Here is a 72,089-nt window from a genome sequence, read left to right on the forward strand (position 1 = left end):
TTACTTCCTGTTGCATTAAGAGGAATTCTACCTCCAAATGTACATCTAGCCACCGTGAAGCTATGTGCATTCCTCAATGCAATTTCTCAGAAGGCAATTGATCCAACTGATCTAGCTAAACTACAGAATGATGTGGTTCAATGTCTCGTCAGCTTTGAGTTGGTGTTCCCTCCTTCCTTCTTTGATATCATGACACACCTCCTAGTTCACCTAGTCAAGGAGATTTTCATTCTCGGTCCTGTGTTCCTACACAACATGTTCACCTTAGAGAGATTCATGGGAGTCCTGAAGAAATATGTTCACAACCGTGCTCGCCCAGAAGGAAGCATCGCCAAGGGCTATGGAACAGAAGAGGTCATTGAGTTCTGTGTTGACTTTATTCCCGACCTTGACTCGATTGGTGTTTCCTGAATCGAGACATGAGGGGAGACTAAGCGGAAAGGGGACACTAGGGAGGAAAACATATATTGGTACGGATGATGATTATTTCAATAAAGCGCACTACACAGTTCTATAGAACTCCTCTTTGGTAGATCCGTATATTGAGACACACAAGGATCTCTTACGATCTGAGTTTCTAGGGAAGACTGAAGCTTGGATTATGCGTAAGCACATGGAAACTTTCAGCGGTTGGTTGCGAAAAAAATGTCAAGGTGATGAGAGCATCCATGAGCAACTGTATTTATTGGCTATGCAACCATCATGGCATATCGTCACATACAAAGGGTACGAGATAAATAGGAAACATATTCTACACAGTAGCCCAAGATAAAAGGAGTACCAACCAAAATAGTGGTGTCCGCATAGATGCCACAGACCCTGAATGGGAATAAGCAGACATATTATGGACGCATAGATGAAATATGGGAACTAGAATATGCACCTACTTTGAAGATCCCATTGTTCAAGTGCCAATGGGTCAAGGTGACCGGAGGCGGGGTAACAGTAGACAATGAGTATGGAATGACAACAGTAGACCTTAGTAATATTGGGTACAAAGACGAACCATTCGTCCTTGCCAAGGATGTGAATCAGGTGTTCTATGTCAATGATATGTCTACCAAACCAAAAAGAGGGAAAAACGATAATGACTCAACCAAAGAGCCAAAGCGCCACATAGTTCTTTCAGGGAAAAGAGTCATCGTGGGAATTGAGGACAAGTCGGACATGTTAGAAGATTATGAAAAGGATGATCGAATTCTGCCATTCAAAGTGAACAAAGACTCTAGCATCTTAGTAAATGATGAGGACACTCCATGGTTACAACGCGATCATAACGAAGGGACATACGTAAAGAAGAAGTTCACTGCTGTGCCCACTTGATGATATAGTGATTTAATGTAGTGTGTGTTTGAGATATTATGTAATAATTGTGAATTCAGATGTTTATTATGTCATGTTTCAAATTAAATCAATGTTTGATTTGGTGGGATTTCTCTCTCAAAAAGGTAAATTAGGATATTGAGTGATGAAAAATTAAAATATTAACGTTAAAATGATGTGAAAACAAATTTTCCTGTCCAAAACCAATAGTTTTAATAATTTTAATTAAACACTACATTTTTGCATTAACGAAATAATAAATATTAGTTACATTATGTTTTATAATTGTAACTAAAAAATAAAAAAGTTAGGTTATAGATTTTTCCTATGTGCAATAAAGAAAAAGAATATCCATATTTTTAACAAAATAATTTTATGCCTTTTATTTAATTTACTATGTATTTAACAAAAACTATTGCATTTCAATTGTATTTAACAAGACTATTGCTTAAAACACGCGGGAAACAAAACTGCAGCCCACCTTTACTCCCGGGTTAGAAGCCCACCCGGGAGTAAAGGTGGGCTGCAGTTTCGTGGCCCGCCAAAAAAAACCCTTTACTCCCGGTGCGTGTTACCAACCGGGAGTAAAGGTATACCTTTACTCCCGGTTGGTAAGACGCACCGGGAGTAAAGGGACATTTACTCCCGGTTGGTAATACGCACTGGGAGTAAAGGACCTTTACTCCCGGTTGGTGACTGGCACCGGGAGTAAATCTCCCTGGTATATAACCGCCAGTGCCTGGCGCAGATCGATCCCTTCCTCTTCTTCCTCGTCGAACACTGCCGCCCTCTTCTTCCTCACGCCGCCGCCGATTCATCTTCCGTGACATCGGAGCCCGCGCCTCGCCTCGTGCGGCCCTCCACCGCCGATGACCTCGTGCGGCCCTCCACCGCGTGCACCCGTGGCCCTCCACCGCGCCCACCCAAGGTGAGTTCGTCACTCGGCTTTCATGGCAATGGCACGCGGCTGTCATGGCCACTGGCCGGGTTCCAAAAACCAGTGAGCTAGACAACGCTAGCAACGACGAGAGCTTCCACAACATTCAAAGCTTCCATTTTTTATCCCACCCAACCCAGACTACCCAGCCAGGCAGCCATGGCCGCCTCGCCAGAGGATTTCGTGGCTGACCCTACCGAGCCCTTCTCCCCCTCCATCTTCCTCGACCTACCCCCGACGCCCTGCCCGGATGGCAATGGCGAGGGCAAGGACCCGGCCTCCGATGACCTCGCATGCAACTAGGGGATGCTGGCATCTGGAGTGACGCTGCCGCCGCAGAGTAGATGGAGAAAAAGGCCAACCATACCATGCTTGCAGCCGTCGATGGTGACCACGCCGCGCTGGCCTCGGCGTTCTTCAGCGCCCAGCAGGATGGGGGAAGCAACGCCATGCTCAACTTGGCATTCCTGAAGGGCATGGAAAAGGCTAGCAAGTTCCTGCCTAGAGACATCGATCTGCTGCGTGGCTCTGCCACCGTCCTTCAACAAGGTCGCCTTTCAAGGTTCAAGCCTTCTGTTGGTAGCTAGGGAGCATGTAACCATGCCATAGATATAAGGGTTGCTCGCCTGGGAGCCGTCATCCACATCCTGGTAATGGTAGGTGGCCTCTCGAAGCTGCGGCGTGCGAATCATTTCCTTGATTGTTACTGGCGAATCATATATGTCATCGTCAGCACATCGGCCACCGCGCCGACACATATATATACGTCATTTGTATTCATATGCATGTATATATATGTCGCGGAGCACCGCCGCCCTCGTTCGCCCATGCGTTTCTATGTATACGGCGGAGCACCGTCGCCCTCATTCACCCATGTGTACAAACATATATACGGTTGTGCTTGCTCCAATCCTACCATCGATCTCCATGCATGAAACACTACGTACATATGTTTTAGGCAACGATCATGGTAACCATACATACATGTTGTTCATGTTTTCTTTTATTCCTACGTGCATGCGTTTAGATGGGCATTATTCTCTGTCATGCTAACTATTATAAGAAAGAAAGCGCCAAAGGAACAGATCAAAAAAAATTCTAGTGTATACAGCGCCCTCGTTCGCCCTAGGGTTTATACGGTGGAGCACCACCACCCTCGTTCGCCCTAGGGTTTATACGGCGGAGCACCGCCGCCCTCGTTCGCCCTAGGGTTTAGGGTTTATACGGCGGAGCACCGCCGCCCTCGTTTGCCCTAGGGTTTAGGGTTACGCCGCCCTCGTTCGATCATTTTTGGTGGGTGAAGGTTGGTTTGCAGGTGGTTGTGGATGATATAGCTGAGTCTATGAAGGATATAGCTCAGTCTATGAAGAGTGTGCTTGAAGTGGTTTTGTTGTAAATTTGGCGTGTTGTTGTGAACCTCTTCGAGGGTTCCAATCATTGTAAACATTATTTGGAGCTGTTTACTCGACGAGTCAGGATGCAGTGCGATTTTGTTGTCACTTTGGTTTGTAGCAACGCCCCCTTTTCTTTTAGGCGATGCTCATCGTTTATTGTTCTCAGAAACTTGATGCGCAACGATGCCCCCTTTCTTTCAGGCGAGGCTCGCTATTTTCCGTTTAATAAAACCTAATGCGTAGCGACGCCCCCCTTTTGTTTCAGGCAGGATCGCCGCCAAAACCTACTCGCTTCCTGATTCTTCTTATCATACAAACCAACCTTCACCCGTCAAAACCTACTCGTTTAGGGTTTAGGGTTTATACGGCGGAAGATTTTACGCATGTAAGCAAAGATTTGACGTACTATATATTGGTTTTGTTTTTTGAAGCTAGATGGCCGACCCGAGAAACATGGATGAGGAGGAGTTGATGATGAATTTGATCAACACTAGCACTCAAGTTGCCGGCGATGATGGTGCTAAAAATAACATGTAAGAGGATGCAGATGACGGGAGTCAGTACTTAGCTCTTGAACAAAATGAGCAACAACATATTGGCCAAGTATATATTTTTTATTATTAGCTATATATATTATCATATGTCTTATGTGTGCTCATGACATTAAAAATAATGTTTATGTTTTGTAGCCCTCTGGATCGACATCAACAACTACAACGAAGAGTAAAAATGTTCGAGGTCCCAAAAAGCCATTGGAGGTCCCAAAAAAACCGTACTTCTTCGTAGCTCCAGATATTCTAAGAAAAAGGGTGGCTTCTTACCAGCAACAATAGTGGGAATCTCGTAAGCCGTCCAAATCAACGTTATCAGACTATGACCGCACTCTCACCAAGTCAATTGAGGCGGCACAGAAAAAGAAGCGGGCAGGGAAAGGAGTTGCCCAACTCGGACAACAAGCGCACCAATTAGTCCCCCCGCTAGTTGTTGATAATGAATATGGTACGAATTTAGGATTAATGCATCAGGCAAACATACCTCCGGATGTCGATTTGGATCACCTTGGTGAATTTATTGATGAGACTGGTCTCGACCTTTACCAGATGTTTGGTGATGGAAACATTGAGAGTGCGGCGGAGGTTGATATTTGGAAGAAAAAATTTGTACTAGGCCAGAGTCTATACAACCCTCAAGCCTTATCTGATCTAGGGACGCAAATGTACCTGCTAAACAAGTGGTACATGCAGACGTCTACCGGTGGAGACTTTTGCATTGGTGTCAGAATTAGAGACGAACATTGGTTCCGTGGCGATGATGTTATGTACGTTGACTTTGCAGAATTTCATCAACTATGCCACCTGACCTCTCTGGACAAAGTTATCATTAGCTGCTATTGCCTGTAAGTAATAATTCTTTCGATCTATTATTAAACTCATCATATGTGTGTATATGCATATAAATTATCCTAACAATTACTATATATATGCAGATTTACAATGACAGAGCTCAGAAAGGAAGGCTACAATGAAATTGGTTTTGTTGATCCCCATATAGTATTCAAAGACCCAGTTACTCCAAAGACTAATTGGAAGTCTGAGTCAGAGAGTAACCTCATGAACTTCTTAGTGAACCAACGCCACAAGAAGGATATACTCTTTCCCTACAACTTCAAGTGAGTGTTAATAATGTCGATCATCCTTAATGGCTCATATGTTGATTCTAGTTAATTAATGAGTGTTATGCGTTATATCCTATAAACACATGCAGCAATCACTGGATATTGATGGACATCGATCTGGTGAAAAGTCACTTGATAATCTATGACTCGATGAGAAAACCACGACAAGACTACCAAGATATGATAGATATTATCCAGATATAATTTCGGTATCTCTAGCAACTATATATACACACAAACATGATGATTAACTATATCTGATGACGTGGCAAATTTTTTATTGGGCAGTGTTTGGAAAACCTTTATTGAGAAGCAACACATGGGAAAATGAAAAGCGCCACTGAATGTAATCCCTTTGAAAGTAAGTCCCCTAAATCGCATCATCTTTATTAATTAAACATATAGCTTTCACCGGATCACCAGATTGGATGACAAATCTTTTTCTCGTAAAGTGGTGTCTGAGGCAGGAACAGGGGAACAACTACTGTGGTTACTATGTTTGCAAGTTTATCAAGGTAGTCTTCCAAAGAACTCCTACAGAGAGACTAAAAGTACGTTAAAAATACACTATATATTCATTTAATTATTATTATTGATTGTGTTACTATGTCTTTATATATATATATATATATGTACATATATTAATTTATTTTTCTTTAATTCAAACCTGTAGACTCGATGGTTGGAGGAAAAGGTCATACGGCAAGACCAAATCAAAGCAATTCAAGAGTCTATAGCCGGATTTTTTATTGAGCAGGTCATCGATTCCAAGGACGAGTTCTACTTCGACCCAACACTGTCATGGAAGCCAAGCTAGAGGATGAGAAAAAACTTGTTATATCACAACAACTGTAATGCAATCTTTTTGTAATATATGCACATGAAATAATATAATGTAAAATACACATATGCATGCATGCATGTAAATATATATATGATGCATGCATGCATATATATATATATATATTTCTATGCATGTATTGTGTGATTTAATACATTTATTGTGCTTGAACCGAAACATACTATACGCGCGTATAAATGTATAATTAGCAGCGTACAATATGACTTCGAAAACCTATTTTGAAAAGAAAACAAAAAATGAAAAGAAAAGAAAAAAGAAAAAAACATTTAGTCCCGGTTCGTATTACCAACCGGGACTAAAGGTACCAGCCATCGTGGCATGTCAGGAGGCACCTTTAGTCCCGGTTGGTGTTACCCACCGGGACTAAAGGTCCTCCTTTAGTCCCGGTTCCTGACCCAGGACTAAAGGACCCCCTTTAGTCCCGGATGCTTGCTCCCGGGTGGGGAACCGGGACTAGAGGGGGTTCCTCACCGAGAGTAAAGCTCTGTTCTCTACCAGTGTAAGAAATACAAAAAATTTCACAGAGAAGTCACGCACTTGCCAATCAATGTAATGATGATTCACTACTACCAGAAACGTTTTTCGTGGCGGATGAATTTGCTTTCCCGCAGCGGGCAAACGCGTCCGCCACCGCGTAAAGGTCACGGTAAATCGTGGCCTTCCTGCGGCGGGCCGCTTTGCCCGCTGCGGTTAATTGATTTACCGCGACGGGCACATTAGGACGCCCGCCGCGGTAAATCATTAAAAAAACAAAAAAAACCCAGGAGCCCGCCGGCGAGCCCATTCTCAAGCCCGCCAGCGAGCCCGTACGTTCCCAGCCCAACCCACCGACGCACCGGCTGGATCCGCCCACCACCACGGCCAGGGAGCTCCTCCGCACCGGATCCGCCCACCACCGCAGCTAGGGAGATGAAGGAAGAGGGAGAGGGAGGGAAGTGTTGTACCTACCTCCACGCGCCGCGCCGCCGTGGATCCCCGCCGTAGCAGGTGCCGCCGCCATGGATCTGGCCCCAGCCATCGTGGATCTGGCCCCAGTCACCGTCGTCGTCGTGGACGCCCCAGCCGTCGCCACCGTGAGGAGGGAGGGGGAAGGCCGCCGTCGTGGATCCGCGTCGTGTCAATCCGCGCCATGGAGAGGGAGGGAGGAAGGCCACCGCCGTGGTGAGGCCAGATCCGTTAGGGACGCCGTGGTAGACTCCGCCGCCACCTTGTTGTGGCGGTCCTTGCCGCCGGGAGATGCAGGACGCGCCTCCTCTAGAAGCAGCTCGCCGGCTCGAGGGGAGGGGGCATCCCGCGGCCGCGCGTGGAGGTGCAGCTCGCCGTCAGCCTTCGTGGAGAGCTCACCGGTGCGGCCGCGTCGGAGGGAGCAGGGCAGGCGGCGGTGTCCGAGGGAGCAGGGGACGGCACGCCGGTGGGGGCCGTCGCGCCGGGGGCAGGGCCGGCCGCCACGCTAGTGCTGGCCTTTGCGTCAGAGGCAGAGCCACAGCGCCTAAGTGTACCTATATATACGTGTAGACGAATATCGGGCCAGCTTGGGCCTGATGGGCCTAGTCCTTTTCCGTGGCGGGCTTTTAACGTTGTCCGCCACGGTAAATCGATTTACCGTGGCAGACACCTTACGATGTCCGCCACGGTAAATAGGGTATTTACCGTGGCGGACATCTTAATATGTCCGCCACGGTAAATCGATTTACCGTGGCGGACACCTTAAGATGTCCGCCACGGTAAATAGGGTATTTACCGTGGCGGACATATTAAGATGCCCGCCACGGTAAATCGATTTACCGTGACGGGCAAAAGTGCCCGCTGCGGTAAATAAAAAATGCCCGCCGCGGTAAATCGTGGGATTTACCGCAGCGGGCAAAAATAGATGCCCGCCACGGAGTGCAAAAGTGCAACGCTGTGCATATTCATTTGTGTAGTAGTGATTATCCAAGGAACAGAATAACATTTTATTCAATTACACATAAACATAGACGCAACACACCTCTCACATGCACTAATCTTGACCATGCAAGTATCTAATACCCATAGATCTGATATGCGCCTCATGCTTGGGCTGTGAGAGAGGCTTTGTCAATGGATCAGCAATGTTTGAATCCGTGTGCACCTTGCATATCTTCACATCACCTCGCTCAACGATGTCTCGGATGAGATGATAACGTCATAGTATGAGTTTGTTCTTCTGATGTGATATAGGCTCCTTGGCTTGCGCAATGGCACCACTATTATCACAATAGATGTCCACTAGACTAGAGACGCTAGGAACCACACCCAACTCAGAAACAAATTTTCTAATCCAAAAAGCTTCATTTGTAGCTTAGAACCTGCAATGTACTCGGCTTCCGTCGTGGAATCGGTCACCGTTTCTTGCTTGGAACTCTTCCAGCTCACCGCTCCTCCATTGAGGTAGAATACATAACTAGATTGCGATCTTGAATCATCCTTGTCGGTTTGAAAGCTAGCATCGGTGTAACCACTTACAACGAGCTCTTCCTCACCTCCATAGACTAGGAACATATACATGGTTCTTCTCAAGTACTTTAGGATATTCTTTTTCTTTGTGGCCACCCAATGAGCCTCTCCTAGGCTTGATTGGTATCTGCTTGCAGCACTAAGGGCGAAGGCTACATCTGGACGTGTACATAGCATGGCATACATGATGGACCCAACACTGCTACAGAATTATACTACACTGGCGGTCGCTAACCCATCTCCACTGGCAGTTCTGAGTTCCGCCAGTGGGAGAGGTCAGTGAAAATCACCTTTGACACTGGCGGTTGGCATAAGAAAACCACCAGTGATAATCATTTTACACTGGCGGTTTTCTTAAACAACTGTTAGTACAAGGTTTTTGAAAATTCAATTTTCCGCCATTTTTTCCCAATTAGATTTATATCGAAACTAAACCCTATTGGATCGTGTTCAAGTATAACAACTGCGCCAAATGTACATACAAACATACATCAATTATCACATTTAGTTTCATTATATCATAATGTACATACATCAAATATAGTATTCACATGCACCAAACATAAGTCATTATACATCAACCATGCAAATATATACATATATATACTTCAAATTTTTCTGCTCCTAACCACTAAGTTCCATTGATGCTCTAGTAATCCTCTCTCTTTAGATTGAGCTTTTCAATTTCTGTTAGCCATCTTTTCTCTGGCTTTGCCAACTCGCTAGTAGCATCATAATATCTCCTGCTGCATGGAATAATTTCTCTCATGATGAATGAGCACATGTCCGTGCATATGGCGTAAAGACCACCTTTGTTCATGTGCATGCGCTTCTCTGTCGTAAAATTCTGAAAAAGAAAGTTTATAATCGTCTGACATTTTGACTAGTGCATTTTCATCTTTAATGTCAAAACTTATTGTATTACCGTGTGGTCAGGGTTCCTGATGTATCATCCATTCTCTCTAAGGAACTCGCACACATAGTAGCAACAGTGGTCCGAGCCGTATGGTTGCTTGTGGCACTACATAACGGGGAAGATGTTGTTTAGTTGCTACATCGTCCATATGTACTAAAAATACATTTATAAATACGTACCGGCCAATTGTGATTTACGGTCATTGGAGTCCATCTTCGTGATGGGTCGAACTTGTGGCCCTTAAACTTATAGTACCGCCATGCCCTGTAGATATCGGGAAAATGCACTAGTTATAATACCGCCATGCCCTGTAGATATCGAAAAGAGTACTTATGCATATCTCGACTTACCATTCTATATGTCGCAAGAACTCCATATAAGTTTTGTCTATTGTGTTTGTCCTTGTTTTGTTACATCCCATCTTGTCGATTGACTAACCAAATCTGACCACCACAAAGTATTGATTTTGTGGAGCGCCAGTACATGTGCAAAGGCCAAGTGTGGGGCTCTTCCACACAAGTAACATGTACAACAGCACAAAGCCAAGCTAGGGGTTGGTGCTCCCCAAATGCCTCTGTTGTGCTAGTATTTTCAAAAAAAAATTGACTTGCTATCTTTCTTGTTTCTATGGTATTTTCATATTTTTTTGAAAGCCCTGACCATGCTTTGTCTTAGGTTTCAGTTTGAGTTTATTTATGATCAATAGTTGTCCTAGAAGAACCATTTTTCGCACCAAAAGATCTGATTCAGCTTTATAACTCTCATAATGCTTTTTCTACAAGTGCAGTATTGACATCCATGTGCAAAGCTTGCTGTTGTTAAGGTGATGGCCAGGACAGGACTCTAGGTGATCAGGTAATTTCTTAGTTTCAGTTATAGATTTTCAGTATGAGTTTGTTTCCCTAGTTACAGCACACTCTTAGTTTGCATGGAGGTGTGTGAGAATGTTTTCATTCATAGTGACTTATGTCCCTGCAGCACACCACAGTCCATGTTCTTCTTATCCTTGACGCTTGATTCCTTATTGACTGAATTTTGTTCTCTCTGCTTGTGTCTCATAATTGTGTATTTGGTCTGCTACAGAGTGTAAAAGTAGTTATCTGATTATTGTACAGTCTGAATCGCTACTTGTTGAAACTCTGATTTGCAACTTACTGAAAGCTAGTGATGGCCAATCTTGTTTTATTGTTTGCATAAAGTCAGTTGTCTGTTTGATCTGTACAAATAAGATAAGGTGGAGTGTTGATTCACTCTGGATGTCTTAGATTACTTGATTCTTAACTTGTCAGTAGTGAATTGTCCAGTATGGGAAACAAAAAGATTGGATTATGGGTATGGATATTGACTTGTCCTTAAATTTCAGGGATGCTCCAACCTAGTTGACACTCAATTTAGTTGTTGCTTATTGCACCCAAAATGTCAATTTGTCCCATTGATTAAATCATGATTTGTGGCTTTTTTTCTACTACAATTGCATCAGTTCATAGTACAAATGCATCATCTGTCTGTCTAGGGATCTTGTAGTCAAAACAAAAAATTGTGGCAACCAGTCCAGTGAATTTTCTGTACCTTTGATTCCTACAGATCCTACATATTAGTTTTCACAACTACACCAACAAATCAACTGAGAAGATAGAAGGAATGGGGGCAGTAATGCTGGAGGTTCAGAGGTGGCCCTAGACATGAAGTTGAAGACTGATCGTACAGATCAACAAGCAGAGGACAGATCGTACAGATGCTACATATACAAGTGCTGTAGAAGAGGACAGATCTACAGATAAGTACCTTTTTCTTGCCCTGATCTTCTAATTGGTCCAGTTTCTTCATCTTTTCTCTCGGATGGTCAGTCTCTGTTTCTTCATGGTTTTCTGGATCTGCCATTCACCGATCTGTTCCTTTCTTGCAGCAGGGGGCAGCTATAGAAGACGACGAAGAGCAGGGGTAGCTTACGTCCTTCTTTCTTTTTTTTGGCCCAGTGTGTTTGGCTTATTGGGCCGATAACTATAATGTGGCCCAAAATGAGAACAGACTTGATTTACCGGTCCAAAATAACACAGACATCAGATACCGGGTTTCAGAGTTTGCACCCGTTTAGCTTTTGCGGGTCCGGTAGGTGGCTGGTTTGGTTTGTGGGTGCAATTCACGGACCCGTTTGAACACAGCCACAGAAACAGAGACAGAATGACAGTTGCATTCACACAGAAACAGATCTGGCCGTTGGATCTTCATCCAACGGTCCAGGACGTCGCCTGGGTTTTTTCAAAAAACCCAGACGACTGGATTTTAGCAAGTCCCTTTTTTATAAAACTTAGAGCAAGACCAATAAGCTTTATTTCGTCTGATTTTAGTTGTTTCAATAGTAGAGCTTGTTCGCTTGAGCTACTTTTAGCTTTTCTTAGCTTATTCACTCTTACATAATACTATTGAAATAACTAAAATCAGCCGAAATAAATTCAAGCGAACAAGTTCTTGGCTTTATACCAAGCCATATCATGTTGAGACTAACTCAAGAGGCTACCTATATAATAATTAGTCTCTTCATAAATTCTAAAAATATTTTTTTATTTATGTGAGACCCAGCATTAGTAGTACCCGTCCTTGTGTGCTCATTCTTAAGATTCATCTCTGCTCACTTTATCTCATCCGCCAGGCGTTTTTTTTTAGAATGAGCAGGCGCTGGGCATCCATTGTCTAGGAGCGGGCGCCGTCATTCCACCATGGGAAAGCCAAGCGTAGCAAGAGACCAGTTGTAGCCCTGATAACGGACAGATTGGGCGTAGGCGCGACGGCTGGCTGTAGCCTTTGGTGCTAGTGAGGGTAGGCGCAGCGACTCTGTTCGCTTATCAACCCAGCTTATCAACCATAGTATAACATTTTTCTCTCACAACAAAACAGCACCAGTCAGCTTATCAGCCGCAGAAATCATCCAGTCGGAAAGTCGCGGCGTGGGTAGGCTGGGCATTGGCCGCCGGTCAAAGCCCAAGTGTAGCCACGGGTCCACAATTCATGTGCGGAGGCGCCTAGCTTGGCGACAAGCAGTGGCACGCTCGGCGCTTGGTGTCTCGGTTTGCGAGTTGAGCTAGTTGACGACAGAATTTACTCTTTCTCCTCTTTTCTCTTTTCTCATTTCTCATTTCTCCACCTAGGACTAGGATTTTGCTAAGGTGGCTAAGCCAAGCTGACATGAATTATTGTACCTGTTCTTAGACGTTGTACATGTATCGTGCAGAATTCCTTGTGATTTAAACATGCCAACACTCGTTAAAACAAAGAAAACAAAAAAAAATCAAGAGAAAGTTTAAATATTTGGTTTGATTGATGGAGATGTCAATAACGGTTTGTTTTCTAGCAAATTGCGGCTGTGTTTAGATCCAAAAACTTTACATTCCAAAACTGTCACATCAAATGTCGTGGCACATGCTTGGAGTATTAAATATATACCAAATAAAAAACTAATTACACAGTTTGCTTGTAAATTACGAGACGAATGTTTTGAGCCTAATTAGTAGGGGATTAGACAATAAACTGCTACAGTAACACATGTGCTAATGATGGGTTAATTAGGCTTAATAAATTTGTCTCGTAGTTTACAGACGAAATCTATAATTTGTTTTGTAATTAATCCACGTTTAATACTTCAAATGTGTGCCGACATATCCGATGTGACACCCAAATCAAAAACTTTACGCCATCTAAACACATTACCTGTCAAAAACTTTACACCCTATCACATCGAATGTTGTGGCACACACATAGAGTATTAAATGTAGACAAAATAAAAACCTTTTTTTTGCCAACATGCCAAATAAAAAACTAATTGCACAGTTTACGTATAAATTGCGAGACGAACGTTTTGAGCCTAATTAGTCCGTGATTTGACACTAAAATGCTACAGTAATAAATATGCTAATGATGGATTAATTAGTCTTAATAAATTTATCTCACAGTTTACAGGCGAGTTGTGTAATTAGTTTTTTTTATCTGAAAACCCCTTTCGACATCCTACGAAACATCCGATATAACATTTACAGCTTTACTTTTACGGATCTAAACAAAATTATTTTGCATCCTGAAAGTCTGTAAACATGTTGTACTTTATGACCTACAAGTACAGCACTGGTGCATGATCTATGCTCCTGTCATGTACGCGGAAGCACGCCACCTGACCTAGTATCTACACGCATCGTCCCATCCTTCGGGTAGCTAGCCGACCACACTGTGCATCTTCTTGGGCACTGTTGTCGTCCATCGTGTAGTTAGCCGGCCACAGGTGCAGACGAGGCTAACCCTGTACCACACCCTATCTACACAGTTAGTTGGCTTCTGAGCCGAGGCCTTAGTCGCGGTTCTCATCCCATGGTGGGTGTCAATCGTACATGGGTCTCGTCGATCCGTACATGGACCGTGGTTTACTGTGTCGTCCATTATCGCAGTGGGCAGTGTTGTCTTTTTCCTGCGACGTGACAGGGACGGGCCTGACCAGACCGAGGTGACTGCCGCCTCCTTAGTATTTTTGAGGTCAGAGCGACGTGTTGCCCTGTGTCCGGGATGGCAAGCTTGGCAAGGCTTGGTTCCTTTTCGCCACTCCCTAAGGGTCGTGGCAGAGTTGGGTGGTTGCCGGGACGAGCTACCCCGAATTTTTTCATTTTAATCCTTTTTTCGTAAGATTTTCACAAATAGACCCCTAACAGTTTTCATTCCCGAAATAGACCCTAGAGCTCGGCGCCAACGCTTTTGGCGCCGAGCTAACACGTCCCGACGCCAATTACGCTGGCGCCGAGGTCCTGGACGTGGCAGCCAAGCTGGCGCCTACGTGGCCGGGACCTCAGCGCCAAAGATCTTGGCACCGAGGTCCCTGCCACGTAGGTGCCAGAGCTCGGCAGCCGTAGATCTTGGCGCCGAGCTCTGGAGGCCCACGTGGCAGGGACCTTGGCCGTGACCGATGCCGCCCGCCGCGCCGCCATCCAACGCCGGTCAGCCCACCGCCCCGGCCCCGCCAGCCGGACCCGGCCACGGCTCCCGGCCCGGCCGCCCCTAGGCCACGTGGGCGGCCCGCCCTTAGGCCCACCGCGGCGGCCTGCCGCCCCTGGCCTCGGCCGCCCTGAGGCCGGGCCGCGGCGGCCCGCCCTGCTCGCCCCTTGGCCCGCCGCGCCACCCTCCCACGTCGGCCGCCCGCCGCCCGGGCTCCGCCCCTGCACCGACTGCCCCGGCCGGCCGCCGACTCGTTCCGCTCGCCGGCTGCTTCGAGGTATGAGGCTTTTTATACTTATTAAAATTAGTTGATTATTTGTGCAGATAATTGCTTATTTAGTGATTTAGTTAGTGTTCATCCTTTCTTCTTCATATAATTGAGCAATTTGATATCCTCGGGGCAGTTCTTGCCAACATGACCAAAATCTTTACATTCTTCACTAGTAGAATGTGATTCTGCCAATTTTATTGTCTCCTCAAAGGGAATTCCTTCGTTTTTATCCAGCCTCCTCTGAATAGCGTCAAACCAGTCTACAATTAAATAATTGAAGTCTCTAGGATGTGTAGTAGCGATGTGTAGTAGCACCGTGGCGATGTGTAGTAGCACGATGGGTCAGGTATGTGCACTAGGATGTGTAGTAACGATGCAAGAAGGTATCAGCGCGCCTGGGGCTCACTGTGGCGATGTGATTTTGCGGCAAGGTGCCCACAGGTCCGTGGCCAGCCTCAAAGAAAGAGTTTGATCCACTTGCCCACTGCTGGGGAGGGAAAATGCTGTCCTGAGGGAACTCCACTAACCAATGACAAGGCTCTCGGTGATTTTGGCTTGGGTGGGAGGAGGGTGCAGCGACGGTGCAGTGGCGAGCTTTTGTCTCAACCGACAATGGAGGAGGAGTGACTCAGGATCGAGGAATGGGGGATGGGTACTAGGATTTTTTGACCGGAGCCATTTCTAAGGCGGCGCGGTCGGTCGGCAGAGCGAGGGGGAGCGGGAGCTCGCCCATCAGCAGTGGCCACATGGTGCAACACCACCCAAGCTGCCCAGCCAGCGCGAAGGAGAGGGCCGACGGCATCAATGATTGGAGTGGGCCCGCGGCTTTGGAAATTTGCACGGATTTTTCTGGCATTGCTTATTAGCGTTTTTCCTGAACTAAAATAAATGCATTCCGATCCAAAAAAATTATGAATTTTTTGGGTAAACTGAACAGAACATGCTCTCCAACTTTACTTTTGATTCAAGTGCATTTGAGTTATAGATTGTGGATAAATTTTTGAGAAACTCGGGACTTAATACACCTTGTTTGAATTTTTAGAGATACTTCCAGAAATGATTAAATCTTGGAAAAATCTCCAAAATTCTTTTATGAGATGTACTTTCAAGTAAAATTGTTTCCAGGATGGGTTGTTGATACGATTTTTGAAGTAAAATTCTCCTCACAAGGTTTGGTTTGTAATTTATTTGAAGATTTAAATTTCAGCTTGATTTATTTGAAAGTCGATTGGATTTGGCTGAACAGCTTGGCTAGAAAGGTTTTCGGAGATCCAGTGACACCTGAAGTGTGGCAGTGGACACTAAACACTAATTAGAAAAACCTACATCCGAGTCGTCGTAGCATGCAACATGGAGGGAGTATATTATTATAGTAAAGCGAAGTGGCCAGTAGACATAGAATATGCCTACCATATGTTGGTATTCCTTATATCTTTTCTTTTAGCAGGGATATATTCACTCTATCGCTCATTGGATGATGTTAAAAAGCTTTGGCAGACATAGAATATGCCTACCATATGTTGGTATTCCTTATATCTTTCTCTTTTAGCAGGGATATATTCACTCTATCGCTCATTGGATGATGTTAAAAGCTTTAGACACGTCACAGGGCTGGCTTGTTATATATAGAGGGTTCTGTGTTACTCTGAATTGGAGTCGCAAAGTCGGTACTCTTCCGATCCACAGATATTCTTCATAGGGTCACAACATGGTCCGTGAAGTTTTCCTTTAAGTTTCCCTTTAGCCTCTTGTTAAAAGAAAAGGAAAAAGTAAAACATAGTTCGGTAGAATCTATTCCAAGTTCGACATAAAAACAAATTATTCTTTGGCAATAGCCAGTAGCAAGATTAATGGTGTATTCTATTAATGCAGAGTAAGCTTGCTAAGATTGGGCCATGGGGTGGAAATGGTGGCGACAATAAAGATGTCAAGAAAACTCCGAAGAAGCTGCTCCGTATTACTGTCTATGCAAACTCAATGGATTCATCCACACCCAGCGTACGCGGGATTTGCTTCTCTTACACATCAAGCGATGGGAATACTTATGATGAGGGCCCATGGGGTACCACTGAAGGCTTAAAAAATAAGGTGTGTAAATGCTCTTTCTCAACTCATTCCGTTCTGATGTTGTTGAAGAATGAGTGCAGTCAAACATTAATACTTAGATAGCGAAAATTGCATAAATCATCCCATATGTCACTTGATGTTTGAGATCCACCCTCGTAGCCTGTCTTGTAGCAAATGCCCACACCCACCTAACAGATGTTATTGCAAAAACCATCCCAATTTTCATATGCTTAACCGATTCAATCCGTTTTCGTCCTTACAAAAGTTATAAACTTATGAGAGTGTAATCATTGTACTTATGAAAATTTCAACAGAAGAATGGCTAATTGAGCTTAAATGTTGCCACCCCGAGTTTTGCTATTTACATATTTTTGAACAAAAAAACGATGAAAAAACCATCACGCACTTGAACAAGGTTAACTTAGCTTTAATGCTTTGATAATAAATTTATGCAAAAGTATTAAGGCTCGTCATATAATTAAAATTATATTAATTATTAGATTTCTCATGCAAAACGTTCTAAATTGTTTTCAGTAGTTCTATTACCATGCGTTTACGAATTCCACGCAAAAAACATCCATTGATGAAAAAGGCATATAAAGGCGACTGTGAGACTGTCCAAAACGAACAAAGAGTAGGATTATTGCCGACGTCACAAGTGAGAGTTCCAAATAGTTATCATTTGGGGGTGTTTAATTATATTGTTTCAAATATTTGACGTCAAGTTTTCTAATTATTTATTAAAAAGTAAACATAGAAGTATTTTAGATGGTCAACTAGGGACGATTTTCATATGATATGTTTGGATATGTTGATTAATTATCAAGGTTTGAAAATATTTGGTAGAACCCATTATAAATTCGAGAAAAAATAGAAAATAATTTCATTTCTTTGTAAAAATATCAGTTATACTTCTGAGGCTATATAATCCACCATGGTTCCGTGTCCTGTGTAGATTGAACTCAAGGCTGGGGAGTACCTGACGAAGATCTCCGGGAAAATCGGCGACCTTTGGGGTGATACTGTTATAAAAGAGCTTACATTTGTTAGTAATACAAACAAATATGGGCCGTATGGTGGTGGTGGCACAACTTCTTTTGACATCCCGGTGCTGAACAACGGCAGTATCCAAGGATTGTTTGGGCGCTCTGGAGATGATCTGGACGCAATTGGGATCTACGTGGACCCATGAATGGTGCACTCCAGTTCCCCTCTTGCCCCCACAGGAGGGAGGAGGTATCTGCAGTGTAGGCGCCTTAGTATTATTGGACAGCACAACATATGATGATGCTTCGTACGGACGTGTTTGCTGGAAATAAGACGTGGATTGGTAGCTAGTAGTGCTGCGCCATGGCGTGGCAACGTACACGGAGAATGATGGATCCATAAATCCATCGTGGATGGTGTCCAAGTGCTATAAATATGAGTGAATAATGCCTCAGCTTCGATCTGCATGCAGCTTGTACTATGTTATTATATTGCTGAATAAAATATCAATATTTGTATATACTAAATAAGAAAAGCATGCAAGAATATTTCTTGCCTACCGCGTCCACCCCATTCCGCATCCTTGCTACTTACAAACCACTACTCCTGGCACCAGTGTTGTGCTTCGCGATCACGTTGGCCGGGAATGCATGTGGCAGCGCACAGTGGCGCGGCTACCCGATGGCGGCGTCGTGGTGGTGGCATGGTGTGGGGAGGGCAGCGGCACAACAGCTAGGTAGACCCTGTTGGGGAATGGGTAGGCTAGGATAGCATAAACAATTTCTACCGTTCAACCAGAAAACCTTGCAAGAGCGGATCATGGATCGTTACGACTAGACGCGCAGGCGGAGCGCGATCCAATATAATTGCGCGTCGATGTAGAGGAAGTTGTCATACATAGCCTCCTCCACGTTCAGCACGTCTCCTCCTCGTCCAGTCGTCCAGCACCGCAGTAACAGCAGCAGCACCTCCTCGCGGTATCCACATGTTCAGGGGTGGAACGCCGTGCGCGGTATGCTAGCACCGGCGGCACGGCTAGGGTTTCGGACTGGTGGATTGGGGTGTGCGCCCTAGCCCCGCCTCCACATATATATAGATCCGCTAATGGGCCATTACGTTAAAGGCTCATTAGTGTTCTAATTCCTCATGGATCAATATCTGTATGGCCCACACGTAGGGATCAAATCCGTATTGTCTCTTGGGCACATATCCAACAATCTCCCACTTGCACTAGAGACAATCTCATATATAAGTACCTGGATGTTCCAACCCGTTAAGTGTGTGACCCGTTAGGTTCACATGTACATGGCAGTGATACGAAAACCATTTTTCAAATCACAAATCAATCGCGGCACCTAGCAGCACATATTGACTCCCAAGCACACATAAAGATCATATCGGCTGAACCTTTGATATACACATACACCAATCCCTTTGCCTCACGATATCAGTCAAGCTCAAGGCGAGATACGTGCCATCCCTATGATAGCTCGACCATTCACTCGATCAAATAGTGGATTTATCATGACTAACTATTAGTCATCGTGATTAACTCTTTAATCACATTGGCATGGCCATGCACTTCCAAATCCAACTATCTCGAGGGGCCCAGAGATATTTCTCCCGTTATTAGGAGGGGCAAATTCCATTTTGATCGCTCACACCCCATGACATGTTTTATAGCATACCCAAAAGCTACCTTTATAACTACCCAGTTACGGAGTAGCGTTCGGCAACCCCTAAGTGTGCTATTACACATTCTGGGAATCAATGATGATCTCAGGTCTAAGGATCCCAAACGTATATCATATAAGACAACAACCAGTGGCACAACAAATAACATCTCAGCAGAGTCTATTAATGGGTCAATACAAACACAATGTTATCCAACATGTGTCCACATTATTGATTTAATATCCATATCCATGATCTGTGAAACGTGATCATCAATCAATACATGTGCTAGTTCATGTATCATTATTGTCCCACATAATGATAAGGAACTAGGGATCATTTAGGATAATATCATAAGTAATACAAAAAATTTCACAGAGAAGTCACGCACTTGCCAATCAATGTAATGATGATTATCCAAGGAACAAAATAACATTTTATTCAATTACACATAAACATAGACGCAACACACCTCTCACATGCACTAATCTTGACCATGCAAGTATCTAATACCCATAGATCTGATATGCGCCTCATGCTTGGGCTGTGAGAGAGGCTTTGTCAATGGATCAGCAATGTTTGAATCCGTGTGCACCTTGCATATCTTCACATCACCTCGCTCAACGATGTCTCGGATGAGATGATAACGTCATAGTATGAGTTTGTTCTTCTGATGTGATATAGGCTCCTTGGCTTGCGCAATGGCACCACTATTATCACAATAGAGGTCCACTAGACTAGAGACGCTAGGAACCACACCCAACTCAAAAACAAATTTTGTAATCCAAAAAGCTTCATTTGCAGCTTCAGAACCTGCAATGTACTCGGCTTCCGTCGTGGAATCGGTCACCGTTTCTTGCTTGGAACTCTTCCAGCTCACCGCTCCTCCATTGAGGTAGAATACATAACTAGATTGCGATCTTGAATCATCCTTGTCGGTTTGAAAGCTAGCATCGGTGTAACCACTTACAACGAGCTCTTCCTCACCTCCATAGACCAGGAACATATACATGGTTCTTCTCAAGTACTTTAGGATATTCTTTTTCTTTGTGGCCACCCAATGAGCCTCTCCTGGGCTTGATTGGTATCTGCTTGCAGCACTAAGGGCGAAGGCTACATCTGGACGTGTACATAGCATGGCATACATGATGGACCCAACACTGCTACAGAATTATACTACACTGGCGGTCGCTAACCCATCTCCACTGGCAGTTCCGAGTTCCGCCAGTGGGAGAGGTCAGTGAAAATCACCTTTGACACTGGCGGTTGGCATAAGAAAACCACCAGTGATAATCATTTTACACTGGCGGTTTTCTTAAACAACCGTTAGTACAAAGTTTTTGAAAATTCAATTTTCCGCCATTTTTTCCCAATTAGATTTATATCGAAACTAAACCCTATTGGATCGTGTTCAAGTATAACAACTGCACCAAATGTACATACCAACATACATCAATTATCACATTTAGTTTCATTATATCATAATGTACATACATCAAATATAGTATTCACATGCACCAAACATAAGTCATTATACATCAACCATGCAAATATATACATATATATACTTCAAATTTTTCTGCTCCTAACCACTAAGTTCCATTGATGCTCTAGTAATCCTCTCTCTTTAGATTGAGCTTTTCAATTTCTGTTAGCCATCTCTTCTCTGGCTTTGCCAACTCGCTAGTAGCATCATGATATCTCCTGCTGCATGGAATAATTTCTCTCATGATGAATGAGCACATGTCCGCGCATATGGCGTAAAGACCACCTTTGTTCATGTGCATGCGCTTCTCTGTCGTAAAATTCTAAAAAAGAAAGTTTATAATCGTCAGACATTTTGACTAGTGCATTTTCATCTTTAATGTCAAAACTTATTGTATTACCGTGTGGTCAGGGTTCCTAATGTATCATCCATTCTCTCTAAGGAACTCGCACACATAGTAGCCACAGTGGTCCGAGCCGTATGGTTGCTTGTGGCACTACATAACGGGGAAGATGTTGTTTAGTTGCTACATCGTCCATATGTACTAAAAATACATTTATAAATACGTACCGGCCAATTGTGATTTATGGTCATTGGAGTCCATCTTCGTGATGGGTCGAACTTGTGGCCCTTAAACTTATAGTACCGCCATGCCCTGTAGATATCGGGAAAATGCACAAGTTATAATACCGCCATGCCCTGTAGATATCGAAAAGAGTACTTATGCATATCTCGACTTACCATTCTATATGTCGCAAGAACTCCATATAAGTTTCTTTAGGATAATCTAATGAGTCCAGGATAAGCACCTTTCCGTCCCTTAGATAAATCAATGCACGGATCCAATGGTCTCTGCACGAATCAAATTGTGATACATGTCTTTAGACAATAATTTTGTTAATTGAAATTATTAATCTAAAATATGTAAATTCACACTTACTTAAAGTTGTATGGGGCCACTATGCAATTCCTGTCTTTAAATTGACAGAAGGTGCGTGCTAAGTATTTTGTGTATTCGGTTTTGAATTTCTTTTTCATCGCCTCTTTTATCACCGCAGCTTCTTCCTCGGTCTTGCCCTTCAAATTTGGATCATCCTCAACTCGGAATGTGTGCTGACTCTCGCATATTCTCAATGGGTGGAGGTACCCAACCCTTTTGTCTTCATGAGCAGTCGAGTCTTCACCATAATGCCTCACTTGATCATCATGTTGCATTCTGCAAAGCACACATGCAAGTTAGAGATTGAAACTTGATACAACATAATAACACATGTTGGTGTACGAGTGACACTTACAGGCACCACACCGTCATGAGCTGCACATCGAGTCTCTCGAGGCGAAACAACAATTGTATGTCCTTCAAGGAAAACATAGCCGTGTGCCTTTCAGTAGTAAAAACCTCTGGTGGTATAGATACACTGATCGTGTCAATACCAGCAGCAGAGGCTCTCATATACCAGTCATGCAGTCTTTCCATTTGACCTGGAACCTTCTGGAGTTCTCTCCAAGGTAGTAGAGGCCCGCCCGGCACATAGACTTTGGGGACATTTACGTAATCCTTTGCCGATGGAATCCTAATGGTTATGACCTTTGGTGGTGCTTTCTTTGCCTTCTTCTGGGCATCTATTAATCACTTGTAAAGCTAACAGATTTGCAGGTGTTTCCAATCCCAGACAAAAACTTCAATCTGCCTGCATGTTTTGGTTTCTTCTTCGACTCGTATGGCGAAACCAATTTTGGGATTGGAAATTTCCATTTTCGAGGAACGTCATGGCTCTTCTTAGTTGCCTCTGGTGTCGGAGTTTGTGCATGATCTTGCAGCGGCAATGGTGTCAAGATGTGTGGTGATGCCTCTTTGTACGGGGAAATTGGATTATTGATTGGTGACTGTGGTGGTGGGCTACGGTGATGCTCCAGTGATGTTGGGGGTGGTGGGCTACGGTGATTCTCCGTAGGTGGGGATGGTGGTGGTGGTGGGCTACGGTGATGCTCTGTAGGTGGGGATGGTGGTGGGTTACAAAAATGATCGGTGGGTGGTGATGCTGGGTAAGGAAGATCATCAGGTCCCGTTGTTGACGGTGAAAGTGTCATAATTTTACATGCTCAAAACACTGTCAACAGACTCAGTTTCAAGGGTGAAACAACATGTCAAAAGAATATTTTATCAAATAACAAGTTCCACATGTACCTTGAGACTCTTTATGCAGGAGAAGGATTCTCGCCAAAGTTGAGCCAGAACGGGCTCACTAGGTGGTCCAGTCGACAACCAATGGAGAGCTATGAGCCTCCCCTTTGGACCATGATCCAAGGGAACCATCCCAAGTTGATTTCCACCGTGCATACTGGCTTGTGCTTCTTGTCAACAGCTAGGATGGTTAGCACATGGATCCATGGGCCCACCACTCAGAGAACCAACGGGTCAATTCATCCATTGCATGGCTACCCATGTCTATGACATGTGGGGCCATCTTCTAGAAGAAGGAGGGACCCCAAACATGTTAAGAGGGGGTTAGCCGACCTATGAATAGCACCAAATGGTGTGGTCCTTAGGTGGCCTTGACTCCCTGCCATGTGGGGCCCATAATGAGCAAAGGTGGCCTGGCCCCACTTGTCATAGGGGTCGGCCGACCTGCCCTTGGGGCTTCTGGCCACCGCCTTTCTCCACCGACCTTCTACAAGCAGGTGGAATGCAAGGGTGATTGCTATACATTGATCTAAGGCGGTTTGGATGGTGGTTGGATCCAAGGGCTAAGAAGGAGCTTCACGGGGATCGCTGACGTGGCGCCGGAGTAGCCCTACTCCACCCCTAGCTATAAATACCCCTCTAGACTCCCACTCTCACTTCATGACACATTAGAGTAAACCCCTCCTTAGTAGCTTTAGTGAAGCTTTGCTGTAGTGCTATGCAAGGAGGGAGAGTGAGGGAAGTCTTCTAGAGAAAGCCCTGGGTCTGTCGGGAGTCTTCTCCAAGGTGTACCTCAGCGGATGCTATCTTCAAGTAAGTAATACATCCGAGTTCTTTACAGTATTTGATATTCTGTCTCTGCTAGTAGTTATATAGCTTGTCTTGCTTGTACATCACTTTACTTCGGTAGAGTGCTCTAGCTTCGCTAAGGGAACTTAGTGGCGCAAGGTTAGAGTAGTAAGAATAGTGTAGACGTGGTGTCTAGACTATCTCTTACCTGTGTAGACCGCTTGTCGCACGGATAGATAGTGGTAGCTAGCAGGTGGTGACAGCCCTAAATCCTAGCCTTTGTAGTCCACCACATGTTGTAGGCAAGTTATTAAACGGTCAGGCTCTAGTAAAATATTAGTCATGTCTAGGTAGGGTTTCACTCCCTACTGTCTGGCTAGTGCCTCTTGCAAGCAGGTGGGTGACTACACCCCATATAACTGCTATCTTTACCAGATATCTTTGCTATAAAGATCCTCTCTACCCAAATTCCATAGGCTCTCTTGTATCATCATAGGATAGTCTTGATCCTTAGTTAATTCACTTCGCGTTCCCTGAGGAAAATACGATACCTAGAATACTCCCGGTGAAGGCTACCTTGACAATCGTATGCTTGCGGTTTTACCTGTTTGCCACTTTAGGTGTCAACAAGCTTTCTGGCGCCGTTGTCGGGGAATGGTAGCTGTCTTAACTTAGAATCGAGTCATCCATGTTATCCTTATTTTATCTTTCTTTTCTTTTTATCCTTTCCACATCATGAACCACACATCCATCTCTCTCCATCACTCTTCAAAGGGTGAGTTCCTTGAACCACCATGTTCTATAAAACAAATTCCTTTATCTAGCTACGAACTCCACCCTGGCTTCACAGCCGTGGTTCGGGCAGACCCCTCATCAGTCAAATCCAACCCTGTCCTTGACTTATCCTTAGATTTGACTCACGAGCCCTCACCTAAACCATGAAGACCAAAGAAAGGAGTAATTCATTCTTCGGAGTTCGCTATCGAATTCGAGGATTATGGAAACACCTCGAAACCACTTCTGGCACATGAAGCCTATGACACTTCCTCTCTCTCATCTTTCCTATCTTTCTGAGGAAGCTTTCCCCAAATGGAACCACCCAAAGAATGGTTAATGGAAGTGAAACGCTCTTCCAAAGCAATTCAGATTCGTTCACCGTCCACGACCATACCTTGTTCATTAAGGGGAACTATCGTAGAAGCCCATCACAATCATGTTGTTGAGGCTAATATCATGTTAGAGTTCCTTGTAGAAACTCTATTGGGCAACACGCCACTAGTCTCGACCAACAAACTCTTTTGAAGTCCCTCGGGACTCATCTTCGAGTGCTGTGGGATTGCCAAGGCTGTGCCGATCAAATTAGATGAGACCGAGGTTTTTCTAGACTTCCATATCTTTTCCATCCTCAATTTTTATCTTCTCATAGGCTACCCTCTTGAAAATCTTTTCCAAGAAAAACCTTCCCATGGGAGCCTTAATGATGTGTTGGGAGAAACTACTTTTGCCACTCCTATCGATCGATTAGAAATTCCAATGGCAAAGCATCCTTCCAACCTTAACCCGTTCGAGGAGGTGAAGTTCATATCTCCGTTCGTTTCACCTATGCCTACTTTTCATCTTTGTGAAATAGAATGTCCATCATCACCCTCACTCAAACCTAAGCCTTGTCCCTCTATCCATCAACACGTTGTGCTTAACAGTGGTCAAGAATCAATTGTGATCCGGCATGATGCATCTCTTGAGAAAGAGAACCCACATGCCATGAACATTCTTGGAGCACCAACTCTGGAGTCTAATAGGAACGATTCAATAGATGAGCATGAAAGCTTCTCTTTTGAACCTCCTCAAGATTCATGCTCACATTTGGAGTCTCCAGAGTTCAATGTGCTCAGTGCCACTTGCTCTTACGAGAGCCACAACCATCTCCCAATCCTTGTTCGCAAATTGTTTAGAAGGATGGTTGTGGATGCTTTTGTTTATCATAAACATTGCAAATCTCATAGTCATTTGGCATGAGCCTTACAGACAGGTTTGGATGTTGGCATTGAAGGGGAAACCGCTTCGCCATCATAAGATGCAACTTGTAGAATTCCTAAGGATGAGCATTTGTCCTAAAACAAGCACTTCTGGGAGATAACCCGTTGATTCATTATTTTGTTCAATTTAAAAAAATTATAAAAAGCATTTCCCTTTTTCGTGAAAACAAAATAAAGAGACTTGGTAAAATGAGTTTAAGGATATAATTGTAGAATTGTTCCTTCGGGTATTTTTGTTACTAACCATTTCAGGTTTGAACAAAAAGAACGATGGATCAAGCACAAGGTAAACCCAACCAAACATCAGGTAACAATGAAGCACATTCAAAGAAAATTCCACCACCTAAACATGGATTTGCCCATTATCAAATGTTGCAAAATCCAAGCGTGGGGGAGTGGATTTCTCTGAATGCTTCATATCTTGCTTCATTGCTTAATTTGGTTTTGGTTATCTTACCTTGTCTTTTCTTGTTATGCCTTGCTCATCTTTCTAAGTCATAAAAACAAAAAAAAGAAAAAAAATCCTCCTTGGTTTCACCATTCAAGTTCTTGCCTCTAATTAAATGAATCTTGTTCATATCATCATGCTGTCTTATTCTGTTATGAGTATGTTTTGGTTTGGGGGTAAAGAATTCATACTACCATAGGCTCTTTAAATTAAGCATGGTGCTTAGGTTAAATAGCCTTCCTTAATCAAATGAGACATGGTGTCAAGTTTGTTTATTGAACCAAAAACATACTTAGGTAGAATTTGGATGTGCATATGGACTAACCCCTGCAGGATGATTTTCAAATTTCAATGGGTAAGTCATGAGATCATTCATAGAGACAAGTCAAGGTTTGAGATGCTCTGCAAACACTTTTGCAGCTATCTACATTAACCTTATTAAGCCTTGAATTTTTGGTGAACAATAAGGAAACATCATCTTCTATGCTAATTAAAATGATAAATCCAATTTCTCTATAGCATAGAAGACTAATGTTGATGGCAGATAAGTGTTATTTTAAACCGTCAATGAAACATGAGAAAAGACTTAATTGCAAGTACCATCTAGATATAGGGTTTATACTGATAGAATTCCACAAGTTTTGGTGAATTTCTATTTCTGCAGGGGGTTATCAGAAAATATCCAATGGAGGTCCACATGTAAGGTTTACATAGAGATAAACACCTACACATACACTAGAAGACTCTAGAAGACACGGGAAGAAGGGCCACAAAAGGGGAGGCCCACCTGTCACAGAGACAGGGTGGGCGCCCACCTCTCTAGGGTGGCCGCCCTCCCCCCTCAGCCAATGAGGGCCAGTCTCATGGATCCATCCGCCACCATCATTGAGGATCAATATTAATCATCCATTAAGGTTGGTTTGATCCAAGGGGCGAGGTTAATTTGCCAGGGCTATATAAGCAAGGCCAGACCCTAGGGTTTGAGGCAATTCCATTCATTCAATAAGTCATTCATCATCTGATCAAGCTAGAGAGCCACCATCTCAATTAGATCTCCATAGTTTAGAGCATAGCTACATAGGATTAGAACTAGAAGGAGGCAAGCACCAGCTTGGTTCTGGATCCGTCAAGAGTATTGCTCAGTAAATCCTTGTAATCTCTCCTATCTTGTATTCGTTCTTGAATTATTCATCTAGATATGAATATGACTATATTCTATTCTATTATATTGGATATGACTTTGCTCTATTTGCTTATATTCTTAATTATAATGTTCTTAGTTTACTTTGATTACATGCTTCGCATAGTTAGATTAGTTTTATATTTAAACATAGGATCGTATAGCTCTTGCTCATTGATATTATGGGTGAGTGGCCGATATTGTGTAGGCATGGTGCCTATACCGTATTTGTCTATGATTGCACCCTATATTTTGGGTCGTGTGGTAGATCGCAGGTGTGACACTACTGTTGAGTCTTATATAGTCCACCCCCCGAATATGGCTTCTGTAGAGTACAACTATTATTATCAAGATAGACTTGCTATGTTCTTGATCTTTCTTCATAATATCCCTATGTGTAGATATGCACTTGTCTTGCCATGATTGCCAAGTATGATTGCACTAATCATCGTATGCTTTGACTTGTAGTTAGAATATCATAGGATTTATCCTCGTAGATCATCCTAATACCATGCTAGTGCTGTAGACTAGGAGTATTCTATTGAGATGTTTATCATTTATTATATGGCCAATTACTTATCATTTGTTATTCATTATTATTATATATATTATCTTGTGACTTACCCTATATGAGGAGATAGACAAAGACATGGTTATACTCTCCATTATCACATGCAGTGATGCTCAATATCCTTAGCTTTCCCTTCCCATGGGTAAAAATGTAAATAACGATACCTGGATTACTCCTGGTTAAAATGCTACATCGGTATTATCTATGCGCTTGCGGATATCTCATATTTATTTATAGAGGAGCATTTGCATTTATTAGTACCAGCATTTCTGGCGCCATGCTAGGGATGACAACCTAGAAGTTAAGTGGTGTTAGAAGTGTCAACAAGCATTTTTAGCACCATTGTCGGGAAAGGTTGATTAAGCTACCAAAAGGAAAATGAGCTATCACTGCATCCACTAATGTGATCGAGAACCATCATTTCTCAACTCATACAGCCTTACCCTTGTATTTTGTCTATTTTTGTATATCATATGCAGGGTAATGAATGACCAAATTTGACCTTCCAGATAACTATCTTGAAAATCCAGAAGCATTAATCAGAAGGACTAGAGCTAAACTCAAGAAAGTTCAATCATCATCATCTCAGCTCGAAGATCCATCTGATTCGGAAGATCACCAGAACCTTATTCGAAGCTTAACACTAGAGTTCGAAGCTATGGCTGACAAGTCACTGTGAGTTCTCAGCTCCCACTACGGACAACATCCGTACAGGACCTTCTGTCAACATTGATCGGCCATTTGAGCTTAAGCCTACGCTCATCAACATGGTGCAAGCTAGCCAGTTTTGTGGAAAAGCACATGAAGATGCCAGTGCTCCTCTCCAACACTTTTTGGAGATTTGCAGCACATTCACCATCAAGGATGTCCCCAGAGATGCCATACTACTTCACCTTTTCCCATTCTCACTCTTGGGAAGAGCGAAGCAGAGGTTTTATGCAAACAAAGAGAAGAACACTACATGGGCACTCTGTTCCACCAACTTTTTGGCGAAGTTCTTTCCCATGGGCAAGACAAATGCTCTTCGTGGGAAAATATCAAGTTTTCAACAGCAGCATGATGAGTCTGTCCTAGAATCTTGGGAGCGCTTTCAAGATTACATCCTAGAATGTCCTCATCATGGAATGGAGAATTGGCTACTCATGCAGACCTTCTATCATGGGCTTAACAACAGCACTCGTGAAACCATGGATGCTGCTGCTGGAGGAGCATTCCTGTCACTTACTATTCCTCAAGCCACAACTCTTGTGGAGAAAATGGCATCCAACCAAGGTTGGAGTGAAGAAAGAACTCAGACCCGCAAGAGAGGTGGAGGTATGCGCCAGCTCAAGGAAGTAGACATGCTATCTGCCAAGATGGATCTGCTGATGAAGAGGCTCGATGAGAGAACCGGTGAGAAGAACAAAGTCATGCACATTAATGATTCCCGCATGACTTGTGAAGAGTGTGGAGAAATTGGGCATTCAGGCAGTAATTGACTAGAGGTACAAGAGAATGTGAACTACCTCAACAACAACAACTATTATCATCCTCAACAGAATCAAGGTTGGAATCAACAGCAAAGGCCTAACTACTCAAGTAACTATTCAGGTAATTATCATGGTAATAATAATTTCAATCAACCACCTTTGAGAGAGTTAGTCCTTAATCAAGGAGAATTAATGGATAATATGTCTAAGAAATTAGCATCCAATGATAAAGTACTAGAAACAATTAATAATAGGATGGATAGTTTCTCAAATGCCATTAAGAATCAGCTTAGCTTTAATAAAATGTTAGAATCACAATTATCTCAGTTGGCAAATGTTGTTCCTCCCGCTAACCAAGGTAAGATTCTGGGGCAATAGGAAGAATTAGAATCTGCAAATCTTGTCGATATATTCAATGTAGGAAGTTACTATAAAGATCATTCAACTGGAGGATGGAAAGATGATTCCTTGCCAATCAAGAAAGGAGACCCAAGGAGACCGGTGATCCCGATCTCCATTGGACACAGCTCATTCAAGGAAGCCATCTGTGACTTTGGTGAAAGCGTCAATATCATGCCCAAGGTAATCTATGAGAAAATTCATGGCAATGCATTATTGTACACAACCATGTGCTTACAGCTTGCAGACCGTTGGCGTTTCTTAGCATCATTGCTAGAATTTGTATATCCTAGCAACAACACCAAGAAACACCTATTGGTATTCTATTAATGTTTACAGAACAAGTCCGCAAGCGCACGGAAATACCGTTGTAGCATTTCACCCGGAAGTATTCAGGGTATCATTATTTATATTTTCCCAAAGGAAGGCATGGTATAAAAGAGTCTAGTAGGGACATGGACAAGATAACATGATTGCATAATAGACCAAAGTTCATAACAGGGGTAAAAGAGGATAAATAATTGGATAACTTGACACACACACTCAAGCCAATCTCAAGGATAATGATAAAAGAAAGAATAAAGAATAACCTAAACTAGAGCAGGCACATCCTAAATAGCTATGTCAAGACAGCAGATGATCATACAAATATATGCCATTGTATAGGGTCAAAGATTCCAAGTTAAGATAGCCTGGTCGCTGTCAACTTACTTCGGGCACCGGATCACACCTGGTCTGCCAAGTGATGCCGGCCTATAGCTCTACGCCACACCCGGATATGGGGGATTACAAGGGACGGACATGGCTGTCACCACCTGCCACCTACCCCTCAACCGTGGAGTGCGAGGCAAACGAAGGTAGCCTCTAGCCTAGACACCACGTCTACGCTAGCAACTACTACTCTAGCATTGTACAGGGTTATCCGTCTTCATCAGGGCCCTCTACTAGAGCATCCGCCATGAGGACGGACGACGAACCCGCAAACCAACATCGACCAAGACTAAACTAAGATATAACTCATCACCTCAACTTAGCTCTAGGTCTAAACTTGTGTGTATGATAGATTAAGCATAAAGTTCTATATGACAAGATCCTAACATGAAAACTATATTCTAGTTCATATGCCAAGATCATATCATAAGAACTACACTCTAGTTCATAAGCATAGCAATATTGATAGAATAAGAACAAGAACAAGATGAAGAACATGATATAGATCATAATGAAGAACATTGTATTGATCATACCGAGTATCTCCAAGATGTTCTAGCTCTACAATGAAGCTTCTCCTTGATCATACCGAGCATCTCCAAGATACAAGTGGAGGGAGAGAGGCTCAAATGTGGTGTGTGTGAGAGAGGGAGCTCTCCCCCTCCTTATATAGGTGCTTGAAGGCGGTTTCGGAGAGAATATTCGGGGATCCCTGGCCGCACCATCCTCCTTGGCATTAAATGTACCGACCTATGAATGCTGGGCCCGGCTGGCAGGGGGAGGGCGCGCGCACCCCAGGTGTGCCCGCGCCTGGGTGGCGCCGCCCCCCAACCACCTTTCGTAGGTGGGCCTCTGGTGGTCTTTGGGCCTCGGTGATGTTGGGGATTTGGCCCAGAATGACTCCGAGTTGGCCTTTCTTCCTTCCCCTAGGCTTTTACACTTTCCAAAAGGCGCCTTTTTAGTATAAATATTCCCTGTACTTGGTTTATTTCCTGCAACATGAGAATTCTTCTAGTACAAGTGGAATTGGGTTAGTAGTAAAGTATATGTGCACAGAAGCATTTAGTTTCCCCCTTTTTAGATTAATATTGGCGGTATAAAATCATCGATAAGGACCGCCAACACAGACCAGTCACTATGCTACCTGTTGATGCAAAAGTGGATCTGCAAACACAAAGGGCTAATACCCGAATCGATATCCATGGCGTGCCAGTCAATTTGACCTGTTAATCGACAAGGATGAAGATATGAGCACTTTGGTCCTGACAACAGCGATACGCCCGGAAGTCACAGCCAAGAGGTACTCACGCGGAACTCGAGGATCACCGAAGGTCGCACTGAAGCGATGCAGTTCGCCGAATCAATGAGAACTCGTAAAGAGAAAATAGTGCAAATTGACGAAGTCACCGAAAAGTAAGTAGATGCAAATGAGAGTAAAAATTGGTTTTGATATTGATTGATATATCTAATTACATTGCCCCTCACTCCATATTTATACCTTGATCTAAGAGACACAACCAAACACAACTAGGACACCAAGCCCATATCTAAGGAAACACGTGACTCTTACATGAATCATACTCTAACAAATATAGAAAAGGAAATCAACTCCTATCTATTTCCCTGTCCGCCTCAATTATGATGGAAATCTCACCGTCCTCCTTCCCATCGGCATACCCCCTGTTTCATCGGCAGTAGTCCTCAAGTCTTCCTTCATCGGCATACTCCCTGTTTCATCGGCAGTAGTCTTCAAGCCTCCCTTCATCGGCATCACCAGCTATCGGCAACCATCTTTACAAGCTGGCTTTCATCGGCTATCAAAGTATATAGTAACTTTCCCCTTGCCGATTAGTCCACTCCGATCATTTTAATACGTGCAAAAAAACGGTGTCAACACATGCCCTCCAATTTCGGAGTATAAAACCATTAATGCTTTGAAATTTACTCCAGATTACCGTAACTCATTCTCCAAGCCAAAACCTGATCTGTTATCAAATCCAATCAAATCTAATCCTGATTCACGCACTTCAGTAAATATCACACAATCGCCAACCACTCTTGCCTTGATTATGGTTAAGATACCGAAACAATAACCCATCGGCAAGATCTTAACATGATAATGCTGTCATTTTCAGAATTAAAATATCCTATACCGATATCTCTTCCAAGTCATGATTACTTGCCATCAACCCATCTGTACAATCCCCAGATTATCATACGAACAGTTACCATATCCATCTGAACCACTTCGACCTACATGCGCGTGGCATAGAGATAAGTCCAAAATACCCCTACTCCAAGCGGCTTATAAATAGATTCCTCCGGAACACTCGTCTTCTACCCTCAGACTCTAATCTTTGACATTTTCTCTTTCCGGCGGCGACTCCGATGAACCATTGCACGACCTCAACCAACAAGAACCCTTCTCTAGCGTTACCTCAAGTCTTCGGCTCGTGCCCTCATCTTCCTCAAGATAATGGCAATCAACTTCGACGTCCCCGCGGTTTGCTCCACTTCCATTACCTTTACTTTGATTCCCCTAGTTTTTGCAAATCCATTACCTTCAAACTTAGGAACTGCGCAACAAATTAGTTATTCCAACCGATCAGCCGCATGTCCAATGCCTAGGACCAATGGGCAACCCAGATCCAACCGATCTGATTAATGCAGAGGTTAACAGAATCCCCTTTAGAGCCCGAAATTTCTCTCTGAATTTATGGAAAGACACATTCCGATCTTGGCCCAAAACCACCAAAGGGTGGAAAGATTGGTACTTGAGGGTTAATAGATCGATGCAAGTATACTGGGCAGAACGGAAGTTAGACCAATGCATTAGGTTATCTATTGCCGATATGCAGAAGAATGAATCGATGATGATTGCAGCTGCTTACTTCTGGTCAGACACAACAAACACTTTTATGTTTGGACATGGCCCAGCTACTCCTACACTTGTCGATGTCCACATGCTCACTGGCTTGGATATTTCAACTACCGATGAAGGCTCCATTTATGGTAGAAAATCTGAATATAGGGTGAATACCCGCAACATCGGCGGTTGGACGGGATACATTCAAGAATACCAGAAGACTGGGACACTTAACCAGAGGGAACATGCCACATTCTTGAATATGTGGTTAGAAAAATTTATCTTCTGTGGTCGATCAGTAGGACCAACCAACGCCTTCCTCCCCGCAGCTGAACTTTTGGCTAATGGTGTAAGGTTTCCTCTTGGTCGATACCTTCTGAGCTCCACTTATCATCTTCTTCATCAAGTGTCTCAGAAACTTCTGCTTGGTGAACCCATCGGCAACCTAGGAGGCCCATGGTGGTTTATCAACATGTGGCTGAATGCCCATATGCACAAACGTTTGCAATGGGACTTTTTTGCCCAACAATTCCCACGAGAAATTGCTGAAGACCATGTGCTTGAGGATGATGAATCGGCAACATGCTCACCCCTTAATTTTGGTGAAGCCATAATTGTCCTTCCTAGAACAGAGCCCAATGAAGACCAGATCGGCAGATTCTTCCAAAACTTCTACAATGGTCTTTCTCATGATCATAGGGCCTGGGTACCTTATATTGACGAGGAAAACAGATTTCCCCTTCTTTTCAACTTTGCCGATGACACCCTGAATCAGGATAAGGAACTCATGATGGCCATCATTACTCCCAGGGCAATTCCAGTAAATACATTTGGTAGCGGGGAAAACACCAACATTTCATATGAATTTTACAACCCATCGGCAGTATCCCGTCAATTGGCTTTTGGGCAACTGCCAATCAAACTTTGCTTTGCCGATGTGATCAAACCCAGGGAAACAATCACCTATGGAACAGATTGGAACAAGGTAGTACAACTCTCCCCCGATGCCGATACCACAGATGTTGATATATCCACCTGGACGCCAGTATCCTTCATCACCGAGTCATACAAGCAATGGTGGCGAGAGTGGAAGGAACAACTGTTTGCAACTTCTGCTCACACATATCGGCACATGATCGACCCTGAATATGCCATCCCTGACGACGCAGTAAGTTTCTTTTAACTCCTTTTTGCTTTTTCCCTACATATATCAGTAACTGACTCTCTTATGACAGGTTAACAACCCAGCACCATCGGTGAGCAAAAGTGGGAAACCATTCGATCTTCAGCCTGTTTCCCCGATATCACCAATCGGCTACAATGCCCCCACCTTAACTGCTTTGACCCACCAGAAGATCCGTACCAAGACCATCACCTCTAAGTCCAAATTGGCTACAACTAGGGCCACTCCATCGGCTGCTGCTACAACCTTGGTCAAGGCATTCAAGGTAACAACCTTGTTTATTTCTACTTATACCGATTACAAACTGTATTAACATTAATCATCAGGGGGTAAGAGCTGCCACTGGATCGTCATCGGCAATTCCTCCGATATCAAGCACCACTTCTTTTGACAAACCTTCAGAGGTATTCTCTTGACTTCTCATTTTATCCGTTAAATATCATACCTTACACTTGTTTTGCAGCAACAATTGGGTACATCGGCAAGCGTACCAGATGTCCAAGCTTCACAACCAACAAGTGCCGATGCCCCCCAGCCAATCGTTGCCGATGCCCAAGCAAAGCGCAAAGCTTTAACAGATGCCGAGGCACAGCCAAAACGACAAAGGTCCATGCCGATCCCTACATCTGCCCCAATGTCATCGGTCATCATACCTCAAGAGCCAACTACTGATGAAGTCACAGAGGACATCCCATCGGCAAGCTCAGCCGATCCCTCACACGGCACACTCCAGGTTGTTTCTTCCAGTCAAGCACAGGAAATTGCCTTGAAACAGGTAAACCGATTAACCTAGCTGATTTACAATATTCATACTTATCCTTAACCGACCTCCTTTTCTTTCTCACAGGAACAAGATTCCCCAAATAGCCTATTCTCCTTCGCTATTGACATCTCTGACGATGATGGAGAGGAAACAAGTTCTTCCCTTGCACTGGGAACAATATTGGCAGAAACTAAGTCCAGGTTGGAAGCTCTCCTGAACTTGCTACAGCAGGATACCGCCCAACTGGTAGATGACTCGAAACCCCGCAAAGGCAATTTTCAAAACAATCCGTGGCCAGGTCCTTGCCGATATTGAAGAAGTACTCTTCCCAGCAGCCCATTTAGAGAGTCGCCAACTACAATATCAACGGGTTGCTCAACGTATTGCTGATAGAGCAGCTCAGGCTCAACTCAAAGAAGAGATGCTACAACTGAAACAAATTGCCGATGAGAAGCACAAGGGCATTGGCAACTTGCAGACTTCGGGTGGTGAACTTAAGCAGAAAATCTTGGATTTATCAGCAAGGAAGATGGCTCTATTGGCTGAATTGAAGGAAATCGATGCAGCCTTAACTCATGCTCAACAAGAAGAAAGCCAGCTACCCAATGCCATCAAAACCCTTCAGCAAGAAAGAGATATCCAGGCTCGCAAAGCTTTGGCCATGAAGAAAAAACTCAAGCCTGTGGAGGGTACTACCGATGACGATATCAAAGAAATGGAGGAAGCCGAGCAGATTCGCCTATGTGCGATATTAGCTATCCAATCCTTGTTGAACTTGTAATCTTGTTTATTGTATCGACACTTTATGAGACATTGACATCCTTGCATAATTCTAGCCGATAGGACTGTTATCGGCACTTATACTTTTATGCATCCATCCAGATACTAGGGTAATATTTCTTTAAATATTTTCCATTTAATGCTCTAGGAAACACAACCCCTTCGAGGGTTTCTAGAATATATGTGTTACCAGGAACAGACTGATTTATCCGATATGGACCTTCCCAATTAGGAGACCACTTTCCAAACTTTGAACTTTTAGTCCCAATCGGTAAAACCAATTTCCAGACCAGATCTCCATCGGTAAACTCCTTTATCTTCACCTTTTTGTCATACCATCTGGCTACTCTTTTCTTATTTTCTTCGATGCTAACTAAAGCCCTTAACCGATGACCCGCCACATCTTCCAACTCATCCTTCATAAGAGTATTATAATCATCGGCTGTCAGCTGATCTTGAGAACGTATTCGCCTAGAGACAACTTTAATTTCCCAAGGCAATACTGCATCGTGTCCATATACTAACTGATAAGGCGTTACTTTGGTTGCACCATGACATGACATCCGATATGACCACAAGGCTTCATTTAATACTGTATGCCACCTCCTAGGATTTTCTTCAATTTTGCGCTTAATGAGTTTGATGATCCCTTTGTTAGAAGCCTCAGCTTGACCATTAGCTTGAGCATAATATGGAGAAGAATTTAAAACTTTAATTCCCATACCTACAGCAAACTCATCAAATTCTCCTGATGTAAACATAGTGCCCTGATCGGTAGTGATAGTCCTGAGGAATACCAAATCGGTAAACAATATGCTCTTTCACAAAATCAATCATATTAACCGATGTCACTTTTTTCAAAGGAATTGCCTCAACCCATTTTGTGAAATAATCTGTAGCAACCAGAATAAATTTATGTCCCTTACTCGATAGCGGATAAATCTGACCAATGAGATCAATAGCCCATCCCCGAAACGGCCACGGTTTGATTATAGGGTTCATAGCCGATGCAGACGCTCTTTGAATATTACCAAACCTTTGACATCCCTGACATCCTTTAAAATATTTAAAACAATCTTCAAGAATAGTCGGCCAATAGTATCCATTCCTTCTGATCATCCACTTCATCTTGAAAGCCGATTGATGCGCACCACACACTCCTTCATGAATTTCACCCATCAAAGTTTTCGATTCATCACTGCCAACACATCTGAGTAAAACTCCATCTATAGTTCGATAATATAATTCATCATCGAGGAGCACATACTTAGTAGCTTGGAACCTTATACGTCTCTCAACCTTTCTATATGGATCCTTTAAATAATCGACAACCTCCTTCCTCCAGTCATCGGTATCAACTGCCGATGTTAGCACTTCCTGAATAGGCTGATACCCTGACGCATGCTGAGCTAGTCAATTAGCTTCCTCATTATGCAACCGAGAGATATGTTCAAGACGAAAACACCAAGAAACACCTATTGGTATTCTATTAATGTTTACAGAACAAGTCCGCAAGCGCACGGAAATACCGTTGTAGCATTTCACCCGGAAGTATTCAGGGTATCATTATTTATATTTTCCCAAAGGAAGGCATGGTATAAAAGAGTCTAGTAGGGACATGGACAAGATAACATGATTGCATAATAGACCAAAGTTCATAACAGGGGTAAAAGAGGATAAATAATTGGATAACTTGACACACACACTCAAGCCAATCTCAAGGATAATGATAAAAGAAAGAATAAAGAATAACCTAAACTAGAGCAGGCACATCCTAAATAGCTATGTCAAGACAGCAGATGATCATACAAATATATGCCATTGTATAGGGTCAAAGATTCCAAGTTAAGATAGCCTGGTCGCTGTCAACTTACTTCGGGCACCGGATCACACCTGGTCTGCCAAGTGATGCCGGCCTATAGCTCTACGCCACACCCGGATATGGGGGATTACAAGGGACGGACATGGCTGTCACCACCTGCCACCTACCCCTCAACCGTGGAGTGCGAGGCAAACGAAGGTAGCCTCTAGCCTAGACACCACGTCTACGCTAGCAACTACTACTCTAGCATTGTACAGGGTTATCCGTCTTCATCAGGGCCCTCTACTAGAGCATCCGCCATGAGGACGGACGACGAACCCGCAAACCAACATCGACCAAGACTAAACTAAGATATAACTCATCACCTCAACTTAGCTCTAGGTCTAAACTTGTGTGTATGATAGATTAAGCATAAAGTTCTATATGACAAGATCCTAACATGAAAACTATATTCTAGTTCATATGCCAAGATCATATCATAAGAACTACACTCTAGTTCATAAGCATAGCAATATTGATAGAATAAGAACAAGAACAAGATGAAGAACATGATATAGATCATAATGAAGAACATTGTATTGATCATACCGAGTATCTCCAAGATGTTCTAGCTCTACAATGAAGCTTCTCCTTGATCATACCGAGCATCTCCAAGATACAAGTGGAGGGAGAGAGGCTCAAATGTGGTGTGTGTGAGAGAGGGAGCTCTCCCCCTCCTTATATAGGTGCTTGAAGGCGGTTTCGGAGAGAATATTCGGGGATCCCTGGCCGCACCATCCTCCTTGGCATTAAATGTACCGACCTATGAATGCTGGGCCCGGCTGGCAGGGGGAGGGCGCGCGCACCCCAGGTGTGCCCGCGCCTGGGTGGCGCCGCCCCCCAACCACCTTTCGTAGGTGGGCCTCTGGTGGTCTTTGGGCCTCGGTGATGTTGGGGATTTGGCCCAGAATGACTCCGAGTTGGCCTTTCTTCCTTCCCCTAGGCTTTTACACTTTCCAAAAGGCGCCTTTTTAGTATAAATATTCCCTGTACTTGGTTTATTTCCTGCAACATGAGAATTCTTCTAGTACAAGTGGAATTGGGTTAGTAGTAAAGTATATGTGCACAGAAGCATTTAGTTTCCCCCTTTTTAGATTAATATTGGCGGTATAAAATCATCGATAAGGACCGCCAACACAGACCAGTCACTATGCTACCTGTTGATGCAAAAGTGGATCTGCAAACACAAAGGGCTAATACCCGAATCGATATCCATGGCGTGCCAGTCAATTTGACCTGTTAATCGACAAGGATGAAGATATGAGCACTTTGGTCCTGACAACAGCGATACGCCCGGAAGTCACAGCCAAGAGGTACTCACGCGGAACTCGAGGATCACCGAAGGTCGCACTGAAGCGATGCAGTTCGCCGAATCAATGAGAACTCGTAAAGAGAAAATAGTGCAAATTGACGAAGTCACCGAAAAGTAAGTAGATGCAAATGAGAGTAAAAATTGGTTTTGATATTGATTGATATATCTAATTACATTGCCCCTCACTCCATATTTATACCTTGATCTAAGAGACACAACCAAACACAACTAGGACACCAAGCCCATATCTAAGGAAACACGTGACTCTTACATGAATCATACTCTAACAAATATAGAAAAGGAAATCAAACTCCTATCTATTTCCCTGTCCGCCTCAATTATGATGGAAATCTCACCGTCCTCCTTCCCATCGGCATACCCCCTGTTTCATCGGCAGTAGTCCTCAAGTCTTCCTTCATCGGCATACTCCCTGTTTCATCGGCAGTAGTCTTCAAGCCTCCCTTCATCGGCATCACCAGCTATCGGCAACCATCTTTACAAGCTGGCTTTCATCGGCTATCAAAGTATATAGTAACTTTCCCCTTGCCGATTAGTCCACTCCGATCATTTTAATACGTGCAAAAAAACGGTGTCAACACATGCCCTCCAATTTCGGAGTATAAAACCATTAATGCTCTTGAAATTTACTCCAGATTACCGTAACTCATTCTCCAAGCCAAAACCTGATCTGTTATCAAATCCAATCAAATCTAATCCTGATTCACGCACTTCAGTAAATATCACACAATCGCCAACCACTCTTGCCTTGATTATGGTTAAGATACCGAAACAATAACCCATCGGCAAGATCTTAACATGATAATGCTGTCATTTTCAGAATTAAAATATCCTATACCGATATCTCTTCCAAGTCATGATTACTTGCCATCAACCCATCTGTACAATCCCCATGATTATCATACGAACAGTTACCATATCCATCTGAACCACTTCGACCTACATGCGCGTGGCATAGAGATAAGTCCAAAATACCCCTACTCCAAGCGGCTTATAAATAGATTCCTCCGGAACACTCGTCTTCTACCCTCAGACTCTAATCTTTGACATTTTCTCTTTCCGGCGGCGACTCCGATGAACCATTGCACGACCTCAACCAACAAGAACCCTTCTCTAGCGTTACCTCAAGTCTTCGGCTCGTGCCCTCATCTTCCTCAAGATAATGGCAATCAACTTCGACGTCCCCGCGGTTTGCTCCACTTCCATTACCTTTACTTTGATTCCCCTAGTTTTTGCAAATCCATTACCTTCAAACTTAGGAACTGCGCAACAAATTAGTTATTCCAACCGATCAGCCGCATGTCCAATGCCTAGGACCAATGGGCAACCCAGATCCAACCGATCTGATTAATGCAGAGGTTAACAGAATCCCCTTTAGAGCCCGAAATTTCTCTCTGAATTTATGGAAAGACACATTCCGATCTTGGCCCAAAACCACCAAAGGGTGGAAAGATTGGTACTTGAGGGTTAATAGATCGATGCAAGTATACTGGGCAGAACGGAAGTTAGACCAATGCATTAGGTTATCTATTGCCGATATGCAGAAGAATGAATCGATGATGATTGCAGCTGCTTACTTCTGGTCAGACACAACAAACACTTTTATGTTTGGACATGGCCCAGCTACTCCTACACTTGCCGATGTCCACATGCTCACTGGCTTGGATATTTCAACTGCCGATGAAGGCTCCATTTATGGTAGAAAATCTGAATATAGGGTGAATACCCGCAACATCGGCGGTTGGACGGGATACATTCAAGAATACCAGAAGACTGGGACACTTAACCAGAGGGAACATGCCACATTCTTGAATATGTGGTTAGAAAAATTTATCTTCTGTGGTCGATCAGTAGGACCAACCAACGCCTTCCTCCCCGCAGCTGAACTTTTGGCTAATGGTGTAAGGTTTCCTCTTGGTCGATACCTTCTGAGCTCCACTTATCATCTTCTTCATCAAGTGTCTCAGAAACTTCTGCTTGGCTGAACCCATCGGCAACCTAGGAGGCCCATGGTGGTTTATCAACATGTGGCTGAATGCCCATATGCACAAACGTTTGCAATGGGACTTTTTTGCCCAACAATTCCCACGAGAAATTGCTGAAGACCATGTGCTTGAGGATGATGAATCGGCAACACTGCTCACCCCTCAATTTTGGTGAAGCCATAATTGTCCTTCCTGGAACAGAGGCCAATGAAGACCAGATCGGCAGATTCTTCCAAAACTTCTACAATGGTCTTTCTCAGTGATCATAGGGCCTGGGTACCTTATATTGACGAGGAAAACAGATTTCCCCTTCTTTTCAACTTTGCCGATGACACCCTGAATCAGGATAAGGAACTCATGATGGCCATCATTACTCCCAGGGCAATTCCAGTAAATACATTTGGTAGCGGGAAAAACACCAACATTTCATATGAATTTTACAACCCATCGGCAGTATCCCGTCAATTGGCTTTTGGGCAACTGCCAATCAAACTTTGCTTTGCCGATGTGATCAAACCCAGGGAAACAATCACCTAGTGGAACAGATTGGAACAAGGTAGTACAACTCTCCCCCGATGCCGATACCACAGATGTTGATATATCCACCTGGACGCCAGTATCCTTCATCACCGAGTCATACAAGCAATGGTGGCGAGAGTGGAAGGAACAACTGTTTGCAACTTCTGCTCACACATATCGGCACATGATCGACCCTGAATATGCCATCCCTGACGACGCAGTAAGTTTCTTTTAACTCCTTTTTGCTTTTTCCCTACATATATCAGTAACTGACTCTCTTATGACAGGTTAACAACCCAGCACCATCGGTGAGCAAAAGTGGGAAACCCTTCGATCTTCAGCCTGTTTCCCCGATATCACCGATCGGCTACAACTGCCCCCACCTTAACTGCTTTGACCCACCAGAAGATCCGTACCAAGACCATCACCTCTAAGTCCAAATTGGCTACAGCTAGGGCCACTCCATCGGCTGCTGCTACAACCTTGGTCAAGGCATTCAAGGTAACAACCTTGTTTATTTCTACTTATACCGATTACAAACTGTATTAACATTAATCATCAGGGGGTAAGAGCTGCCACTGGATCGTCATCGGCAATTCCTCCGATATCAAGCACCACTTCTTTTGACAAACCTTCAGAGGTATTCTCTTGACTTCTCATTTTATCCGTTAAATATCATACCTTACACTTGTTTTGCAGCAACAATTGGGTACATCGGCAAGCGTACCAGACGTCCAAGCTTCACAACCAACAAGTGCCGATGCCCCCCAGCCAATCGTTGCCGATGCCCAAGCAAAGCGCAAAGCTTTAACAGATGCCGAGGCACAGCCAAAACGACAAAGGTCCATGCCGATCCCTACATCTGCCCCAATGTCATCGGTCATCATACCTCAAGAGCCAACCACTGATGAAGTCACAGAGGACATCCCATCGGCAAGCTCAGCCGATCCCTCACACGGCACACTCCAGGTTGTTTCTTCCAGTCAAGCACAGGAAATTGCCTTGAAACAGGTAAACCGATTAACCTAGCTGATTTACAATATTCATACTTATCCTTAACCGACCTCCTTTTCTTTCTCTCAGGAACAAGACTCCCCAAACAGCCTATTCTCCTTCGCTATTGACATCTCTGACGATGATGGAGAGGAAACAAGTTCTTCCCTTGCACTGGGAACAATATCGGCAGAAACTAAGTCCAGGTTGGAAGCTCTCCTGAACTTGCTACAGCAGGATACCGCCCAACTGGTAGATGACTCGGACCCCGCAAAGGCAATTTTCAAAACAATCCGTGGCCAGGTCCCTGCCGATGTTGAAGAAGTACTCTTCCCAGCAGCCCATTTAGAGAGTCGCCAACTACAATATCAACGGGCTGCTCAACGTATTGCCGATAGAGCAGCTCAGGCTCAACTCAAAGAAGAGATGCTACAACTGAAACAAATTGCCGATGAGAAGCACAAGGGCATCGGCAACTTGCAGACTTCGGGTGCTGAACTTAAGCAGAAAATCTTGGATTTATCAGCAAGGAAGATGGCTCTATTGGCTGAATTGAAGGAAATCGATGCAGCCTTAACTCATGCTCAACAAGAAGAAAGCCAGCTACCCAATGCCATCAAAACCCTTCAGCAAGAAAGAGATATCCAGGCTCGCAAAGCTTTGGCCATGAAGAAAAAACTCAAGCCTGTGGAGGGTACTGCCGATGACGATATCAAAGAAATGGAGGAAGCCGAGCAGATTCGCCTATGTGCGATATTAGCTATCCAATCCTTGTTGAACTTGTAATCTTGTTTATTGTATCGGCACTTTATGAGACATTGACATCCTTGCATAATTCTAGCCGATAGGACTGTTATCGGCACTTATACTTTTATGCATCCATCCAGATACTAGGGTAATATTTCTTTAAATATTTTCCATTTAATGCTCTAGGAAACACAACCCCTTCGAGGGTTTCTAGAATATATGCGTTACCAGGAACAGACTGATTTATCCGATATGGACCTTCCCAATTAGGAGACCACTTTCCAAACTTTGAACTTTTAGTCCCAATCGGTAAAACCAATTTCCAGACCAGATCTCCATCGGCAAACTCCTTTATCTTCACCTTCTTGTCATACCATCTGGCTACTCTTTTCTTATTTTCTTCGATGCTAACTAAAGCCCTTAACCGATGACCCGCCACATCTTCCAACTCATCCTTCATAAGAGTATTATAATCATCGGCTGTCAGCTGATCTTGAGAACGTATTCGCCTAGAGCCAACTTTAATTTCCCAAGGCAATACTGCATCGTGTCCATATACTAACTGATAAGGCGTTACTTTGGTTGCACCATGACATGACATCCGATATGACCACAAGGCTTCATTTAATACTGTATGCCACCTCCTAGGATTTTCTTCAATTTTGCGCTTAATGAGTTTGATGATCCCTTTGTTAGAAGCCTCAGCTTGACCATTAGCTTGAGCATAATATGGAGAAGAATTTAAAACTTTAATTCCCATACCTACAGCAAACTCATCAAATTCTCCTGATGTAAACATAGTGCCCTGATCGGTAGTGATAGTCTGAGGAATACCAAATCGGTAAACAATATGCTCTTTCACAAAATCAATCATATTAACCGATGTCACCTTTTTCAAAGGAATTGCCTCAACCCATTTTGTGAAATAATCGGTAGCAACCAGAATAAATTTATGTCCCTTACTCGATAGCGGATAAATCTGACCAATGAGATCAATAGCCCATCCCCGGAACGGCCACGGTTTGATTATAGGGTTCATAGCCGATGCAGGCGCTCTTTGAATATTACCAAACTTTTGACATCCCTGACATCCTTTAAAATATTTAAAACAATCTTCAAGAATAGTCGGCCAATAGTATCCATTCCTTCTGATCATCCACTTCATCTTGAAAGCCGATTGATGCGCACCACACACTCCTTCATGAATTTCACCCATCAAAGTTTTCGATTCATCACTGCCAACACATCTGAGTAAAACTCCATCTATAGTTCGATAATATAATTCATCATCGAGGAGCACATACTTAGTAGCTTGGAACCTTATACGTCTCTCAACCTTTCTATATGGATCCTTTAAATAATCGACAACCTCCTTCCTCCAGTCATCGGTATCAACTGCCGATGTTAGCACTTCCTGAATAGGCTGATACCCTGAAGCATGCTGAGCTAGTCGATTAGCTTCCTCATTATGCAACCGAGAGATATGTTCAAGACGAAAATCTCTAAATCCTTTCAACAATTGCAAACATCTTTCATAATACGAAATCAAAGCTTCACTTCGGCATTCATAAATTCCAGCCAATTGATTTATAACTAGCATAGAATCACCAAAGATTTCAACAGCATCGGCACGTATCTCCTTCAGTAATTCTAACCCTTTTATCAAGGCTTGGTATTCAGCCTGATTGTTTGTCGATGTAGCAACAATCGGCAATGAAAACTCATATTTCCTTCCTTGAGGTGAAATCAACACAATGCCGATACCTGCTCCTTCACCGCATGTGGAACCATCGAAGAAAAGTGTCCAAGGGGCAATCTCCAGAGAGTCCACTGTATTACAATGCTGAGTAACGAAATCAGCCATAACTTGCCCCTTAACTGCCTTGGTCGATTCGTAACGTAGTTCAAATTCTGATAATGCTAAAATCCACTTGCCGATTCTACCACTTAATATCGGCATTGACAGCATGTACTTGACTACGTCGTCTTTGCATATGACCGTACATTCAGGCAGATAACAAATAATGTCTCAATTTGACACAAGAAAAGTATAAACATAGACATAATTTTTCGACGGCCGAATACCTTGTCTCAGCATCCACTAATCTTCTGCTCAGATAATAAATAACACGTTCTTTCCCTTCAAATTCTTGAATAAGAGCTGAACCAATAACAGTATCATCAGCTGACAAATACAACCTGAAAGGCTTCCCGTGTTGAGGTGGAACTAGCACTGGAGGATTTGTTAAATATTTCTTAATTTCATCGAGGGCTAACTGCTGCTCAGCTCCCCATACAAATTCCTGATCGGCCTCCAATTTAAGTAATGGACTGAAAGCCTTGATCTTACCCGACAGATTAGATATGAATCTTCTAATGAAATTAATCTTACCGATCAAAGATTGCAATTCAGTCTTATTGGCAGGAGCAACCACCTTGTTAATTGCATCAATAGACTTCCTACTAATTTCGATGCCCCGCTGATGCACCATAAAACCCAAGAATTGACCTGCCGATACACCAAATGCACATTTATTAGGATTCATCTTCAATCCATGCTTCCTTGTACACTCCAGTATCTTTCGTAGATCGGCTAGATGTTTTGTGATATCTCCAGACTTAATCACCACATCATCAATGTAGATCTCCACTAATGTGCCTGATGTATTCATGAAAAATAAAGTTCATAGCTCTCTGATAAGTAGCACCGGCATTTTTCAAGCCAAACGTCATGACTACCCACTCAAACAACCCTACATGACCTAGACATCTGAAAGCAGTCTTGGGAATATCTTCTTCAGCCATGAATATTTGATTGTAGCCTGCATTACCATCCATAAAGCTAATAATTTGATGTCCGGCTGCAGCATCAATCAATAAATCAGCAATCGGCATTGGATAGCCATCCATCGGTGTGGCTTTGTTGAGATTCCTGAAATCAATACAAACACGAAGTTTTCCATTTTTCTTATAAACAGGAACCACATTAGAGATCCACTCTGCATATCGACACTGCCGAATAAACTTTGCCTCAATTAATTTAGTTATTTCGGCCTTAATATCAGGAAGTATATTAGGGTTGCATCGGCGCGCTGGTTGCTGATGTGGCCGAAATCCAGATTTGATAGGCAACCGATGTTCAACTACCGATCGGTCTAATCCAGGCATCTCAGTATAATCCCAAGCAAAACAATCTTTATACTCCTTTAACACATCAATTATTTGCTGCTTACACTTGGAATCTAACTTAGCACTAATAAAAGTAGGTCTTGGCCTATCGCCATCACCGATATCTACTTCTACTAAATCATCTGCCGATGTGAACCCTTGACCTAATTTTCCATCATCGGCAAACCTATCCATTAAAATTCTTCTTCAGAACCGACTGCTTGGATCGGTGGAATTTCATAATCAGCAACTCTAAGGAACTCTTTTTCCCAAGCTTCTCCTGATATGCATTTAGTTCGCTCATAAGTATCTGATTCTGCCGATGCGATGATATAAGAAGAATCACCAGGGACAACCTCAATCTTATCCCCAATCCACTGTACGAGGCATTGATGCATTGTAGAAGGAACACAACAATTAGCATGAATCCAATCCCTCCCTAGAAGCAGATTATATGCACCCTTGCCGTTAATAACAAAGAACGTCGTCGACAAGGTTTTGCTGCCGATGGTCAATTCAACGCATACTGCCCCTTTAGCTGGTGACACATTGCCTTCAAAATCTTTCAGCATCATATCGGTTTTGGTCAAGTCTTGATCTCCCTTATCAAGTTTCCGATACATCACATAAGGCATAATATTAATCGCAGCCCCTCCATCAATAAGTACCTTAGACACAGGCTGCCCATCAACTCTGCCCTTCACAAACAAAGCCTTAAGATGCTGTCTCTCGTCATCGGTAGGTTTCTCAAAAACAACCATCATTGGATCTAGTGTCAACTAAGCTACTTGATCAGAGAGAACAACTTCTTCCTCATTATCAGATAGTGCCAAAAATTCCATCGGCAACATGAATACCATATTAACATCTGCCGATGGACCCTTATTTTTGTGTTTTACCTGCCACTGCTGATGACCGGACCTCTCATTGGAGGAATTTTCCTCTTGGTATAAATCCTCCTGACGCTCACGTTGCATCCTCCTTCTCTGTGTCTTTGTTAGACCCTCTGGGCACCATCGAGGAAACTTGGTTTTCCAAACCGGCTGATAATAGGTCCTAGTCGATTCTACACGGCGTATATTAGGGTCCCTGTAGAATATTTCCTCATCGGGAACTCTTGCATTTGCCATTTCCTCAAGCTCCTCTTGATTCCTTGGAAAATATCCAGCGCGTTTACCAAGCCTTTCATGTACACTAAGTCTGCCCCCCAGCCGATCATGTACTAATGCTCTGCTTCTGATCGGCTCATTGATAAATAAACCCTGATTGCCAGGTTGAAATCTTCTTTCTGTACCGATTGACCCCATAATAACCATTGCACTCAGGGCAATTTTCAACAGTTGGCAATTTAATACCTTCTTCCCAGCAATGGATAAAAAACGAGCACCTCCAATGATCTTTATGCCGATGCCACTCTTCCCAATGTCTTTCTTCTTGCTATTGTCGATATCGATCATTACGCTGACGCCAACCCTCCTGCTACTTTCGATGAGTAATCACAATGCCAGGTCGAGGAGGTTTTTTGGAACTACTACTTTCTCCCAGCAAACCCTTACTTTTTGCATCATCGGTAGTTATCCGATGTTGGGGATCCACTGATGCATTTTTCTCAGTAGCCTCGGACGTCAATACCTTGGTCTTCCCTTTAGCCTCCAACGTATTTGCTGGAAAAGGGTGTTGATCAATTTTCATCGGCCTTTGGGCATTGGAAGTACCAAACTTAATTCTCCTAGATTCAATAGCCGATTGTAACTGTTGCCTGAACACCTTGCACTCATTTGTACTGTGTGAAGTCGCATTGTGCCATTTGCAGTACAAGATCTTCTTCAACTCTTCTGCTGATGGGATCACATGATTAGGTGACAGCTTAATTTGGCCCTCTTGAAGCAGAAGATCAAATATTTTGTCAGCCTTGGTGATATCAAAGGTAAACTTTTCTGGCTCTTTTTGACCAAAGGGACAAGATATCGGCTTTTTATTCTTAACCCACTCAGCTAAGCCGATAACTGGTTCTTCATCAGAATCAGAATCTCCTACTTCTTCAACAAATGATACCTTTTTGCTCCAATTCTTTTTAGGTTCAAAAACCCTAGTATCTTGATCAGAGATCCTTTGCACAAGATGACTGAGGCTTTCAAACTCCTGAGAAGCATATCTGTCTTTAAGATGTGGCAATAACCCTTGGAAAGCCAGATCGGCAAGCTGCCGATCATCCAGCACCAGACTGTAGCACTTATTTTTTACATCTCGTAGTCTTTGCACAAAGCTCTCTACCGATTCATCATTGCGCTGTCTCAATCTTACTAAATCGGTAAGCTTCTTTTCATGGATTCCAGCAAAGAAATACTTATGAAATTGTTTTTCTAGATCAGCCCAGGTAATAATAGAATTTGGTGGCAATGAAATGAACCACGTAAACGCCGATCCAGACAAAGATGATGAAAATAATCGAACTCTTAATTCATCTCTGCTAGCTGCCTCTCCACATTGAATAATGAAGCGATTGACTGTGTTCCATTGTTGATGTATCATCCTGCCCGGAGAACTTAGTGAAATCTGGTACCTTGTACCGATTTGGGAGAGGAATTAAATCATATGCAGGAGGATATGGAGTCCGATAAGAATAAGTATTGACCTTGGGCTTTATCCCAAACTGATCCTTCATAATTTCTGCTATCCTATCGGCCCAAAAAGCATCAGCTTCCTGCTGACGAAACTGGCTGAATTTCTACAGGAGGTACCTACTGATATCCTTCCACATATCTTTGTGGCCCACGATCTCCAGCAATCGGCATATTTGCCGTTACTTGTGGTCCATTAACCTGTTGGAAAGGATTCATCGGCTGAGCTGCCGATGCTTGATTCTGGACACCAGCTTGCATATAACCTTGTTGAATCCCTGCAATCTGTTGATTTTGCTGAACTGTATGTTGAATAGGTAACTGTCCTGACCAACCATTATTAGAACCCATCGGTACAAAACTTACCGATGGCTGGTAATTTGCTGACATTGTTGGATAATTATAACCAGCTTGAGGCATAAACTGAACCCCAGTTTAACTCATAACAGGGGCTTTCTGCTGCATCGGCAGTAAGCTTGCCGATGGATTTGAACTGGGCGTTTGAACCAAAGGCATCTGGAAACCCCCTGGAGTTGGTTGCACAGTAGTTGCTGTGGCATATTGAGGCACTTGGGCCATCGGCGAAACAGCCGATGGTATAGGAGCTTTTCCTACTGCATCAAACACTTGAGGTAATCCAGGATTGAAAGCAGATGACTCCGGAGGCATACCATATCCCCACCAATTAGTAGGAATCTGGCTATTCTGAGACACAGGGCCTGACATAGCTGATGCCGATAGATCTGTACTAAGCTGAATTCGTCCTCCTGGTAGTACCGGATCTGATCGTATCGGTGTAGATTGAATATTAGGTAAGCCTGCCGATACTGGAGAAGAAGTAACTTCTGTACCCACAACGGCCGAGGGAGCCGATGAAGTATTGACAGATGTCGGCTCTGGTTGGTGATAGGCAGGCCCAACATAATGCGGTGATGCTTGCCCTTCCTTGAGAGTTCGAACCACAGCATTATGAACAGTATTGGACAACACATTGGAATGATTAATCAAAGCATGATTTACTGCAGAATTAACCATCTCTTGAAGTTTACCAGGATTGGAGTCAAAGGTAACCTGCCGAGGCAACGGCAAATCTTGCTTCTGGATGACTTGTCCACTCTTGTTCAGGCTAAACGATTTCAGACAAAGCTGCCTGTATTCTTCTACGGCCTTTTCCATAGCCTGCCTCTATTCTTCCTTAAGATCTTCTTCTGATACCGCGATAATGTTCCCCACATCGATCTCGGAATTAAACATATTGATCGGATTGATTGGTCCCACCAGGCGTGCCAAAAGATGTGTTGATGCAAAAGTGGATCTGCAAACACAAAGGGCTAATACCCGAATCGATATCCAAGGCGTGCCAGTCGATTTGACCTGTTAATCGACAAGGATGAAGATACGAGCACTTTGGTCCTAACAACAGCGATACGCCCGGAAGTCACGGCCAAGAGGTACTCACGCGGAACTCGAGGATCGCCAAAGGTCGCACTGAAGCGATGCAGTTCACCGAATCAATGAGAACTCGTAAAGAGAAAATAGTGCAAATTGACGAAGTCGCCGAAAAGTAAGTAGATGCAAATGAGAGTAAAAATTGGTTTTGATATTGATTGATATATCTAATTACATTGCCCCTCACTCCATATTTATACCCTGATCTAAGAGACACAACCAAACACAACTATGACACCAAGCCCATATCTAAGGAAACACGTGACTCTTACATGAATCATACTCTAACAAATATAGAAAAGGAAATCAACTCCTATCTATTTCCCTGTCCGCCTCAATTACGATGGAAATCTCACCGTCCTCCTTCCCATCGGCATACCCCCTGTTTCATCGGCAGTAGTCCTCAAGTCTTCCTTCATCGTCATACTCCCTGTTTCATCGGCAGTAGTCTTCAAGCCTCCCTTCATCGGCATCACCAGCTATCGGCAACCATCTTTACAAGCTGGCTTTCATCGGCTATCAAAGTATATAGTAACTTTCCCCTTGCCGATTAGTCCACTCCGATCATTTTAACACGTGCAAAAAAACGGTGTCAACACTACCCCAAAGGAATTCTAGAAGACGTTTGTGTGCGAGTTGGCAACTCGTATGTTCCTATAGACTTCGTAATGATTGAGATAGGAGGTGATGAGAAGGTGCCCATTATTTTGGGACGACCCTTCTTAAGCACTGCTGGAGCTATCATCTACGTCGACATCGCGAAGATATGTTTCAACATCAAGGGAACAAAAGAGAGATTCACGTTCAAGAACCGTATGCTAGTCTCCTGCACACCCACAAACTCCTTACCTCTACAACAGCTACGCTACACCCAAGAAGAAGAACAATAGGAGGAACAAGAACAAGAAGCCACAAATAGAAACAGTGAGGATGGTCAATGCAGTCCACAGAGAGCATGATCATCAACTCAAGTCCCTGTACCTGATCAAGAAGGATGATCTAGGTGTCCCAACCATTGAATGCACAATCAATCGAAGCTCTTTTCAGAAAGCTATCTGTGACACCGGATCAGGAGTCAACATAATGGCCAAGGTAACTTATGAATATTTATACGGTAATCTACCCTTGTATCCCACCTATGCGCAGCTACAAATGGTGGACCAGACATATCGATTCGTCGATGGGTTAGCGAAGGATGTCCCAGTACAAATTGATGACCACTTCATCACCACTGACTTCCTGGTCCTAGACATGGGAGAAGATGAGTATGATCCACCAATCATCCTTGGAAGACCATTCCTAAACACCACTAAGGCCATCCTCTACATAGGATTGGGGGAGGTCCACTTCCACTTTCCCTCAGGAAAGGTGCGTCGCTATTTCAATGATAATTATTTAGTTGATGAAGAACCAAAGAAGAACAGATCAAGGAGGAGGCGCCGTTCCCAGTGCCAGAGGAAACAAAACAACAAAGATGGATGGGCAGATTATGAAGGAGAAGTTTCTAGATATGAAGATCGGTACAATGAAGATGAAATTTCTCCTGAGGAAAAGAAGTCATACCACCAATCTGCAAAAACTCTAGAGCTAGAAACATGGCACTTGACTTGACCATTCTGTCTTTCAACTGCTCAAGACCCAAGTGACGGCTACAAGCCCCATGGTGGAAGGTAACACGAGTAATTTTTGAGTCATAATAGTTCGCTCTAATCCGGAGATGAGTTCTTGTTTGAATGCATGTGTACTTTTGAGGCATGAAAGTATTGCAGCAACTCTTGATCCATCACTGGGTTTATCTTTGCTCAGGGACGAGCAAAAGGTAAGCTTGGGGAAGTTGTTGACAGTAGATAAGTGTTATTTTAAACCATCAACGAAACATGAGAAAGGACTTAATTGCAAGTACCATCTATATATAGGGTTTATACTGACAGAATTCCATAAGTTTTGGAGAATGTCTATTTCTGCATGGGTTTATCAGAAAATATCCAAAGGAGGTGCACATGTAAGGTTTACATAGAGATAAACACCTATGCATACACCAGAAGACTCTAGAAGACACAAGAAGAAGGGCCACCAGAGGGGAGGCCCACCTGTCACAGAGACAGGGCGGGCGCCCACCTCTCTAGGGTGGCCGCCCTCCCCCTCAGCCAATGAGGGTCAGTCTCGCGGATCCATCCTCCACTATCATTGAGGATCAATATTAATCATCCATTAAGGTCTGTTTGATCCAAGGGCTAAGGTTAATTTGCTAGGGCTATATAAGCAAGGCCAGACCCCAGGGTTTGAGGCAATTCCATTCATTCAATAAGTCATTCATCATCTGATCAACCCAGAGAGCCACCATCTCAATTAGATCTCCATAGTTTAGAGCATAGCTACATAGGATTAGAACTAGAAGGAGGCAAGCACCAGCTTGGTTTCCGGATCTATCAAGAGTATTGCTCGATAAATCCTTGTAATCTCTCCTATTTTGTATTCGTTCTTAAATTATTCATCTTATTGTTCATCTAGATATGAATATGACTATATTCTATTCTATTATATTGGATATGACTTTGCTCTATTTGCTTATATTCTTAATTATAATGTTCTTAGTTTACTTTGATTACATGCTTGGCATAGTTGGATTAGTTTTATATTTAAACATAGGATCATATAGCTCTTGCTCATTGATATCATGGGTGAGTGGCCGATATTGTGTAGGCTTGGTGCCTATACTGTATTTGCCTGTGATTGCACCCTATATTCCAGGTCATGTGGTAGATCGCGGGTGTGACACTACCATTGAGTCTTATATAGTCCACCCCCTGAATATGGCAGTCTAACATGGATGCTGCTATCAAACTTCGACGTGAATGAAGAATAAAAATATTGTCAGTGGTGGACCGAGACACGGCAAGGTGTTCATACCGCCGCTCGCTTCCGATGAGTGTAATGCTCTTTGGGAATCGCTGGAGTCGGCGAGTTCCCCCAAGACTATCTGGTGTAGTGTGACCTACCATCTATCAATGGACCGTCAGGGCAGTTTGAGGATGAAGATCGCGCCAAGAAGACCGACATGGAAAGAGTCCTTCACGTAGTGGCAATGCTTTGGAAAAATAATGAGGCGCTAGAGGAGCAAGTCGTGGAACTTAGGATTGCTCATTTAGATTTAGAGGATGATTTCTATGCTCTTCGCATTAGCACCAATGCGAAGATGAAGAGGATGGCAAATGCCATGGGGAAAGAGAACCTTCTCCTTCCTCCATCTCCATGATTTTCCCATGGCCTCCCTCTTCCCTTATCTTAGGCACCTAGTTTATTTTTCCATTTATTTTGATTTGTGTCTAAGAAAATTTAATAAAATAAAAACTTGGTCCTGCTGGTGTATTGCCACCAGCAGGCCTTCTGCACTTGATGTCTTGTTCTATTTTCATGAACCAGCACAGAAGCCAAGTGTGGGGGTGCGTTGGTCGACAGCACCACAACATGATTTGGCACGGTTGCAAGTGTACCGTTGTTGGCCATGGTTAAGTCAAGCACCACGCAAAAGTTGGGCCAAAACGGCCACAAAAACACGTCGGGCGACGTGGCCACGATATCATTAATGAAAACACAGAATTTGGAAGTGCATTATCATAGGTAAGAATACGTATTGCAGAAACGATGCCGGCAGATGGCTCCATAGGGAGGTTGCCTGACCTCTTCTGGAGCCCAAATGGGACAGTTCAAGTCCCATTGCGATCTACCCTGCCTCCATACAGGTTTGCAATTCGCAATACGTTTTTATCTCATCTTTATTTTTAGTCTTTGATTTATTTTCCCTTTTATCCTATGAATAAAAAAATAAAAGAAGATGCATCCCAAGATTCAACTTTGAAAAGTGACATGTTTTATGACATCTAAAAGGGTAAAAGCGTCATAAAGTCTAATTCTTGCATATGCTTATACTTGTGGGTAAATATCTTTATAGGAAAATCATATAGATCAAGTTGTTGATGAATGTGATATAGTTCTTGGCTTATGATTCATTCTTGTTTCCATTCAAAGTACTTAGAGATTTATTTTTGAAAATGTCATAAAACCATAGTGACACTTACTCCTCATTAGTGACAAAATTCCTACCAAAGCCATACATGATTATACCATGTTCAAAAACCTTCTTCTTCTATGCTACTTGTTTTTGTGTTGAGTTTGGTCAAACCTTATGACCCTTGTTGAGAAATTTGTCATAGTCTCGAGATCAAGATCACGCACACACCACATATACATGCTGCTTCTACACTAGAAGTACACAAAGACATGCTTTTCCATTTTCCACCAAATAATTACTCTATTTTGTTAGTATGATCTCTCTCTAAGTTCGTTGCAAAAGAAATATGACTATGCAAAAATATTGAAAAAATAATAATGAGCAAATGCTCATGGAAAAATGTCATGAGCAAGTGAAGCTCATGAAAATAAATATATATATAAAGAGATAGCCATATCTCAATCAATCTTAAGTTAGAGAGATCATACTTGGCTAAGGAGTACAAAAAAAAGTTCATTGTCTTTCCACACACTTGCACATCTTGATCTAGGATTATGACATTTCTTCTCCTTGGATCTTTGTTTTGACTTTACAATATATGCAATGCAAGTATGCTATCATGTTTATCCCTACCTGAGCTCCACATAAGCCTAATAGATGTAGGATGAAACAAAAGAAGGCAGACTCATGCTATGCCTTGGTAAGGATTTATACACCATTGAGAGATTTGAGAGCACTACTTGAGGAGTAAGAATGAAACTATGTGCTTTCCTTTGAAAAAATTATCAAAAACACTAAGTACTAAGATGTGAAATGAGGTGATGACTTTGCTTTGAGAGCTGTTCTCTTTTTAACATCTAAAGGACATATGTCAGACACTACCACACAACCCATTTGTTTAAGATATGTCTTGAATGAAACTTTATGCTTGCTAACTATCTTGAGGATATCATGATAATGCTTACTTTTATCTTTAACCTTTGCTCGAGGACGACCAAAGACTTAAGTGTGGGGGATCTTGTTGATGGTGAAAATGTCATAATTTTACATGCTCAAAACACCGTCAACAGACTCAGTTTCAAGGGTGAAACAACATGTCAAAAGCATATTTTATCAAATAACAAGTTTCACATGTACCTTGAGACTCTTTATGCAGGAGAAGGATTCTGGCCAAAGTTGAGCCAGAACCGGCTCACTAGCTGGTCTAGTCGACCACCTATGGAGAGCTATGAGCCTCTCCTTTGGACCATGATCCAAGGGAACCATCCCAAGTTGATTTCCACTGTGCATACTGGCTTGTGCTTCTTGTCAATGGCCAGGATGGTTAGCACATGGATCCATGGGCCCGCCACTCAGAGAACCAACATGTCAATTCATCCATTGTATGGCTATCCATGTCTATGACATGTGGGGCAACCTTCTAGAAGAAGGAGGGACCCCAAACATGTCAAGAGGGGGTCGACCGACCTATGAATAGCACCAAATGGTGCGGTCCTTGGGTGGCCTTGACTCCCTAACATGTGGGGCCCACAATGGGCAAAGGTGGCCTGGCCCCACTTGTCCTAGGGGGTCAGCCGACCAGCCCTTGGGCATCTAGCCACCGCCTTTCTCCACTAACCTTCTACAAGCACGTGGAATGCAAGGGTGATTGCTATCCATTGATCTAAGGCGGTTTGGATGGTGGTTGGATCCAAGGGCTAAGAAGAAGCTTCACACGGATCACTGACGTGGTGTCGGAGTAGCCCCTACTCCACCTCCTAGCTATAAATATCCCCCTAGACTCCCAATCTCACTTCATGACACATTAGAGTAAACCCCTCCTTAGTAGCTTTAGTGAAGCTCTGCTGTAGTGCTATGCAAGGAGGAAGAGAGTGAGGGAAGTCTTCTGGAGAAAGCCCCGGGTCTGTCGAGAGTCTTCTCCAAGGTGTACCTCAGTAGATGCTATCTTCAAGTAAGTAATACATCCAAGTTCTTTACAATATTTGATATTCTATCTCTGCTAGTAGTTATATAGCTTGTCTTGCTTGTACATCGCTTTACTTCGGTAGAGTGCTCTAGCATCGCTAAGGGAACTTAGTGGCGCAAGGTTAGAGTAGTAAGAATAGTGTAGATGTGGTGTCTAGACTATCTCTTACCTGTGTAGACCGCTTGTTGCACGGATAGATAGTGGCAGCTAGCAGGTGGTGACAGCCCTGAATCCTTGCCTTTGTAGTCCACCATGTGTTGTAGGCAAGTTATTAAAACGGTTAGACTCCAGTAAAATATTAGTCTGTTCTGGGTAGGGTTTCACTCCCTACTATCTGGCTAGTGCCTCTTGCAAGCGGGTGGGTGAATACACCCCATATAACTGCTATCTTTACCAGATATCTTTGCTATAAAGATCCTCTCTACACAAATTCCATAGGATCTCTTATATCATCATAGGACGACCTTGATGCTTAGTTAATTCACTTCGCTTTCCCCAAGGAAAATACGATACCTAGAATACTCCTGGTGAAGGATACCTTGACAACCGTACGCTTTCGGTTTTACCCGTTTGCCACTTTAGGTGTCAACACCCATCGATGGTTGTTAGCATTTCTTAGCGCATTCACTGGAAATAGACTTGAGATCCATTCCTAGCAATCACACTAAGAAATGTTAACGTTGTAGTAATTATATGTCTTTTAGATTTTATTCCGCAAGCACACAGAATTACCATTGTAGTATAGCATTTCACTCGTGAATATTCAATGGTATCGTTATTTATATTTTTTCCAAAGGAAGGCGTCATGATTGTTTGTAGTAAAGCATATTATAATTCATACATGATTCAAATATAGAACAAACATAATATCAACATTGATCATGCAGGGGTAAATGATAATAGTTCATAGAATAGTGGAGATTCAATCTAGCAGAGCCTATCCTAGAATAAGTTAGAAGATATAAATAAATAAATAAATACAAAAGAATATAGTTAGATACAAGAGTGGCATTTCTACTATAGCTACATCATATGAATTATCATAAGTTTTATGTTAATATAATTAGACATAGCTATGACTTCGATGATTAGGGGAGACCGACGAGTACTAGTCCACTAGCATCCTGGCCGGCATTTTAGACTCCTACACCATAGCCGGACGTGGGGGATTACAAGGGATGGACAAGCCTGTCACAATCCTGCCGCCTACCACCTCAACCGTGGACTATGAAGTGCATCTGCTGATTCCTTTATACCCTAGCACCATGCTAACGTATACAGAAACACTCTACATCCCCCCAGGACTCTGACCCTATGGATCAACGAGCTAGGATATAGATCTCTCTTGCAAGAGCAACAAACCATCATCTAGTTCATCTCTACTTCTAATCATACTAGCATTATGATAATCTAGGATAAAGTCTAAACACTAATCATTCATCATAACAATATGCTAAATGATCAACATAAAGACTAAGCTCTAATTTATATGAAGAACTATAAGAACTAGATGAGCAGAAGAAGATAACTGAAGAACAACTCATGATCTTATTCATACCAAGAGGTTCTAGATTACAAGTCCTTCGATGAGGCCTTGCCTACTCCGATCTAACTAGACAACTAGAATGAAAAGTACAAAGTTAGGGTGGCTCTCTAGAATAATATGAATCTAACTTCAGAGGCCCCCCTCTGCCTATACATTTATACTAGGGAGAGGTCGGTTCATGTCGTAATTAAGGTAACCACCGGCGGGAATGTCATGGCCAAGGCACCAAGAACCGCCACGAGAAAGGTCGACACGAGAGGCGGTTGGAGGGGGCGGTCGCCCCAGGGCTAGGCCCAAACAGGCCCAGCTTCGCCTGGTTGCTTCTTTGGTTGAATCTAAGTCCAGTTACAGTGGTGGTTGGCTCTAGTTCGCACGGTTGGTTTGGGCCTCTTCTCTTCCCTTGGTATTTACGCTTTGTCAGAAAGCGTATTCTCGCCATATTTCCACATTTTTACATATAAGTCCTGTAAAATAATAAATCTCCAATACATGTGGAAATAGGTCAGTGGTAAATGTATATGTGTATAAATATTTTATATTTATCTATTTTTAGATAATATTTGATGGTATAAAATATGCGTTATCGACCATCAATAAAATCCCCTAAGCTTACCCCTTGCATGTCCTGGGCAAGAAAATAAACTTTGGTTGTTGATCAGGAGATGCTGCAATGCGATTACATCCCAAGAGTATCAGGTTTATAAATAAGATTTCCGTTGAATTTGAATAAAATGGTACTCTACTCATCCATCTATCCTTTCAACCATGGGGCTTACAATTCTTACCAATTCCTTGGGCAATTGCAAAACAGAACAGTCACAAAACCATCTATCTCTTATTCTTTGATCACCTTCAATTTGGAAGTTTTGTTTTTTTATGCTCGGTTTTGGCGGACACCTGTCCGTCATTTTTATTTCCGAGAAAAGGTGTGCTCGGTTTCGGCGGACACTTGTCCGTCATTTTTATTTCCGAGATATCATATAATATTGCAAAGTCAAAAAACAAACCATAAGGAGATACAAGTCATATGCTTAGATCAAGAGTTTATTTATTTATTTTATTTTCCTTGCATATATCATTCTCACTAATCACTTTAGAGCTATGAGGCTATTGGGCCTTTGGCCATCTTTTGACTTGGTTCTGGCGGACACGCGTCCGTCATTTTTATTTCCAAGTATTGATTTTTTTATTGAATAGCCTCATATTCTAATCAAAGAGAGAATGCACATACAAGACATTTATTATGTGTAAGCTTGATCTTGAGCATATGACTATAATCTACAATAGTGGTCACAACTATTTGACAAAGCTCAACATGATATTTTATTGCAAAATTTTAGAAAAAATCATCTGGATATCAAGTTCTCTCAGAACAATGTCAAGGCAAATCCTATTTCCATTCTTATTTTACAACCACTTTTAGACTCAGTTTGAATTTTATGCAACCCACAAATTTCAAAGACTTCAAGATAAATATTATAACCACTAAATACAAATCTTAAAGAAATCGAATTTATAAACTAGACACTAGTGAAACATAAAATAGAGCATCTATTCATCATTTCAACAATGGACAAACTAAAACATTCATCACACATATATATAGAGTGGAATTATATTTTTGGGTTTTCTCATTTTTCTATATTTTTTTTCTTAATTGCATAAACTTTAACGAATGCAATAAAGTAAATATGCTGACAAATGCAAAACATGCTAAAAATGCAATAAATTAAATATGCATTTTTTTAATGAATGCAAATGCAAATGCAGATACAAGTTACCTCTGTGGGGGTCCTCCCCAAGCTAGCTCATTGCGGTGGTTGTGGTGGATAAAATCCTTGGTGTGCGAAGTATGCCATAAGCTGAGCTTGCTGCAGCTGCATGTTGGTGTCGATGCTCTTCAAGCGCTGCTGTGCTTGTTGCTGCCACTGTGTGTTGCTCACTATGTGAGATGTGAGCCTTGCGTCCATGCCTCCAACTTGAACTCCTAAGTGTCCCATTTGAGTGTTGAGACTATCAAGTTGCTGCTGATATGAGACAGACTGCCTTGGCATGACAGGAGGGGGTTCATCATCATCTTCAGTGCTACTACAAACTGATTCCTCCTCCATTCTTCATTGCTAGTCTCTTGCCATTGGGATCCTCCAGCCTGGTGTGAACATGGAGGTTGATCCCAACCGGGCTGGAATCCAGTGTAAACCGGACCCTGCTCAGTTTGGATCCATCCTTCCTCAGCTGAGTACTATGCTGTAGTCTGTGGCTGCTGTGAGCTTGTTGCCTCTTCATGCCTTGCTCTTGATCGCTCCAACCTGCTACCTGAAACATTTACTCTCTCTTCCTCTTCCGTCATGGGAGGGAAGGTTAGTGCTGAAGGCTTGTACAAGTAGAGATTCAGGTTAGGAAGCGGAATCTATCTTGTGCAACCTTTTAAGAAAAGTCTTTTATTTTTATGTTTCAAAGTATGAGCTTGCACCAAGTATTTCTCATCAACAATAAGACGTGGTGTGGTGATGTATAAAACTTGATTATTTTCATTTTCAAATGCACCACAATGCTGAGCAATACGAGTTATGAGAGAGGTAAAAACAATTGCAGAATCCTTTTTAATCCACTTTTGCCAAAAAGTGACCATCTCTCTAACAGGTGCAATCTTATTTTTATGAACAATGTCATACAACAGTTGCATTTCAATGTCTTGAACTTTTCTAGTATCAAGTCTAGCAAAGAGTGTCATGGCAATCCACCTATGCATTAACCTCAAAGTTGGATGTTGAATTTGAGAATTGCATGATGTGAACTTATTTTGTGTAACAGTCTTCCCAGAGATTTCAGTCCAGAATTTATGGCGATTATAAACTTTAAGCACATTTTTATTCAAATCAATAGAACATTTCTTATGAAAGCCTAAGCATGTACTCAATTCTTTCCATGGCAAGTAATGTTCTACTTCAAAGAATCTAAATGTGATACCATCATCAAACTGTTTAACAGAGTAGAGGAATGGAATTGTAAGCCGGCGCGAACCTTCTTCCCACACAGGGTCGATGGCCGACCAACCAACAGCGGTGAAAATAGTATCAAACTCGACATCCATACCTATGTCACGAAGGAGAGCGGGGTCAAAGACTGGAGTATGCTCGAAGTCGCGGCCTTTCACCATATTATACGCTTGCGTCTCGTACTCTCCCTGTTGGTACTTTTTAATGTATGCAACAGAATCCGCAAGCGTACGGAAGTACCATTGTAGCTTTCACCCAGAAGTATTCAAGGTGTCGTATTATCCAATAGGAACGGAGTTATTTCTCCTAGCTAGTACGCCCAAGGAACAACATAAGGGTAGAGATAGAAATGTGGTAGAGATGGATCCCTATAGCTTTAAAATCTCAAGGATAGCGTTGCCATACTTCTACTTGCTTACTTTGGGCATCGGAGCGCACCTAGTCTGCCAGGCGATACCGGCTTACAGCTCTACGCCGAACTCGAAGATGAGCCCTGATGAACTCTTGAAGAGTTTGTCGGTCGGGACTAGCGGCATTTTGCCCAAAAGGGTTTCCGCAGGGAAATGTGACATGATAATAGTCCCGATTGTGAGGTTATGTAGGGCTTCTATGGGAGTCCCATCTAATGAACAAAATATAGTCGTGGAAGGTGAAAGAATCTGAATTGCTTCAGAAGAACGTTTCACTTCCAACAACCATTCTTTTGAATGTTCTATATTAGAGGAGACTTCCTTAGAAATAAATGTTGTATTTTCATGCCAAGAATTGCTCGAGGTTCTGCCATAATCCTCGAAATTGATAGCGAACTCTGAAGGATAAAGCATTCCTTCCATCGGTGTTCGTGGTTTGGGTGAGGGCTCAACAGACGAATCTAAGGATGTCAAGGGTAAGGATTCAACTGATATGGGCTCCTCAAAGCTTGACATGCCCTTTTTATGGAGGGGTTAAGGTTCTATGATGGGAGAAGCGAGCTTCTCTAGGACATGATCAAGGACTTTCCTCTAATCCATCATGGTTTTATGTAAAAACGACCCTCCAGCGGTCATGTCAAGGCATAGGGCAGCTTCTTTGTCTAGACCTGAAAGAGATGCAATCGCACGCTGTCAGGTAAAGACAAGTCTAGGCCGGCATGTATTAACATTGTAAACCAGGCCTAGGCTGCACCTATGGATTTCTCCTCGTCTTGCTCGAAATCGAGGATTGCCCTTGGTAGAGTGGTGATACGAGAAATGGGGATGAATGCAAGGTGAAACTTGTTCTTAAGTTCATCCCGTTCTCCATTCGCACATTCTATGGCGTTAGCGTAACATTGCTTCTCCTCCCCCTTGAGGGAGAACGAAAACAACTTCCACTTCAAAATTTCTTGTGTCATGCTAGGAATGCTCAAGCATGGACACATTTCCTCGAAGTCTCGCAAGTGGCTAAATGGGTCTTTGTGATCAAGCCCTGAGAAGGGTTGTGCCCGAACCATGGTTTTGAATCTAGGGTGGAGTTCACAGCCGGATGAAAATTTGGGTTTTGAAAAATATTTTGGCTCGAAGAACTCCCCCTTTTGAAACAGAAAGATTTGGAATTGGAAAAGTTGGCTTCATTGTGGTAGGTCAAAGAAACATTTTATAAAAATGATTTTTTTTTGTTTTTAAAAGAAAGGATACAGATACGAGGACGAACTAGGTTCAAAGAAATTAGCAACCGTTCCCCGGCAACGGCACCAGAAAGCTTGTTGGTACTTTTTAATGTATGCAACAGAATCTGCAAGCGTATGGAAGTACCGTTGTAGCTTTCACCCAGAAGTATTCAGGGTATTGTATTTTCCACAGGGAATGGAGGTATTTCTCCTAGCTAGTACGCCCAAGGAACAACATAAGGGTAGAGATAGAAAGGTGGTAGAGATGGATCCCTATAGCTTTAAGATCTTAAGGATAGCGTTGCCATACTTCTACTTGCTTACTTCGGGCACCGGAGCGCACCTGGTCTGCCAGGCGATACCGGCTTACAGCTCTACGCCAAACCCGAACGTGGGGGATACAAGGGATGGACAGGGCTGTCACCACCTACCACCTACCCCTCAACCGTGCGAGAATGATGCAATCGATGGTAGCTTGAGCCTAGACACCACATCTAATCTTTTGACTACTACTCTAGCGTGTCGACAAGGCTTACCCGTCCCCGAGGTCCTTCTACTAGAGCACTCATCATAAGGATGAACGACGATCCCGCAAGTAAGAGAAGGTCAAGCTCAACCATACAAAAGACATGTAAAAGACTATAAGAACCACGAACACTTACTTAGCCAAGATCCTGCTAAGGAGCCAAGAAGGTGTCCGTCGAGGTACAAGGTTGGGGAGGCACCGACAAGCCTGGCGACTCCCCGCTCTCACCCTCACATCTCGCTCTCTACTCTAGATAGCTACTAGGGCATAGCCCTTTGGAGTGGTGCTCTTTCTAGTGAGGTGTGCTCTTCTCCCTTGAATTGTTGATGGAATGAGAGGGGGAGGAGCCCTCTATTTATAGGTGGCGAGGAGGGGTTTATTCCTTGGAATATTCCTTGATTCCCCTCATTACACCTCCAAACCGACCTCCAACGTCGGTTCCAGGTACATTGAACCTGATCCCACCACGAAACCACCTTTGGCATGTCGGCATGGGCCTGCTGGAGAAAACTGGGCCCGAACGGAGCCACCCCAGGGGCGGCCGCCCCTAGAGGCCGGCCGACCACCTTTTGTGGCCGATTTGGCCCAAATTTGGTGGACGTGCTCCTTTCGGCCTCCTAAGTTGGCCCATGCTATGGATTTGTTGAGTTGGGCTGATTTGGTGTGAGTTCTAGTTCAACCTCCTTTCGTCTGGGCCCTGTTTATCTGGCGACTGGGCCTCTTTCCTTCTTTTCTTTGTTTTGCATGGGATATGTCCTAATTTAGTGTGTTTTGATATAAGTCCTGCAAAACAAGTGAAACACCAAAACTTGTGGAAATCATTAGCATAAAGCCCTATTCACTAAGTTTGGTGTGGATTTTATATTCTTATTGGCGGTATAAAATGTGAGTTAAGGACCGCCAACACTCCCTCGTAATCGAAGTCGGTAGGATTGTCTTCCTCTACCATGGGTTCCTCTTGGGGGACCTCCGTCAGAACTTCCTCTTCTTAGGCTTCATGCATGGAGTCATCTTGTTCTTCATCACGCTCGGTGTAGTCAATCGTGCTCCTGCTTGCAAGCCTTGAGCTTCTTCTCCGAAAAGCTCTGGCGACAGCTCTTCTGAACCTGTCCATGGTGAAACAGCAGAAGCTAGCAAGCCTTGGGTGTGGGTTAGTATGAAACAAAGTATGGAAATACACCCAAGAACTTGTTAGCAACACAATCTAGCAGAGGTTTCTTGCACTAATACTTGTTGGAAGTGGAAAAATAACAAGAGCTTGAGCAAGTGTGAGGGTGAGAGGTTGAGAAAATGTGAGAATGAGAGTGTGGGAGCTCAACCTGGTGCTCTCAGGTATTTATAGAGTGAGTGACCATCGTTTGAACGTTGTGGACAATGGCTAGGAACGTCCTGCAAAAGATGGAGCCAAAAGGCTGCAGGAGGGCCTACCTGCCCTCAATTTTGGCAGCAAGCCCCCAACGGCCATTTCAAACTTGTAGCCGTTGGTCACTCTCCCAGATTCACCAAATTTTGCTCATTTTTTATTTTCCAACAAATATTCATGGTATTTTTAATTTTTAGAAACTTTTCTAAATTGAAAAACTATCACTATAAAAATCTATGAAACGGAAAATGATTTTTATTTGGTTTTCTAAATTTTTATAAAAATTATTAATAAAAATTATTTATTTTGTTTTTTATGACTTTTATAAAAACTCAAAAATAATAATTATAAGTAAAATAAATAATTAAAAATGATAACTACCGTTTACCTGCGGCGAGGACTCACCTTTTTATAGTCGCCGAGCGGCGACTCTCCTTCCTTCATTTAGGATTTGATGACGAATCATCCGTTCTGGAAGAAGTGGACGCGGACGATTGCTTCTTCTTCACTCGCCACATCTTCTTGATTTTCTATGGTGGATCGATAGGTGGCACAGGAGTGATCTTTTTAGGAGCCGCCTTTTTTAATGGCTCTGGCTTTTCTTTATATAAATGTTTTACAATAGGTGGTTGGATTTCCACCTCTCTAATGTTCTGAGTCCCTGGCCCAAATTTTATTGTAATCATTGAGCATTATTCTGATTGGGGCTTAGGTGATTTCTTCTGTTTTCTTGATCTTCTGGTTTTCTTGCTACCTCCTACATTGTGAATTGTCTGTGCTTGAGCCTTTAGCTTCTCGGTTGTCTCAATGTATCCAATGAATGGACACTTCACTCTCTTTCCCTGAAGCTGAAAATGTACTTGTCCAGAGCCAACATAAATGATGGCATTGATAGTGTTTAGGAATGGTCGTCCCAGAATGACCGGAGCTCCTTCCAAACAGTGTTTAGGAATGGTCGTCCCAGAATGAGCGGAGCTCCTTCCAAACTCCCCATGTCCAAAATAATGAAATCTGCAGGAATAAAATCATCTTGGACTTGGACGAGGAGGTCTCGAGCTACTCCTTCTGGAATCTTGTATGTAGACTGATCCGCCATCTGCACTTAAAAGAAATAGGGTCCAAGGGTGCATTACCATATAAAGATTTAAAATCTACCTTGGACATCACATTGATGGCGGATCCGAGATCACAGACAGCGTTTCTGTACTTCTTGGTCCCAACGCAACATTCAATTGTTGGACATCCGGGGTCTCCCTTCTTAGTAATAGGAGAAAGACCTACCAAGTAGCCAAAACTTGACCAAACAGGGGGGTTACTAGTCCCCACAGTAATCATGTTAACAGATTCAAAATTATTTTCAGGTTGACCTGGTAAACTACCTCCATTTGGATTAGGCAAAGTAGCAGCAAACTGAGCTAATTGAGTTTCTATCATTTTATTAAAGCTCAGTTGATTTTTAATAGAAGAATTTAAATTTTCTAATTGAGAGTTAATATTCTCTAAAATTTTATCATGTTGGCCAAGTTTCTTATTTAAAGCTTCATGTATTTTAGCTTGGCCTAGAACTAACTCTCTAAGTGAAGGATAATTCAAATTAGGATTTGAATTAAAGTTCGAATTACCTTGGAAAGGTGGACGTTGATTGTTCCACCCAGAATTACCAGTTTGTTGCGGCCGATACCTGTTGACGGTCCTTAATGTCAACATTATACCTTCAATTAATGCACAATATAATGGCAAAAGAGTTATTAGTGCATAGTTGTAGGGTTTTATTCTAACAAGTTCCACGAGTTGTGTTGTTCTCACTTGTTTTTGCAGGATTATCAATATTTCACCACATAAAAGTATCTCAAGTGATGAAACAGAGCACATCATTGCGAAGAGCTCGTCAAGACGATCGAAACAGACATATCATTTGCTATATTTGGAGTCCCGATGGGAAAGTCCTCGATTGATACGCCTAAGAATTCACTGGAATACTCCGGAACCATCACCAAGCAAGAGTTTTAGGGACTAACATAACAATTTCCACAGCTTAGGTGAATTATGAATTTTCAGGGATAAAAACAGAATAAGCCGAGGAGGAGTAGGAGTCAAGAAACCGAACCAAATCAAGTCGGAATTCCGCAAGAATTGACGAGAATGTTCTAGAGGACACGAGAAGACACAGGAACGAAGTGGGAGCTCGACGGCGGACAAGTGGGGCCGGCCAGACCCACATTACAGGCCGGCTGGCCGGCCTGGTCCCACATGACATGGAAGTGGGATCAGCTTCGCGTGATGGTCTCCAACCGACCTCTACAACGTATCTCGACCATTGTTTCAAGTCGGTTTGATCCAATGGCTGCGGTTCATCCCCCTGGGCTATATCAGCAGGGGCAGACCCCCCCCCCCCCCCCCCGTGAGGCATCAACATCTCAATTCATTAGTTGATCTCTCATTCAGAAGGCCAAGAGAGAAAAGTTGGGGTTTCTAATTAGAAGATTAGAACTCTACTTCAAGTTTAGGGTTAGATCTAGCTAGATACAAGTAGAGTTGAGCGTGGCTCAGGATTCCGGATCGACGTCAGGAGATTTGGTAATTATATCATTGTATCTCGTAATTATGACTTTGTGCTACTTCAATATTATTATGTTCTTGTTTATTTCGTTCTTAGTTTATTCTAGTTCTATCTTTGATATAGTCATGATTGATAAGAAGTTTATGCATATGTTCGTAGAGCGCTTAGTTCAATTTCGGATTGAATTAAGCGGTAGAGATAATGTAGGCATGGTGTCTAGATTATATTTACCTGCGAATGCACCCTATTTTCTGGGTCATGTGGTAGATCGCGAAGGTGACTTTTATATCTTCGTTGAGTCCTCTGTAGTCCACTCCCCGAATCTAGGACAAGTAGAACCCGGTTACATGGGGAAGGATTGCTCTGTTCTTGAATTCCCTGAAGTAATGTTCCTTATGTTTAGATGGAAGATTGATTATGCTATAGATGATAAGGAGTAGATTAGAAAACCCTGAGACTTGCTAGAGAGGATATAACTTAGGAATTAAATCTCTAACAGTGTCACTTTATTCTGTATCCTACTTGATCCTACGAGTTCTCTCTAATTATGGATTCCCTATCATTATCTCATTATCATTATTATTATTATTATTATTATTATTTGCCTTACCCCTGTTAAGATAGAAGTGGTTAATTGATTTATATCTAGAGTATGTATTTGTAATTCTTATAGCCATATTAGTTTCCACTTTAACCCTGTTAAAGCTCCCAGTTGTAGAATTATAAATAACTATACCTGGAACTTTCCTGGGTAAAATGCTACAACGGGGGTATTTTATCTGTGCGCTTGCAGATAACATTTATTTCATATTTTATAAGTGCCATGATCATAAGTACAACCACATTTCTTACGTCGTGTTAGGGATGACAACCTAGCATGTACGGCGTAAGAGATGTGTTGACAACCAAAAATGTCCATTTTGTGAAGTTGTCAAAATGAGAAACGGACTTCACCGTTGTGTTCCTCTCGTCAAGATAGTTCAAAAACATATATAGAATGTTCAATTTGGAGTCCAGATGAGAGAGTTATGCTTCCGAGAAAAGTTGCATTTATTGCTGGAACTTCCGGTGAACTTCCGGTCCAACTTCCGGTCCGAGGCCGGAACTTCCGGTGGACTTCCGATCGGAGACCAGTTTTGCGCAAATGAACTTCCGGTCAACTTCCAATCCAACTTCCGGTTGGAAACCAGTTTTGCACAAATGAACTTCCGGTCCGAGACCGGAACTTCCGGTCAAGAACGGAACTTCCGGTCCAAGACTAGAACTTCTGGTAGTTGGCGAAGATAGGGCGCGGATATGAACTATAGGAACTTTCGGTCCAAGACCGGAACTTCCGGTGGGTCTGTTCCGAATCTGACTTTTTGGATCTCGAACCGGCTTGTTTCTAAGTCGGTTTTTGGTAAGTTTTGGACGTGGGAAACTTGGAGATTATGCCTTGGAGATGTTTCCTACTGGGATAAGACCACCCCCCCTCTATATATATGAGAGGATCATGGCCGATTGATCCCATCCAATCAATCAAACAAAAAACACAATCTATCTCTTTTTACCATAAATTCTCTCCTCTACCTTCTACCCTGCTGTCTGGCATCTCTCTCCACGAGATTCATCGGCATCCTAGGCGGCCTTGCTGGTCCTAGGAGATCCTCCATGTGCTCCTCCCCGATGGATCCTTTCAGGAGTAGTTTGGGAGCACTTTCAGCCATCAATGAGCTCCACATCGGCCCTATCGGTCTCTAGATCGGTTTGGCCGGTTATGCCGCGTTGTTGCTGCATTGCAGGTTGTGAAGATAACCTCTTTGGGCGTCCCAAGCCTGCTGGTGTGTTGGCACGGACTAGATTCGGCGTCGACATACTTTTTGGCGACTCTGCTGGGGAAACCGAGGCGAAAGCTAGAGTTTCAATCTACCGGCAACATGGGATCAGATGGTGATGTCACGAAGGACTCGAGCGAAGTCAACAAGGGCAACATCATCAACCCTATGTCTATGGATGAGCTAACTCCAAAATTGAAGGCCCAACTAGATGCAAAGATGGGCGAGCTTATGAAGGCCTTTTTAGAAGGTTGCTCTAAAGATCGCCATGAACGGGTAACTCAATTCAAGGAGCCAAGCGTTGCTGATTTCTTGGGATCTTCATCAGAAAAGGTAAATCTTGAAGGCCCTCCTAAATATGATGATGCCCCAGTATCACAAGCTGAAATTGCCAAGATGTTGTTAGATCAAAACAATACACTTACACAAACTATACAACATTCTCATGGTATTTTAGAGGCTAGAATAAATAAGATATAGGGTAAGACAAACGATTCAGATCAATCGGGTGTCTTACAACAGCCTGAATTTGGTATGCCTCAAGGTTCTTTTCAAAACCAATCATCTGTTGCTGATGCTAGTAAATTAACATCAGGTCCGTTTATTAGAACCGGTCATGTTGGTACAAGTGCAGCAGGTGGTGCTCAACAATCGGGTCGCTTGTGAACCGATTATAGAGCGTCAAGAGCTTCGGAGGGAACCAACGTGTTACCAAACCCACCAAAGTCTCCTAGCAAGATTCCCACGCTCGAGAATACGCAGAATCCCCCTCCCTCTAACAATTTGAACGATGTGTTAAATCGGTTTAGGGAAGACTTTACTAATTCTCTCGAGGAAAGTCTAGGTGTGCATTTGAAAACTGCTAAAAACATGGACACCAAGCCGTACCCTTCAGCCATTGACTACATGAGAAATCCTGAGGGTTGGAAGGTGCCTAATTTTCAAAAGTTTAATGGTGTTGGTAATAAAACTACTATGAAACATGTTAGTATGTACCTTGCTCAATTAGGGGAAGCTAGTGCTCATGATTATATGAAGATTCACAATTTCCCTTTATCTTTAACTGGTACTGCTTTTTCATGGTTCACATCTTTACCACCATTATCAATTAGTTCTTGGGCTCAGTTAGAAGAAAAGTTTCATAGTCATTTTTATACTGGAACCCAAGAAACTAGATTATCACACCTTACTGTTGTTAGACAAATGCGTGATGAAGCTGTCCTAGATTTCTTTAATAGAGCTAGGGAGATTAAAAACAAGTGTTTTTATCTTAATATTTCTGAAAGAGATCTTGTTGATATATGCTTTAATGGTTTACATTCTAGAATTCGTGAAAAATTAGAGAATGTACAATTTACAAGCTTCAATCACCTTGTCGAGAGGGCCGTTTTCTGGGAATCGCGCCTTAAAGACTCTCGGGAATCATATAGAACGCATCGTTCGAACACACATGCTTTTGATGCTTTTTCAGATTGTTCGGATGATGAAAGTAAGGAGTGTAATGCCGCTGAAATTAGATGGCCAGCAGAGAATAAACATGTCACTTGTCCTTCTCTCAAGCCGATTCAAAGGAATCAGAATGAGGAAGTTAAATTTACTTTTGATACTTCTAAATGTGACCAAATTTTTGATGAGTTACTCAAAATCGGATACATTAGAATAAATTATACCATGCCTTCTGCAGATGAGATTAAGAGAAGAGCTTATTGTAAATATCATAACTCTTATTCTCATGCCACTAACAATTGTAATGTCTTTCGTCGGCAGGTCCAATCGGCCCTTAATGAGGGACGATTGAGTCTTACTGATATGGAGATCAACAAGAATCTGTTTCCTACACACATGAACACAATTGAAGCAGGAAGTCCAGCTATCTTGATCCGACCTGAGCAAGCCGATAAAGCTAAAGGCAAGAATGTCATTATCGGCGAACCACATGTCACACCGAATATCCCAAAGAATTCGGGGCGACAAGTGGTGCTTGAGAAGGACCAATAGGGTAAGAACAAGCTTACAATCACCACTAGATCAGTGGAGGCATTGAGAAGGCAAAGATGGTTCGAGATGCAAGCGACGCTGCAGAGGCCGGCTAGGCCGACTCTACCAGTCGGCCAGGCCGACTTCGGCACTGACCAGGCAGAGCCGGCCAAGCCTGCCCCTCAAGCCAGCCAGGCTGGGTCCAAGCCGGCTGAGCCGACTGCTCTAGTCGGCCAGGACGGCTCCCAGCTTCTAGAGCCGTCCGTCACCGCCGGAATCCGCGTTATGCGTACCTTTGTTCCACAAAATCTAGAGGTGGTGGTCTGGAAAGTAAAAGAGCAGAAAATCAAGAAACCTATGGTGAAGCCACTTTGTACTTTTGATCGACTTATGGCGAAGTACAAGAAACAAAAGGCCGATTCTGAGAATCAGCCAATAAAAAAAGAGAGTCTACGCCTCCTAAGCGTGAAGCTGAAGATAAGAAGCAAAAGGCTATGACTCCACCAGCAGATCCTCCTTTGCAGGTTGCTCTTCCTCGTGTGTCTCGTTGGGGGCCACCAATCCAGCCAACTCCACCAGTCGCACCATCGCCGCTATGGGGTCCCCAA

General features: G+C 43.1%; 1 protein-coding gene, 2 long non-coding RNA genes and 1 other non-coding gene across 5 annotated transcripts; 2 read left to right on the forward strand and 2 right to left on the reverse strand.

The window, feature by feature from the left end:
• Positions 1-9,228: 9,228 nt before the first annotated feature.
• On the reverse strand, positions 9,229-11,463 carry LOC136551059 (uncharacterized). Of its 2 annotated transcripts, XR_010782430.1 has the most exons (5): positions 11,368-11,452; positions 9,933-10,025; positions 9,762-9,846; positions 9,592-9,687; positions 9,229-9,513 (listed from the first exon to the last, which is right to left on the reverse strand). It is a non-coding gene; the product is annotated as an uncharacterized lncRNA (long non-coding RNA). The 2 variants fall into 2 exon arrangements; XR_010782431.1 differs by lacking the exon at positions 9,933-10,025 and having other exon boundaries at positions 11,368-11,463.
• Positions 11,464-16,426: 4,963 nt separating this feature from the next.
• On the forward strand, positions 16,427-18,435 carry LOC136551060 (uncharacterized). The gene is made up of 3 exons (XR_010782432.1): positions 16,427-16,535; positions 16,697-16,912; positions 17,847-18,435. It is a non-coding gene; the product is annotated as an uncharacterized lncRNA (long non-coding RNA).
• A 10,831-nt stretch (positions 18,436-29,266) lies between these two features.
• On the reverse strand, positions 29,267-29,373 carry LOC136553134 (small nucleolar RNA R71). Its single transcript, XR_010783040.1, has one exon. It is a non-coding gene; the product is annotated as a small nucleolar RNA R71 (small nucleolar RNA).
• Positions 29,374-42,536: 13,163 nt separating this feature from the next.
• LOC136551061 (uncharacterized) lies at positions 42,537-43,957 on the forward strand. The gene is made up of 4 exons (XM_066542650.1): positions 42,537-42,614; positions 42,676-42,753; positions 42,813-43,124; positions 43,197-43,957. Exons 3-4 carry the CDS (start codon positions 42,960-42,962, stop codon positions 43,890-43,892), a joined length of 861 nt encoding a protein of 286 aa, XP_066398747.1. The 5' UTR covers positions 42,537-42,614; positions 42,676-42,753; positions 42,813-42,959; the 3' UTR covers positions 43,893-43,957.
• The last annotated feature ends 28,132 nt before the right edge of the window (positions 43,958-72,089 follow it).

The sequence above is a fragment of the Miscanthus floridulus genome, chromosome 4 (assembly GCF_019320115.1).
Source record: "Miscanthus floridulus cultivar M001 chromosome 4, ASM1932011v1, whole genome shotgun sequence".
Taxonomy (NCBI): domain Eukaryota; kingdom Viridiplantae; phylum Streptophyta; class Magnoliopsida; order Poales; family Poaceae; genus Miscanthus; species Miscanthus floridulus.

Coding starts and splice junctions, on each gene's coding strand:
- LOC136551061 (XM_066542650.1), top strand. CDS start 42,960: ATGCCGATCCCTACATCTGCCCCAATGTCATCGGTCATCATACCTCAA. Junction 43,125..43,196: donor AGGAAATTGCCTTGAAACAG/GTAAACCGATTA, acceptor TCTTTCTCTCAG/GAACAAGACTCCCCAAACAG.